The 70,518-nt window shown below is 36.2% G+C and overlaps 7 protein-coding genes and 1 long non-coding RNA gene across 8 annotated transcripts; 4 read left to right on the top strand and 4 right to left on the bottom strand.

Annotated features, from left to right (window-relative positions):
• Positions 1 to 13,398: 13,398 nt before the first annotated feature.
• On the top strand, positions 13,399 to 16,760 carry LOC120280805 (mitochondrial outer membrane protein porin 1-like). Its single transcript, XM_039287748.1, has 6 exons — positions 13,399 to 13,546; positions 13,633 to 13,700; positions 14,880 to 14,990; positions 15,225 to 15,314; positions 15,408 to 15,616; positions 16,205 to 16,760. The coding sequence occupies exons 1-6, from the start codon at positions 13,504 to 13,506 to the stop codon at positions 16,509 to 16,511; spliced, it is 828 nt and encodes a 275-aa protein (XP_039143682.1). The 5' UTR covers positions 13,399 to 13,503; the 3' UTR covers positions 16,512 to 16,760.
• Positions 16,761 to 17,480: 720 nt separating this feature from the next.
• Positions 17,481 to 27,112, top strand: LOC120280294. Its single transcript, XM_039287069.1, has 13 exons — positions 17,481 to 18,724; positions 18,924 to 19,104; positions 19,217 to 19,329; positions 19,467 to 19,568; positions 20,285 to 20,354; positions 20,899 to 20,954; positions 22,970 to 23,020; positions 23,231 to 23,335; positions 23,457 to 23,501; positions 24,778 to 24,895; positions 25,195 to 25,403; positions 26,181 to 26,267; positions 26,441 to 27,112. The coding sequence occupies exons 1-13, from the start codon at positions 17,528 to 17,530 to the stop codon at positions 26,612 to 26,614; spliced, it is 2,508 nt and encodes an 835-aa protein (XP_039143003.1). The 5' UTR covers positions 17,481 to 17,527; the 3' UTR covers positions 26,615 to 27,112.
• Positions 27,113 to 36,533: 9,421 nt separating this feature from the next.
• Positions 36,534 to 38,170, bottom strand: LOC120281244 (pectate lyase-like). The gene is made up of 4 exons (XM_039288117.1): positions 37,980 to 38,170; positions 37,134 to 37,892; positions 36,875 to 37,013; positions 36,534 to 36,758 (listed from the first exon to the last, which is right to left on the bottom strand). The coding sequence occupies exons 1-4, from the start codon at positions 38,168 to 38,170 to the stop codon at positions 36,537 to 36,539; spliced, it is 1,311 nt and encodes a 436-aa protein (XP_039144051.1). The 3' UTR covers positions 36,534 to 36,536.
• Positions 38,171 to 40,243: 2,073 nt separating this feature from the next.
• On the top strand, positions 40,244 to 44,254 carry LOC120279958 (probable LRR receptor-like serine/threonine-protein kinase At3g47570). Its single transcript, XM_039286647.1, has 2 exons — positions 40,244 to 43,096; positions 43,334 to 44,254. The coding sequence occupies exons 1-2, from the start codon at positions 40,426 to 40,428 to the stop codon at positions 43,783 to 43,785; spliced, it is 3,123 nt and encodes a 1,040-aa protein (XP_039142581.1). The 5' UTR covers positions 40,244 to 40,425; the 3' UTR covers positions 43,786 to 44,254.
• On the bottom strand, positions 42,220 to 46,259 carry LOC120279959. The gene is made up of 3 exons (XR_005542218.1): positions 46,086 to 46,259; positions 45,269 to 45,335; positions 42,220 to 42,340 (listed from the first exon to the last, which is right to left on the bottom strand). It is a non-coding gene; the product is annotated as an uncharacterized LOC120279959 (long non-coding RNA).
• A 1,540-nt stretch (positions 46,260 to 47,799) lies between these two features.
• Positions 47,800 to 51,135, top strand: LOC120280453 (probable LRR receptor-like serine/threonine-protein kinase At3g47570). Its single transcript, XM_039287298.1, has 2 exons — positions 47,800 to 50,557; positions 50,652 to 51,135. The coding sequence occupies exons 1-2, from the start codon at positions 47,881 to 47,883 to the stop codon at positions 51,035 to 51,037; spliced, it is 3,063 nt and encodes a 1,020-aa protein (XP_039143232.1). The 5' UTR covers positions 47,800 to 47,880; the 3' UTR covers positions 51,038 to 51,135.
• Positions 51,094 to 55,186, bottom strand: LOC120281243 (receptor kinase-like protein Xa21). The gene is made up of 3 exons (XM_039288116.1): positions 55,129 to 55,186; positions 51,594 to 54,329; positions 51,094 to 51,510 (listed from the first exon to the last, which is right to left on the bottom strand). Exons 1-3 carry the CDS (start codon positions 55,184 to 55,186, stop codon positions 51,170 to 51,172), a joined length of 3,135 nt encoding a protein of 1,044 aa, XP_039144050.1. The 3' UTR covers positions 51,094 to 51,169.
• A 9,388-nt stretch (positions 55,187 to 64,574) lies between these two features.
• Positions 64,575 to 68,097, bottom strand: LOC120281242 (putative receptor-like protein kinase At3g47110). The gene is made up of 2 exons (XM_039288115.1): positions 65,019 to 68,097; positions 64,575 to 64,915 (listed from the first exon to the last, which is right to left on the bottom strand). The coding sequence occupies exons 1-2, from the start codon at positions 68,095 to 68,097 to the stop codon at positions 64,575 to 64,577; spliced, it is 3,420 nt and encodes a 1,139-aa protein (XP_039144049.1).
• Positions 68,098 to 70,518: the final 2,421 nt, after the last annotated feature.

The raw sequence follows: 70,518 nt of genomic DNA, 5'->3' as shown, positions 1-70,518 counted from the left end.
TGACTTCAAATTCATAAAAGAGCGAAAAAAACATCGGACCCTTTGTGGCGAGAAGGCGGCATGGGCGGCCTAGGCGAAAAGAGGATCGAGTCGCAAGCGTTTGATGTCTGCGAGGTTATATTGCGCCCGGCTGCCATGGATCCGGTCGCGATCGGCGATCTTGCAGATGAAAGCGTACGCCGACTAGGCATTGTAAATAAAGCCCGGCGATGGCGGAAACATTGTGTATTGATGAGCAATTTTCCATATTTAAACTCTTACTCTTTAACCGAATTGAATGTATTTAAAGCAGAGACATTTGTTATTTTAAATGGATACATTGTAAGTTCAAATATTTTCAATCTGATGTTTTAAAGCGATATATAGTATATTTAAACAATGAAAGTGAAATGTACACAATTAGAACGTAAATTAAACAATGAAATGAAAGCCCGAATGGAATTTAACACCTTTACAATTCAAAAACAAACAAAATTTACATTTACATATACAAGTCATGTTCTTGAAAACAAAAAAACAATGAATTGAATTTGTCCGAGTTTACACTCGAAAACAAAATTGATATTGAGATATCTGAGGGACATGTTCTTCAAAAAAACAAAAATTTAACCCGCTTGTGATGACCCCCTTTGTCATGGAGACAGTTTGCCCTCCCTCCTTAAGTATCACGGGTAACATACCTTAATCTGAGATAAGGAGCGATACATCTGCGGTGGCCGTAACTTCTCACCCCAAAGTAATTGCTCGATAAACCGCATAGCGTGAGGCAGGCGCAATCGGCGCTTCCTTGTTTTTAGCGTGGGGTTTCCAAGTCGTGCAGGCGGGTACTTTTGCCGTCGCCGACTCGCCGAACTCCATGTCGACACAATTGTCGAATAGATTCCATTGTCGAGATATGCAAGTCGAGATTAGAATACCGATTAAATACCAAAGCAGGATATTAATCGGACATAATTAAAGAACTTACCATGTCCAACGCGTCCTTATCATTACCCGGACATGAAGAATAATGCACTGTATTCTTGTTTATCATTGTCCGGGGACGACGACATGGAAGTGGCCATTCATGATTATCGGGAGGATGATAATTTGAACTTCATGCGAGGTTGCACGAGCATCCCCGACCATAGCCATAATTGTTTCATGTGCGTCGTCTGCTTTGACATAAAAAGCAGTATGAGCGGTGCGAGTGATGGAGGCGCGCTTCTTGTAAGGATATGGCTCTTTGCTCGGCGACTTTTTGTATTATGCATCTGAAAGCGTCCATCACATCATCGATGACCATCTCCTTCCCCTCAGCGGCGTGTATAATTTGTCGCGTGTGGTGCTCACGGCGTCATTCCTCCACTACGACAGTCTTGAGGTTAAGCGATATGAGATATAATAAGACCATATTGTAAATATTTAAATGATATTATCAATTGTTACATGATATTATATATAATTAAACGTTAAGCGAGACAAAAGTAAATGATAACATAAAGGCATTAAACACTATTAGAAAATCGTTAAACACTATAACAAAACCTTTAAACAATATCATAAAAAAACTTTAAACTTACCCGATCGATAGAGCATTTGAGGAAGATCCTCATCAACTCCTGCTTTCGTATTTGTTAAAGACACGACGAGGCCAACCCATTTCTTCTTCTTGAATAAAAAGCTTTCCGAGCACGTCCGGTCCCATTTTTGATTGGCCTTGATCATCTCTCTCGTTGCTCGGTCGGGGTCTTCGACATCATCTTCCTCCGATCTTTGGGGGACGATGGCGGCGAGCATCAGCTGCGAACACATCCTTACATGGTTGTTCTTGTTGTGGGATTGTGTGCGGCTTTCGATCGCGAGGACGGCATGGCGATAGCATCAACCGCTGACACATCCTTACATGGTTCTTGTTGTGGTGGGATTGTGTCACGCTTGGATCGCGATCTTGTCGGCCACGCCCGCCACGGCCACGACAGCAGATTCGACGATCTTCTCAACCGTGGCCTTGACAACATCATCATTGGGAGACACACCCTTAACTTGTTCTTGATCTTGAGTGATTGTGTCCATCTTTGATGCCGATCTCGTGATCCGGTTCCACGGGTCCAGGATTTCATCAGAAGAGAGTTAACGACCTTCTCACGCGCGCAGCCACATCATCTACGATGTCCTCCATCGTCAGCATGTCATCACGACAGCAGACTCGATAGCACATCGGCCAGCCGATGGTGTTGCTATTGTTTCATCGTCGGTACGGCGGTGGAGACGAGCGATATTGTTCTCCTCTTTTTTCGCAAGTCTCTTCGAATGTGGCCGCCTTGGAATGACCTTCCCGATGATGTCGTCGTCGTCAAATTCCGACGCCTCGTTCAGTCCGGGTGCCAGTTCTTTTCGAGGGATGGCGCGGCCGGTTGTGAACGTCCTTCCAGTGCCTCGACACGAGCGACAAGTCGAGAAACTCGGTCATCAATATCTAGCATGCTGCGATAAGAGTTTGCGGTGACATCTTCGCCTAATGTCACCGGTGGGGCTACCACGGTCGGAGGGGCTGCCATGGTCGGGGGACTGCCACACTCGGGGGAACTGTCGTTGTCGTGGTAGGGGGGGTTGTTGCAATCTGCCGAGGTAGGGGAGGGCTTCTCCGGCGTCGAGGAATGCGTGCGCGTGGTGGGGTGGAAGTAGGAGAGCAGGCGTCCGGTCAGCGCACGATAGAGGTCGCCTCTCATCCACGCTTCGAGCAAGTGGTTCCGGGAGCAATGGCATCCATCCAGTCGGTTGGCCCCCAACAAATATTTCTTCTTCAGCATTCGCCGGAACCAGCTCAGGAAACTAACATATGTAAACCAAACAATTTCAGCGAAATCATTCATTTTAAACTATAAAAAAACTATATTTAAAGCGAGTGTTTATATATTTAAACGTTATAGAATATAATTAAAGCGGAGAACAAAAATATTTAAACCGAGTATGAATAACGAGTTAAAGCGGTAAATACTAAAGTTAAAGCGCTAAATAAAATGTTTAAACATTAAAGACTTATGTTAAACATTGTCCATGATTTATTACCTCTTTTCCATCGAGCGATGACAAAGCCTGTTTCTACCGTCGCTTGCTTTCCGGTAAATACTTTCACCATAGCACAACATCCTTGGGATCTTGCCGAAACGGACTTTCTTCCCCGTTCCGGTCACTCGTAAAAACCGGGACGTTAAGCGCGACCGAGCAACCCTTAATGTACCACTGTGTTGGTCTTTCTTTCCGGCGCATCTATCTTGCACTCGGGCGGTCGCTGTGGAATATCCTCCATAAGCCACTTGTGCGTCGCCTAGCGCCCATGCGTGTCGCCCTCATGGGTCGGTAGATCATCGACGTAATCAACGATCCGATTCGGGAACCGAGCATGATGTATTTGGGAAGAGGACTGTCCCCATGAGGTACATCATCAGGAGTTTGACAAATTTTCTTCTTCTCCCCTCTGTCGAACAAGTTGCAACAGAGTGCTCTTGATGGAGTCTCCATGTCTCTCGTGAGGTCTTTGATAGATACCGCCCTTGAGCCGACCGGGTTTTTCTTCTTTCGAAAGACCACTGCGTCGCCATCGCAACGCGAGACTCAAGCACGAGGGCCACATCTTGAGGTCCGAAAGCTCAGCAGGCTTTCCCGATCCTGAATTTATTGGTGCGACCATCGTACCTTTGCAAAAGAGAATCAAGAAGGGCTCTCTCTTGGTATATATCTTCAGCTCGATGAAGCAGCGCAAAGCGGTGTCCGTCGAATAATCTCCCGAGTGTCGAGGGGTCATGTTATTTTTTTCAATTCGACTAAAAGTCTCCACTACTGGGTGTCAAATAGCATCGCCATTAACTAGGTTGACCGCCATAATCACAAGCTCGCGACAATAACAACACATTCAACATGCGAGTATTGACAAAAGTTTAAGCGGAAATATAAGGTTTTAAACGGTAAACTCTCGGTTATTAAACAGAGATATCAAAATGTTAAACAGAGACCCATTTTATTAAACAGAGACGAGAATACTTAAACAGCGACAACAAAATGTTAAAGCTGTAACATCTCATTTCTTAAACGTCAACCTCATTTGTAAAAGCGCAACCATATCAAACGAAACGGGAAATGTACATTATAAATATTACACAAATCATAACAATCGAAAAACTAATTTCGATAGTGTATACATACGAAAATGCAAAACAAAAACAAAAACCCCTAGCAGAAATCTCCCGCGAGACTAACAAAAATCCCAGCTGAGAAATCCCCTGCAGACTTTCAATATCTTCTAACAAAAAAAGCAGGGAGCACAAAACAAAAACCGAAAAAAATCTTTCTTTGTATGTAGAGCAGGTTAACATAAAACCATACACAATACCTTAGATTTAAAACCGATGAAATGCCAACTAGTTGCGGGGACTTCTCCTGAGATACCGTGGAAAGGGAAAAAGGCGATGAAATGCTGACACGGAGGCTTCACGGTAGAGACAACTCGGAGGCAGCTTGAAATGGAAAGAGCTGAAGACGTGAGTTGAGAAAAAGCAATTAAACGGCTCCAATAAATTGTCTCTCGGGGTTACCCTACGGAAAAACCGCCCACTTCCTCTCAAATCGCCGAGATGGGCTCGCAGCCCACGACTCCCCATGCAAGGGCATTTTCGTCCAAAAATTTGAAACTCACTCCGCTCAAACTGCTACTAGGGGTTTGGGGGTTTGAAAAACATAGAGTTTAAAAAGGAGGGGGATTTTGGGGATTGCAAAAACTAACGGGGTGTTTTTGGCAATTTTACAAACTTAAAGGGTTTTTTTGGCAATTTCCACTAATAATAATAATAATAATAATAATAATAATAATAATAATAATAATAAGAAGAAGAAGAAGAAGAAGAAGAAGAAAAAGTAGAAGCAATATAATAAAAAATATGAAATAATAATAATAATGAAAATAACAACAATAATAAAAATAATAATAAGCACAAGAAGAAAAAGAAGCATAAATATAACTAAAAAAAAAAAAAAACAATAAATTAATATAATAATAATAAATAAATAAATAAATAAATAAATAATAATAATAATAAGTAGAAGAAGAAGTAATTAATAATAATTAAATGAGACAAAGAAGAAGAGGAAATATAATAAAAAAGAAGAAGAATATATAATAATAAATAAATAAATAATGATGACGACGATGATAATGATAAATAATAATAATAACAATAGCAATAATAATAATAATAATAATAAGAAGAAGAACAACAACAACAACAAGAATAAATATTTGAAATATTTGAAAAATAAAAAGATGAAGAAAAAGAGAAAGAATAATTTTAATAATAATAATAATAATAATAATAATAATAATAATAATAATAATAATAATAATAATAATAATAACAGGAAGCAGAAGAATAAAAAGAAAAAGAAGAATAAATATAACAAAAAATTAGAAAATTAATTAATAATAACAATAATAATAATAATAATAATAATAATAATAATAATAGAAGATGACGAAGAAGAAATATAAAATAAAATATTAAAAATAATAAATAAATAAATAAATAAACAATTATAAGAAGTAGAAGAATAAGAACAACAAGAAGAGAAGAAAAATACAAGAAAAAATAAGAAAATAATAATAATAATAATAATAATTAGAATAATAATAATAATATCAATAAGAAGCAGAAGAAGAAAAACGCAATAAATCTAATTAATAATTTGAAAAGTAATAAATAAATAACATATTTAAAATAATAATAATAATAATTAATATATTTTAAGAAGAAGAAGTAGAAGAAGAAATATAAAAATATATTAAAATATTAATAAAAGTAATGATATTAATAATAACAATAATAATAAATAAATAAATAATAAGCAGTTGAAGAAGAAGAAGAAAAAGAAGAAAAAGAAAAAGATTAATAAATATAAGAAAAAATAAGAAAAATAATAAATAAATAAGAAGAATAACAAACAATGATAATAATAATAACAATAAGAAATATAATAAAAAAATGAAAAATAATAATAATAATAAATAAATTAATAATAAGAAGCAGTAGAAGAAGAAGAAAATAAATTAATAATAAGTAAACAAGAAAAGAAGAAGAAAAGGAAATATAATAAAAAAGGACAAGAATAAAATAATAATAATAATAATAAGAAGAAGAAAAATTATAAGAAAAAAATAATAACAAGAAGAAGAAAAGGAAGAATAAATATAAGAAAAACAATAAATAAATAAGAAGAATAAAAATAATAATAATTATCATAAGAAGAAGAATAATAATGATAATAAATAAATAATAAGAAACAGGAAGAAAATAATTAATAATAAATAAATAAGAAAGAGAGGAAATAAAATAAAAAAATAAGAAAAGAGGAAGAAGAGGAAATATAATAAAAAAAGAATAATATTAAATAAATTAATAAATAAGAAAATGATATATAAATAAATTAATAATAATAATAAAAAGAAATAAGATAAAAAAGAAGAAGAAGAAGAAGAAGAAGAAGAAAAAAAGGGAAATAATATAATAACAAATAATTAAATAAATAAATAAAAAGAAGAACAAGAAAAAGAAGAATAAATATAATAAAAAATAAAGAAAATAATTAATAATAAATAAATAAAAATAATTAAGAATGATAAGTGATAATAAATAAATAAATAAATAAGAAACATTAATAATAATAATAATAATAATAATAATAATAATAATAATAATAAGATAAAGAAGAAGAATAAATATAAGAAAAAATAAAAAGATGAAGAAGAGGAAGATAAGAAGAAATATAATAATAAATATGAAATAATAATAATAATAATAATAATAATAATAATAAATAATAAATAAATAATAAGAAGCAATAGAAGAAGAAAAAGAAGAATAAATATAATAATAATAAAAATTGATAATAATAATGATAAATAAGATAAATAAGAAGAAGAAGAAAAATAATAATAACAATAACAATACAAATAATAATAAATAAATAAATAAAATAATAAGGACAAGAACAAGGCAAAAAATAATAATAATAAATAAGTAAATAAATAAATAAATAAATAATAATAAGCAGTAGAAGAAGAAAAAGAATAATAAATATAGTAAAAAAATGAGAAAAGTAATTAATAATAACAAAAAGAAGAAGAAGAAGAAATATAACAAAAAATATGAAAATAAATAAATAAATAATTATAAGAAGTAGAAGAACAAGAACAAGAACAAGAAAAGGAGAATAAATATAATAAAAAATTAGAAAAATAATTATAATAATAATAGTAATAATAAGAATAATAACAATAATAATAAATAATATATTAATTATAAGAAGTAGAGTAAGAAGAAGAAAAAGAAATAGAATAATAATAATAATAATAATAATAATAATAATAATAATAATAATAATAATATTAATAAGAAGGAGAAGAAACATAAATAAAATAAAAAATAATAACAATAATAACAAGGGAAAATTACTGTTCACCCCTCGTAATTTTCAAAACTTCCCAAAAACCCCCTCCAACTTTTGCACACCCCGGACAGCCCTCCGTTATATTTTTACATTCCTTTTAACCCCCACCGTAAGTTGAAGTGGGTCCACGATATGAAATTTCTTTTTGCCCTTGCAAAGGTGGGAAAAAAATGGCGCTCAATCATAACTTTCTTTTACGATAGTTTTTTTCAATGCCTCCTGCTTGCTTTTTCTCAAACAAAGTTTAGAAGGCTCATATCTTGTTCTTCTTGTTCTTGTTCTTCTTCTTCTTCTTCTTCTTCTTTTTCTTCTTCTCATTTGGTGTATTCAATTTTAGCTCTTCCGATTAAATTATGGAGAGTTTTTGTGCTATTGCTAGATACAACGGGGAGGGACGAGTGCTAATGTTTGTGTTCTACGTTGTACAGGTCCAAGTTGATGCGCATATTATGCAACGGCCGTGAGCATTCGAAGGTAGAGATACTTGTTGAGGAACGGACGAAATCGCAGACGAGAAGGCAACCTGGGCGTCCTAGACGAAAGAGGATCGAGTCGTAAACGTCCGGGGTCCGCGAGGTGCGTTGTAGCCATTGCCACGCCTCTAGTCACAATCGTAGATCGTGCAATGAATATGTTGTCGAGTAGGCATTGTGTATTGTGTATATAGTTCTGTTTATTATGTAACTATGGAACTTAATGTTTAACTTTATATATTACCGTTTAACTATATTAGTCTCTGCTTTAACTTTTTTTATGTTTCCGCTTTAAACTACATTAGAATCCGTTTAACATATACACCGTGATCGTGGCGACGGTTCCCCTAGCTGAATTAATACACACTCGGATCCCCAAGCGTTTCTCTGCTTAACTTTCTATGTTTCCGCTTTAAACTACATTAGTATCCTGCTTAACATATACACAATATCATCCAACAAGAACAGTAATCTCAAAACGAAACAGTAATGAATTTAATTGAATTTAGATACATGTACATTTACATCGACAAAATTTGTCATGTTCTTCGAAAAAAATGAATCGAATTTAAAACCGGTTTACATTTGAAACTATTACACCTATACAATGACTATGACCCCGCTATGCGACACTCCTCTCGGTTCGTTTTTACACGAAAGAAACGGAGTTTAAAACAATTACATTGATATTTACACAATGAACTATATACTTAAACAATGAAAGTGTATGTTAAACAATGAATCGGATTATTAAAGAAAGAATCGTGTATACAAATATAGAAAGAATGACTAAGAACCCGCTTGCGAAGACTCCTCCGGGTCGTGATGCCAGCGCCTCCCTCCCTAAGTATGCGGAAACATACCTTAATCGCAGATAAGGGACGTCAGTCTGCGGTACTCGTAGCTTCTCACCGGCGAGTAACTGCTCGATAAACCGCATGACATAGACGCTGCGATCGACACTTCCTTTTTTTCTCGTCGTGGGGCTTCGATTAGTCGTGAACAAGCGGGTACTTTGTGGTCGCCGACTCGCCCAACTCCATGTCGATACTGAGGTCGAATAGGTTCCGACTGTCGAGATATACAAGTTCATATTGGAATGCCGATTATTTACCGAACACTATTACACAAACACAAATTATTAAAGCACTTACCATTTCTAGCGCGTTTTTTTATCGTGATTCTTCGCTTTGGCATGAAGAATAATGCTTGTATTCTTGTTTTTCATTGTCGAGGGACGACGACATGGAAGTGGCCACTCATAATTATCGGGAGGATGACGATGTCCACTTCATGCAAGTTGCGCTGGCATCTCCAATCATAGCCATCGTGGATTCATGTGCGCCGTCGCCTCGCTTTGACATGAACAAGGCCGATGGCCGTGTGATGGAGGCACGCCTCTTATAACGATATGGCACTACGCTCATCGCCTTTTTGCAAGATACATACGAATGCGCCCATCACATCGCTCGTGACCATCTCCTTCCCTCGAGCGTGTCGAATAGATTGGCCCGTGTGGTGCCTGACGAGTCATTCTTCCACACGACAGGTCTGCGGGTTGAACGGAACAAAGACATGTAAACAATGTTGTAAGTATAAAAATTAAACGTTAAAGTATAAACTTTAAATTCTATATTGAATGTTTAAACGATAACGGTAATATTTAAAGGGTATCACTTATAAGTTAAATGTTATCGTAGAATTTTTAAACGTTAACGCTCCTACTTAAATGGTAACTAAAAAGCAGTTTTAAACAATATCATAAAAAACTTCAAACTTACTTGTCCATAGGGCGGTTGAGGAAGATCCTTATCAACTCCCTCGCTCAGATTTCTATTGAGGCGCGATTAGCAACGTATTTTTTTCTTCGGAATGAAGACTTTCCGAAGTTCTTCTACTTTTTTATTGGCTTCCTTTAATGGGGGCACGACGGCAGCATCAACGGGAGACACTTCCTTACATGCTTCTTGTTCTTGTGGGATTGTGTCTGCCTTCGATGCGGCACGGTCAGCCGTTGGTTCCACCGTGAATTCCACGGCAGCAGCATCAATGCGAGACACAACGTTGTCTGGTTGTTCTTCTTCATGGATTGTGTCCATCTTTGATGCCGCACTGTCAAGCGCCGGTTCCACCGTATGCATGATGTCGTCAACAACAGAGTCGACGATCTTTTCCACCGCGGCAAACTCAGCGCCATCTTCAATCTCCTCCACCGTGATGGGCATGTCATCAACGTTAACAACATCAGCCGCCGATGGTGCTGCTGCCGATGGTGCTGCTATTATTTCATCGTCAGCCGGCACGGGTGGAGACGGAGGCATTATTGTTTTCCTCTTTTTTGCAAGCTTCTTCGAATGAGGCCGTCTTCGAAGGGTCACCCCGATGATGTCCTCGTCGTCGAACTCCGACGGCGTATCCGTCCCGGGTGCTTCATTTGTTTGAAGGGAAGGCGCAGTCGATTGTGATCGCTGACCGCCTTCCAATGCCTTCACCCGAGCGACAAGCCGAGGGAACTCGATCATCAAAAACTGCAAGCCTCGCATGAGAGTTGCGAGTGACATCCCTCGCCCTAGTGCCGGCGGGAGCCGCCACGCTCGGGGGCGACACGGTCGGGGGAAGCCACGGTCGGGCGGGGTGGGGAGGGCTTCTCGGCCTCGACGAATGCGCTTTTTGGCTCGAAGCAGGAGAGCGGCGTCCAGCAAGCAAGGAAGAGGTCGCCTTTCATCTTGCCTTTCGAGCAAGCGGTTCCGGGAGCAATAGCATCCGACCGAGCGGTTGGCCCGAACAAATACTTCTTCATCAAGATTCACGGAACCATCTCAGAAACTAGCATGTGTAAAGCAAACAATCTTAGCGAAATTATTTAGTTTAAACAATTAAAAACTATATTTACACATGTAACTCAGTATATTTAAACGTTATAACCTATTGTGTTAAACGATAGAACAAACAAATTAAACATTAAACTAAAAAGTTTAAACGGTAGTTGAACAAAGTTAAAGCGGTAAGTTATAATGTTAAACGATAGATGAATAAAGTTAAACGGTAAATGATATGGTTAAACGTTAACGCCTACGCTAAACAAAAATATTTTTTTGAATTATTACCTCTTTTCCTTCGAGAGATGACAAACTCGTCTCTATCGTCAGCTGCTTCCGTAAGTATTTTCACCGTAGCACAAAGATCCTTGGGATCTTCGAAACGGACTTTCTTTCCGGTTCCGGTCAGCTCATAAAACCAGATGTTAAGCGCTACCGTGCAACCCTTAACATACCCGGTGTTGGTCTTCTTCCCCGCGTATCTAGATTGCACTCGGGTAGCGGCTTGTGGTATGTCCTCCATAAGCCACTCGTGCGTCGCTTGCGCCCATGCGTAGCGCCCCATTCCGGGTAGATCATCGACATAATCAACGATCCGCTTAGGAACCGAAAGCGGGAGGTATTTGGGAAGAGGATTGTACCCGTGGAGGTACACCATCGATGAGTTTGGCAAAAATTCTCCTCTTCTCCCCTCTGTCCAACGAGTTGCTAAAGAGTGCTCCTGATGGAGTCTCTGTGTCTCTCGTACGTCTTCGATAAATACCTCTTCGAAAGTCGACCGTGTTTTCTTCTTCGAAACACGATCGCCTCCCCATCGCAACGCAGCCAAGAACGATTGCCACATCTTCAGCCCTCGAAAGTCGAGATGCTTTCCCCGATCCTCGAATTTATTGGTGCGGTTATCGTATCTCTGCAACGAGAGTCAAGAAGGGCCCGCTCTTGGTATACGACTTCCAACTCGAGAATGTCGTGAACGGTGTCCTTCGGATGATCTCCCGATGTCGAGGGATCATGTGAACTTTCAATTCGACCCACGGTCTCCACTACGGGTGTCAAGTAGCATCGCCCATTAACTAGATCGACCGCCATAATCACAAGCTCGCGACAATAACAAAGACATTGTTAGCGGAAATGTAATTTGTTAAACGGTTAACACTCGCTCTTAAACACCGATATCATTTTTTTAAGCAAAGTGACGTACACTATTAAAATGTAGATACAAATAATTAAACGGAGACGAACTAACTTAAACGGTAAAGCTCATTGTTTAAACGGAGACATCATTTTTACAACTGCAACCATATCAACTGAAAGGGTAAACGTAGATTATAAACATTACACAAAGCACAACAATCGGAAAACCATTTCGATCAGATACATGCATCGAAAATGTAAAAACAAAAACAAAAACCCTAGCTGAGACATCTCCCTCGCAGACTAACAAAAACCCCCACCGATTAATCCCCTCGAAAAGCTTCAATGTCTTCCAACAAAAACAAAATCACAAACCAAAACCGAAAAAAATGTCTCTTCGTAATGTAATAGTTAACAAAAACCATAATGAATACCTTAGACCGCAGTGACGAAATGCCGAATACTTGCACGGGACTTCTTCTTCGAGACGCAGTGGAAAGGAAAGAGCTGCTGGGAAGAGAAGAGCGGAGACGCGAGTTGAGCTGAGTCATGAGTTGAGAGAAGACAAGCAACTGTAATGCCTAAGAAAAACCCACCCACTTCCTCTCACACGCCGAAATGGGTGCGACCACGACTTCCCTGCAAGGGCATTTTTCGTCCATAAAATTTTTAAATACACTCCGCTTTAATGCCAGCATGCATTTTGGGGTTTTCAAAATCATGGAGTTGAAAAGGAAGGGGTTTTTAGGGCATTCAAACTATGGGGTTTGTTTGGCAATTTGGCAAAGTTGTAGGGTTTTTTTGGCAATTTCCACTAATTTTTATTGTTGTGTGGTTTTTTTTAAAATTTTCTATATATTCTGTTTTTTTTGGGTATTTTCATACAATTACTGCAAAATATCTAATATGGTTGATATTTAATGTGCAAATATTTTACTTCATTAATTTTTCTTAATCAATATAAATTTTATGATAAGAATGGATGGTGATATTATTAATTCAAAACCTTCTCAATCTCTCAGAATTAATTAATTCACTTTTAGAAAAAGTGAGCACAGAGTAAGATTTCATATCTTTAAATTATGATTAAGTCTTTAGCCCATATTTATTCAATTAAACATTATTTTAAATATATGAGATAAAAAAATAGATCCTAAACTCTTACTAACACTATCACAATAAATAAAAAAAATAAAAAATAATTTTAATAAAAAATAAATAAATTTAAACTATTGAAACCATATGAAAATAAAATCTATCAAACACTAAAAACAAAAACTTTATCAAATTTAAATATTTTTTAAAATAAAAAATAAAAAATCCATTTGATCGGACGGCCAAGATGCAATCCAGATACAAAAACAGATCTCCAAGCAACAACATAACACAGAAACTATTCAGATCACCGTCTATCTCAAATCCAACGGTCAAGATTTATCCCAAGATGAGAGATCACCACGATCGATCATTTCCTTATATATCCAAACCTTTCCTCTCCTTCAAGAAAAAGGTAGCTCTTTTTTCGGCGCCGCTCTATATAAACTCCGTCGAATCCCTCGCGTCTCTCATCGGCGGCGCTTGCTTCTCTTCGAGGAACGATGGGGCCGGGTCTCTACACCGATATTGGCAAGAAGGCTAGAGGTGTTTGATGTTTTCTTTCTTCTTTTTTTCAGTGTTTTTTCTCTCATTTTTTTTTCTGATTTTTTTTTCTGGGTTTTTTTGGGCAGATCTATTGTACAAGGATTTCATCACTGATCAGAAGTTTGCTATCACGACCTACACCGCCAATGGAGTTGTGAGGATTTTCTCTGATTTTTTTCTTTAATATTCTTGTTAGGGTTCAGCTTTTTTTGATTTTTGGCGAGGAATTTTTTTAGGGCTCTGTTGTGATTTTGCCCCTTTCTCGTGTTGCATTTGTCGATTGCCTCTCGAAATGATGCAACTTTGTATTATGTTTCTTTATTTGAGAGGCAAACTGGGACATTGTTAGTGAAAATTATTGAAGAGAAAGCTATCTAATTGTTCAAGATGTTCAAGATATTTGACATTAGAAGTTGAAGTATCATCCTTAGTACATTGGGAGAGGTGTTGGTTTGATGTTTTGCATTTCTTAAAATTATTAGCTTCCAAATTTTCTTGTTGGTTTCCAACTATTTAGTAATAGGAGTTTAGAGTGGTTATTATTAATGGTTGGGAGTTGTGTGGGTGTTTTTGTTTTATCTGGGACAGTGACTTGATTCAGGACTTTTTGAAGTTTGATACGGTGTTTTATTTGTTTATTTTTTTTTCTTTTGCTATTATTGCTTCCTATGTGGTTTACTTGTACCTTTTTAAAGATTCCTTTGTATATTCTTTTCACATTGTTAATATTAAGCTTGCTAATATTGTTTGATATATTGAGTAAGTAAAGTATGAAGTTATAATTGTGTTGTCATTACACCTGTTTTTCATGTTGGCTTGTTTGTTTCAAGTAGCTTCAAGTAGCGCCAATGGTTTTGTGAAGCATGCTTGTTTGAAACCTTATAGGCAACGAAAAGCATGAGAAATCTTGATTTTTGACTGGCGGTTTTTCTGGGTTCACTTTTGTTTGTGATATATATGTATATATATTTTTTGATACATGAGGATTTGTCTTTTTGATAATTTATTTTTTTTCAGAAAAAAAATTATGTTTTAAATAACTGTCTTCTGCCATAAATTCTTGTCAAGTTCTAAATCTGCTGCTTTCTTTTTAGATGCGAAACTTCCTTAGTTGATTGATTTGAAGGTTTTGATACTACTGGCCTTGCTTTAAACACTAGAATAAAAGCACCTTATCCAAGTGGAATTGATTAAGTCTGTGCCTAGATTTTAACATATCTTAGTTTATCCGTGGACACATGCAGATTTATTGGTTCTGCACATATTGTTTCCCTTGCTTCGTGTTTGTTATTTTGTAATTTTGTTATTTATACTTGTATGGCTATTACTGCAGGCAATCACGGCATCTGGCACTAAGAAAAATGACCTGATCCTTGGTGAGATCCAATCTCAGATAAAGAACAAGAATATCACAGTTGATGTCAAAACAACTTCAGATGCTAATGTAAGCTGTGGCATTTTGAGCTATAGTTGTCATCACCATCATAATTAGTAGTTGTGGTATTATTACTTATTTAATTTGAATACCATATTGTTTGTGGTTTGTTGTGTTCTCTGCTTTGTCTTAGAGCAATTTTTTATCTTTTGTATAACTTCTGAGGCCATTCCCTGTTGTATATATGAAGCATTATCATAAAAGAGATCTTGTATTCTGATTACTTTGTATTGTTTCTTTTAGGTTTGCACAACAGTCACTGTGGATGAGTTTGCTACACCTGGGTTGAAGGGTATTCTTAGTTTCGTTGTTCCTGATCAGAAGTCTGGAAAGGTGGAATATCTGCTAACCTTGATGTTTCTTTCCAGTTAATAATTTCCTAGATTGGCAGCGATATAAATTTTTTTATTCTTGTCATGACTACAGGCTGAACTACAATACTTGCATGATTATGTGGGAATTAGTTCTAGTTTTGGTTTGAATGCCAGTCCGGTCGTCAACCTTGCTGGGGTTTTTGGAAATAAAAATATCGCTTTTGGTGCTGACATTGCACTGGATACTGCATCTGGGAATTTGACCAAATACAATGCTGGCCTGAGCCTCACAAATGCTGATCTGATTGGTTCGGTGACTTTGTAAGTAATTTATGTAATATCATTTGTTGCACAAAATGCAATTTGCGATTGTTTTGTATCAGAAAATTTGGTGGATTTTTTTGGTATGTGCATATCCTCAGCACCAATTTTTTTGTTTCATGGGATATCTATCAAAACTACCTGCAGTTGATATGCATGTACATAAGACTATTTCTACTCCCCCATTATTTCTGCGTTATTTTGCTGTCACTCTATTTCATGTGGATCATGAGTGAGTTGATTTAGAAGGGATTTGTTTGTTTATTAGGTTAGGACTGAATGGCTTTAAATCCCAGGTTTAATTGCAAACCATGCTAGTCCAATCCTCCTAGCAGCTGTTGGTGCTAACTTGTCTTGGTCACGAGATTTTAGCTCATATGCATGCAAGAGATTTTAGTGAATGCCATGAGTTAACCTCAAACACTTATCTTGATCTAAACCATAATCCTCTGCTAGTATTCTACTCTGTATTTCACCCAATGAAACACAAGACAATCTCGAACAAACTCGCTCATGTGTTCAAATTTTTAGCTGATACTGTACCACTCTCTCTTTTATCTAAAATTATGTATGTATCCATGCATGCAGGAGCAACAAGGGAGACAACCTTACTGCTGCTTATTACCACATGGTGAACCCGCTGATGAGCACGGCCGTTGGGGCGGAGTTTAACCATTGTTTCTCCACCAATGAGAATGTTCTGACTTTTGGAACACAGCATGCGTTGGACCCCCTGACCACTGTCAAGGCCCGGTTCAACAACTTCGGGAAGGCGAGTGGTCTCATCCAACACGAGTGGCGCCCTAAGTCATTTGTCACCATCTCCGGTGAGGTTGACACCAAGGCCATTGAGAAGAGCTCCAAAGTCGGCCTTTCCGTGGTTCTTAAGCCTTGATGATACTTTTGTGATTGGTCGGGGTTCAATCAGTCGGGATGGAGTAATAAAAAGTGAAAAGAAACTGAATGAGTTTTTTTCGTTTTTTTTTTCGATCTTACGTCTTTTGTTTATTCTGTGTTTTATCTAGGATTCTTCCTGGTTTTAGTTATGAAACTGTAAGAATAATTGTACTCTTGGGTGTTTGAGATTTGTTGAACTCTTGCTCCCATTTTCTCTTGCCCTTTTTAAGCATTTCTCTTGTTAGAAGAGCAGTTGTTTTGCATGGTTGTTTGAGCGTTTATTTCGGAGAGAGGGAAGTGTTAATTTTTTTTGAAGCTAAGGGGAATGGTGAAGGCGCTCATTTATCAGAAAGGGAGAACAAAATCAGAGAATTGGGGAAATCAGACTATTGTAATTACTAATTACAATTTGGAATATATATGGGAATGTTATATGGTTGGGAATATTGAGGTTATTTGATATAACTATGTTTGGTTGTGAACTCTTATTATCGGGAATTATTCATTGTTGTGTTTGGTTATTGTAGTAATTAATTTGTTAAAATATAATCCAAGATAAACACCAAATTTAGTGGTAATAGGATTACTAACCTTCTTAGTAATATTTATAAATTAGTAATGTGATATTATCATCTAGATTACCATGGGTGCAATGTTAAATGTGGTAATATTTTTAGATTACCACGTAACACGTGGTAATCTTTCTCCATTACCGTGAACCAAACGGCCGGTTATTTGTGCAACTCAAATGAATATTTGATTTATAAATTTTATTTTTAAATAAATCAATAATTAAGCAAACTCTAATTATCATTAAATTATTAATCAATGGAGATCTACAAAGAGTTGAAGTTGGGCTTTTAGTGCCAGGGCCCATTTTCAATACCGGGCCGACCATCAAAGCCCATAATCTACTTCTATCGTCTCTTCTTCGAGAAGCCTTCGATCGTTAATTTAATCCCGTTCCCTCCGACGAGATCTCTGATCCTTCAAACCCTAGCTATATCCATCTCCATGGACGACTCTTGGAGGTTCCGGCCACCGCCGCCGCCGCCGCCGGCTCCGTTCGGTGATCTCCATCACCCCCATCCCCCTTTCCCGCCGGCGCCATACCATAATCCAGCGTTCAGAGCGCCTGACACTTGGACCGCGATTCCTCATCCACCATTGGAGCGTCCTCCGTTCTTCCACCCCCCGCATCCTCCCCCGATGTTCTTGGACGACGAGCGGGAGGCCTATCGCAAGAGGATGCGGGTCGATGATTCGTCGCATCAATTTAATCCTTTTGTAAACAGTGCCTCGTCGGAGGATGAGCGGAGGTTGTCTCTGATCCGTGATCATGGGCATCAGGGTTTCCTTCCGTTCGATCGGAGCTTCACCGCGTCTGGGCATGGGTTTCCAGAGAGAAACCGGCCTCCGTTGCCTATTGACTATGCTTTCCCTCCCGGGATTTCGAATTCTCAAAGATTTGGTGGATTTGCACCTCACGAAGGTGAGAGAAGAGATCCCTATTCTCGGGATGGGCAATTTGAGGATTATTTGCCGCCGAATCAAATTTATAGGCAGGGTATTCCCGTCGGGGTATCAGGAAATTATGAAGCTCGTCCTTTTGAGCAACAATTCCACAATTCGCTGCTGCAGGATCAGCGGCAGCTACATCTGAATGAGAATTCATATATTTCTCCAAACCAAGCTCAATATCCTCAGACCAATGGATATCAGGCAGAATTCGGTGCAGTGAATGCTGAGAAGGAGAGCTCTATTCCAGAGTCTGGATCACAACACTCTGGACAAAGTAAGCTTGAGTATCACTGCCAGCAAGCTGATATGATCAATAACCATTACGATTACAAGCATTCAGATTTGGATAATGTTCAGCGGCAGCATCAATATCAAAGTTATGCTGGTTCAAAGAGTATCAATGGAGAAAGTGGCTTTATACGGCCACCTGGAACTAGAGAAAATGGCTACATGGGTGCCACATTGGGGAATCATGTACACATTCCGCAGAATTGCGCGCCTTTACCACCACCTCTTCTGGCGGTTCATCATGAACCATCTCCTAGCTTTCAGGGCACACCTTCCTTGGCTCCATCTCCTGTTCCAAGTTCCCTTATGGGCAGTACAGTAACTAATGTGCCACTTCCCTCCGCTGCTCGGACTTTTCCTGAAACTCATCCTTGGTCACATGCCACCGCATTTGAGACCAAGGTACCAAGTTCATTGAATGCTTGCCTTCTCTTGTAGCTAGGCTCTATCATTCATCAAAATTATATGCTAGTGTTCTGTTATAACCTCACAAAATTTATATTAATATTTGATGGTAATTAATCTTGAAGGACCAATCTTTTTCTACTGTCAGAAACACTATCATTAAATTTTCGGATTTTTTTTTGTTGTAATGAATCAGACATTACCTTTTCCGCATCAAGTTCCATCAACACATTATCTAGATGAAGGACGACCAGTATTTCCCTCTAAACACCCTACACAAGAAAAGCCAACAGTAATTGATGCTTGCCACCTGTTCAGACAACCACATCGAGTTTCTCGTCCTGATCATTTTGTGATCATCCTTCGAGGCCTTCCAGGTGACATTTTATTTGTTTGTTATCATATTTGTAAACTTGTGATTCTTGTCATTTGACTGACCTATTGCTTAAATATTGTTGACGAATAATGCCTACTATGCCTTCTTTATAGGTAGTGGAAAGAGCTACTTGGCAAAGGCATTACGAGACATTGAAGTTGAACATGGAGGAAGTGCACCGCGAATTCATGCAATGGATGATTATTTTATGATTGAAGTTGAAAAGGTGAGTGGAGATAATTTGGTGTAGGTTCTATATTGATGTCAATTATTTCAAGCAAGTATAACTACATACTCTTATAACAACTAATTATAAAAAATGAATAACAACTGTGCTTAAATACTTGTTTTTGCACTTCATAGGCTGAAGACAACGGAGGATCTAGAACTTCTACTTCAGTCCGAGGCAAGAAACAAAATATGAAGAAAGTCATTGAGTATTGTTATGAACCAGAAATGGAGGAGGTGATTGCAGCCTTTCCGCTCATCTCTTTTCGATACTTCCCTTACAAATTGATAAAAATTTTGTTTGTGCTGGATAATTTTATTTATTTATTTATTTTCATGTAATTCCTTCTTATTATGTGTATTATGATTGTAATGATATAGTTGTTTACAGCTAAACTTTAATTTAGGGTATGAACAGGTATAATACTGACTTTAATCAATAAAACATTTTCGTCTTAACAACTTGGGAGTTGGTGAACAGGTAAAACACCGACATTAATCAACAAAATGTTTTGGTGTAAACAACTTGGGGATTTGTGATTGGAAATATGAAGTAGAACCATCTTCTGTTTCCAAGAATGAACTATTCTTCTTATGTCATGGCAGATTGATGTTATTGCTTATCTCATTGGTTAGCATAATGAATGGAGAGATTTATGGGAAAACTAAAGACATATCACTGGTAGTGTAAATCAGCAGATAGCTAGACTTGAGAATGAGGTAGAGAAACAATTGATTGCCAAATGCACCTGTCCTCCTTGGGGGATTTTGCCTGCTGTATCTGATGGCTTAAAGTGTGAAGCTGCTGAACAGTGAACACCATGTGTAGAATAGTTTCACCACAGCCTTTTGTTAATTAATTAACCAAATTCTTGTTAATTTTATCCTTATATGCCAATTTTGGATTTTTTGATATTTCGTTCTTCTGATAACTTGGCTTCTATGATTCACAGGCATATCGGTCTAGCATGCTGAAGGCATTTAAAAAAACTCTAGATGAAGGGATTTTCACTTTTATAATCGGTATGGTGTTTGTCATGGATTCTTGCTTTGTGTTGTTATCATCTTTGTTAGATTCCCCATTAATCATTTTATCTTTCAGATTTTTTTCGCATTTGTTATCAATCTTATCTATGTTCTTCTCTTATCATTTTATTTGTGCTCAAATGTTTACTGCCTTGCAATGTAGTATATATTCATAACCATTTTCTTTGTTTAGAATGTTTTGATGTATTTTAACTCTCCTGCGGTTGAAACATTATACTAAACAAAATTCCTCCTCATTTTCTATTCCTCGATGGACCCTTTCTATTAGGAAAGGCTGATGGTTTAATCCGAACCAAGTATATAGCGAGGAACTTGTAGCTATTAGACAAGTGAATATCTAAACTTGTTATTTGTTTTAGGCTTGGTCCTCTTCAACTGCTCAAGGATAATAGCATTTACATTTCTCTAGATGAAGTAGTGGGATGCAGTGCAAAGGCACTGGCTTCATTTTGACTATTGCATAATGCAGTGCTGTTTGACAACTGACCCATTTGTTGCTGGTATGTTTGCCTCGTTATAGTGGATGACCGCAATCTGCGGGTAGCCGATTTTGCTCAGTTTTGGGCAATTGCAAAGGTATACTCTCAATCTTTTCGCTGTGGCATCTGTGAGTATTTATGCTTGAGCCTCTATGCTGAGCTGCAATGTATTTAACATGTTATCAAGTTAAAAACATTTGGTTGTGTGACTGTAAATATTTAAAAGAATTCTTGTAACTGGTTTCTTATTTTTTTAATCCTTCATTTTGTTTTTAATGCCTTAAAAAGGATGCAAACAACACCGTCTCTTGCTTGACTAGCTTGTCATTTACTCTTCAAAATTCTTGTTCTTTGCTAATCTCATATGTTAGCAATTTGATACTTATGGGTACTTACACCAATCTTGTCAGACTAGGTGTTTTTTCAATTGTATGCTGAATGTATTTTTGTCATCTGAACCCATGATGAAGTTTAACATTTTTTGTAATATAGAAACAATGGCACTCAATTTGATAATTTGCAAAAATGAGTAAATCCATAACATATGCCATTTGTAATTGTGTAACAGTAGATGAATGCGGCATTCTATATTTTCCCAGTTTCTGTCATTCTGAGATTCTTGATATGCAGAATACTGAGCCTCAGAGGATCTATGAAATGATTTATTTTCTTTAGCTGCTGACAAGCTGCTTTCCAAAAAAAATTACATCAGAATTTATTTGGTTCATCCTTGTTGATGCAAAAATCATGTGAATTATCACAAGATACAGAACTGACTCCTTTTCCAGGGGTCCAGATTTTGCACTCTGTGCTTAAACTTGTTCTTGCTTTAAGGCTTGTATCTGGTCCCATATGTTGTCTAATTGTCCAAATTTTTGGCTTTGAACAGCTGCAAATAGTTAGAAGCTGCCCTCATATTTGTATGGGATTGTTCATTTGAATTAAATTTGTTTACTGCTTTTTAAGTTTCAGAATTCCTTAGTTGAAGGTTTAATAAATTGTTTTCACTTATTGATTGCCAACCAGAAGTAGATTGTTTACCATCTTGGTGATGTGAACTATGTTGGTATTTACTGTTTAGAATTTACTTCTTCAAGCTGTGATTCCTTTTTTTTTCCTCCTCCAATTGTTGTGGAACATAAGAGTCCATACAAAGGGGTAGCTTTGCCATAATATTTGAAAGGGTTTCATTTTTCTCTTTCTTCATCACAATTTATGCTGTTAAGGTTCTGTAGATGCAGACTATTTTCCGAGCCTGTCACTTTGAGAAACCCTTTTAATACAACATAGAAAATCTGAAAAATTACATCTTTGCGCTTTTGTCCAATGCTGTGACACATTCTTCTAGATTACTTTGATGGTAAGCAATGCTTGCAGAAACTAGCTATGTTTAAGGGGAAGCTAAAATTAGTAGACTGATAGACCTTGAATTAAATGATGCAATAACATACTGTTACTTTTTTGGGGTCATTTTTGCAAAGCCTTATGTGCTCCTCTTAGTATTTAGTTTGTCTTCTATCTTAATTTGTATGTTTTCCATGGTTGCATTTTGGGTACTAGAGTAAATTGTTCTTACACTATTTCTTTTCCTTGCATGAGAACTTCCAAAATCCTCAGACAAATAATTGAAGTATCTTAAATTTTCTCTAAATGATAAGTTGCTGCAGCACACCATCTTAGGATTGTGCAACATGAGCAATAACATTGATGGCAAGTAGTTCATAATAATAAGAAAGTTTGAGTTATTTTTGGGAGCATGATCAAAATATCATCTTCTTTCAGAATACTTGGTGCTTAGATAGCATACATCAAAAAAGCTAGGTTAGTGTTGTTGTTTAGGTTTGAACTAAACTTTGTTGATAGCTATGCTTGACAGATATCTCTGTCAATTATAATTTATAGTCAGATGTTTTTAAGCATTTCCCGGAGAAATTGAGGAAGAAACAGTGATCCTGATTTGCAAGGTCCTAGTGGGCCTGCTCTTTATCCTAGTGAATGTATATATATCTGATTATTCTAGGGTCTTATAGTGCATTACTTGCGTTGTGCTCAATGTGCTCCTTTCTTTATTCTACATTCCTTCACCATGCTTTCTTTTTTGTTTGCATGCAGAGGTCAGGCTATGAGGTGTATTTGCTGGAAGCCACGTACAAGGATCCAATGGTTGGTTTTTTAAGTCTTTTTCCTTTAATCTTTTGTTTGTAGAATGAATGTATGTATCTCAAAAGTTTTTTTTTAGTGTGATACTTAACTTTATGGACATATTATTCAAGAGATGGTCATGGCTAGTTGTAGGTCTTTAATGGAGATTGGTGAAGTTACAGTTGCACCAACATTTTGTGCACATTTTTAAAAAATCTTTTTGTATGACAGGGATGCTCAGCAAGAAATGTGCATGGATTTAAATTGGATGATATCAAGAAGATGGCTGACCAATGGGAAGAAGCTCCAGCATTGTATCTACAATTGGATGTCCAGGTCAGTGCGTAATTTCCTGAGATGGGATTATAACTTTGTTTTCCTTCTTTCATCATATTAATACTATTTGTAATTTGTGCATGATTTATTTTCATGTATTATTTTGTTGTTGATCTTGCAGTCACTAATTCATGGTGATGACCTCGATGAACACTGTATACAAGAGGTAATCATTATCTGCCCTCTTTATTTATGCTTATAATGCTGACAGGATATTTATCTCTTCTTGATATACTGCATTTGGAGATGTCATCTACTCTCTGCTTTCCCAGTTCTAGCATATATCCTTTGGGTTTCTTCTATAAGTCTTTAGTGTTTGTAGCAGTCTACAAGGTTTATGGGTGCTCTTGATTTAGTCATATATTTCAAAACATGACCATATCTTGTGTGAAAGAAAGTTCTTGGTTATCTTCTATTCTTTGACGGAATCAACAATAACCACAGAAACCAGTAAGAAAATCTCCAATGTTACTACATTGTTGAGATGATAAAGTTTTGAGGTCAAAGTCAGAAGACTGAACTTACTCCTTTGGATCACCGAGGAATTTTAGCTGTCCTATTTGAGTAATCAAGTTCTGAGTGCAATATCCTTCAGATTAAACTTCTTTTTATCTAGATTTAGGGTTTAGTGATGGTTGTTATTGTTAAGGTCAGGACATGAAGTTTACCAGCCAATGCTGATGAGAACAGCAGTGGTGATGCCATTGTTGCAGATACATTAGCCTTTTCATCTCCCACTTACCCTAATTGTTTCTTCTAAGCAGCTCATTACATGAAAGTTTGGGTATTTCATTTGTCTCACACAGTATTTGCTCTCCTTTTTTATACCGCCTTGCCACTAGTGTTGAGTTTTGGGAATTCTCAACCAACTGCAGCATGGAGACCTCCCAGGCCTGCATGGTTATTATGATTTTTTTTTAATGTATTTTTATTTTTTCTATGCAACACCATAAAACCTTATAAATGAAAGTAATTTACCTAATTGACTTTTAAGATCATTCATAGAATGTTAAATATTTATTATTATTATTATTATTATTTAAATAATCACTAATCATTTAGCCCAGCACTAGCTGGGCTACATACTGGGCCTCATAAATGGGTTGCATTAGTGCGATCTTCAACTGAAGCTGTTGGCTGTTCACTTTTTCTGATGTTCTTCTAACTTTCTTTGTTTGTATTCATTATGAATTGTGCATTCGTTTTGATGGGAAATGTAGATGCGGATGCATCATGTTAATTTTTTTAATTTACTTCAATGGGGATATAAGATACAGTAGCTTGCTTTCTGATTAAAACTTCAATTTTTTTTTTTTTTACGTTGTAATATTTAATAAGTATTTATTTCTTGAATTTCTTGTTATGTAGGAATAATGGGGAAGTTGGCTATATAGAAATTTGTATGCCATAAGTTTCTCACCATCTGTCATTTTCTTATGCAGGTAGACATGGATTCAGATGATGCATCACACGAGTTGCATGCAGTACCTGAATTGAAGGATAAGGAGGATTTTAAGATGCCAGGAACATCATCATCATCATCATATCATGCACCTGATGGTAATCTATCCCAATAAATTGGTTGCTTGTGCCCTGCGTTTTTAAGTCTTAATATTTTGATGTTTCTTCTGGATTCATATGTAGAATAGAAGCCACATTTTTGTTGAAATATTTCCTATTCTTCTAGGTGGCATGGTCTTTTGTTGAAACAAATTTTGAAATTTCTTCTGGGTGATATGGTTTTTTTTTTGTTGAAATATTTGTTATAAATTTCAACACAAACTTCTCATAGGAGAAAATAAAGTGAGAGGAGCTATGGTGTGAAATATAAAAATAACTACCTTTTTGGATTGATGTAGGTCTTGTAAATGTTGGAGAGAGCTGGGATGGTGGGAATGATGATGAAGAAGAACTGACAACAGTGAAAAAGTTAGAAAAAAGTAAATGGTCAAAGGATATTTATGAGGATCTAGAAGATTCAGACAGTCCTAAAGAAAAGCAAAATGCTCTATCTGGATTACTTCAAGCATATGGAAAGAGTGATAAATCAGTTCGTTGGGGTGACCAGGTTTGCTTCAATCCCCATCTTGTGTATTGACCTATTGGAACTCTTGCATTTCTTTGGGCAAGTTCTTTTGTTTTGTTGGTATGTTGGATTGCAAATTAATATTTTGCTGCCTTACTGTTGACTTCTAGGAAATATTTGGGTGCTGAATTTGATAATCTTTAGTAGTTTCTCCTTTTTTTTTTTGGGATAAGTAGCATTTGATATGAGAACTTTTACATCAAGTTGTTTTCATTATTTGATTTATTATTTTTTTTCTCATGGTTGTCTTAGTTGTTTCTAATCCCATATCAGACAAGCTAAAAGGCCATCCATCAGGATGGTTTTATCCAGAATATGTGGAAGCTATCAAATCTTAAATCAGTGACGCTCAATTTATGAATGTGTTGATGTGTGTGATTGCTTGTAGAAGATATTGCAGCCATCTAATTATCTCCTGATTGACATGCTATTGATGCGTTTGTCTGTGCATGCTGGGTGACCTTTTATCAATAAACTGAGCACAAGATAACATGCGATTTAATTGAATGATGAAGATTTTGAGATCTTTTTGCCTACTTGAATTGATTATTAAATCTGATCATCATCCCTACATTTCATGATTAATGGGTGATAATTCTTATGTGATGCACCTAGCATGAGTGTGTATTGGTGCATAGGATTCACCAATGCTGTTGCAGTTTATTTTTATGGCCGTCGACCATACGCCATATATGTTCAGATTATCTTCTAGTCTCTGTTACTTCCATATGGTATTTTTGAATATTTGCTCCTTTTCAGGTCAAAGAGAGTGGATTTTCCATTAGTGCTGTCAAGAAAAAAAATGCCTCGTCACTGATTATTGGACCGGGTTCTGGCTACAACTTGGTTAGTAGACTCTCTCTTGCTCTCTCGTTTTTCTTTTTTTTCACTGGACCATTACATCAATCAATAGAATAAGCTTTATCACAGATCAAAATTCTTTATAGAATCTGACCTGTGGGCCTGATTTTCATTCATTTATTGTTTCATGAGTAATACAAAGGCCTTTACCTTCTCAGGGCACAAACCCATTGCGAGATGAGGATTCTCTGGAGGTTGCTGCGAGGAACAGTGGAAGTGAGCTGAAAAAGCGAATCCATGAACAACTCCGGGCTGAGCGTGACTCCTTCAAAGCAGTATTTGACAGGAGGCGGCAACGCATTGGTGGCCTTCATGATGCCGATGATGAGTAGTACACTCAATTTGGAGGTTTATCATCACCCATCAGGCGTCTCAGAGGAAAATTTCCTTAATGCAATCTATAGGTATTTCCTTGTTCCTCCAATCCAAACTCTGATTTGTAGGGTAGTCTCTTCTCTCGCAGGATCTTCTAATTCGTAGACTGCCACCTCATTGACTCTTGCTTATGAAGGGAATTCCAGAGATCATATCAAGATATTGGCCTTGTTGTATAATATTCCTTGATATTGATTGTATTTATGTGACATGGTTACATGATTTTATATTGAGATTACCTTATAATTTTTCTTTTACAAGGGTGAACCAAGCATTACAAATAGATTGGAGTTTAACCCTATTTAGGGAGGAAAACAGTTGGAAAGTGAGATATGATGGGATCGGTTTCATTAAATTACTTAGTGTTTGAAATATTAGTTAAGTGAACAAACAAACCATTGTCTTTGAAAGCATTGTATTTCATGAGCACATTGTGCAACAAATATTTGCTTTTCTTTTCATGCATCTTTTGTCAATCTGCTTAATTTAGATTTGACATGTTTTATTTTGAAATCTGGATTGATTGATGAGGAATGTCGCTGAATTGCAGTTTGAGGAACAATCAATTCATGGTTTTTTTTTGTTTGCAGAAGCCAACTTAAAATGTTGATCTGCTCTTATGATTCTGGTTTATTTTTTTCTCTTGTAATTGCACATAGATACTGAAAATTTTTCTTCTTTGCAAATGGCTGGCTCCCCATATTTACCAGATTGGAGTTGTTTTGGAAATGAGTTAGTTTAATTTTCTTATTTTTATTTGATGATACAATGAATGCTTTCTTCAATTTTATGGAAGGAGATGGTTTGGGAAAATTTAAGTTCTTCCTCATTTTTTGCTTTGCAGATTTGAAATTCATTAATACATATTACCTACACTGGCTGGCGAAGTATAGTAACTTATTTCCTTCCCAAGTGAGCGGTTGATGGTTCAATTTCATATCCATGACCCGGCTTTTCCTTCTATCATGATGAGTATTATTTTTTTAATATTTTGTGGAAATATGATGAGTATTTCATTCCAATGCAATGGTTTTGATGTGTTTGGAAATACTAGTTCTGGTTTTTTTTTTTTGTAATTTTTATAAAAGATACAGAGAATTATTTTGTGTTATTATAGTAGTAGTAATAATAACTATTATTATTATTATTATTATTATTATTATTTTGTGAATGTTGATCTTATTGATTTCTGGAACAATAATGAAAATATTTTCATAATTTTTATGGTCGAGTTTGTTTTCTATAATAAATAGAATATAATAAGTACATCCAATTCACGCAACAAGTTTCTATGTCAAATTTTTATCTCGCCTTGTGCGTGTGTATATGTTGTAAAAAATAGTGATTATTGTTATTTTTAATAATTTATTGGTCTTTGAAGATAAATATTATTATGTCATTCCCATGATGAAAATTGGTATTTTACTCGACTCTTACCAATCAAATCAACATATTTCCATGATGTAATATTTTGACGGTGTTTAAATATTTTTCACATATTAAGTTTTAGTGGAAATTGTTAAAAACACCCCCAAAGCTTGCAATATGTATAGATTCTCTTCTTAAATTTGAATATCTATAAAAACCTCTTTTTTTTTAATACAATGATTTTTTAAACCCCCCAAGCATCTAACAGTGATTGCTAGAGTTAATTTGGAATTTTTTTGAACAAAATTGTCCCTTGCGTGGGAAGTTGTGGCAAATGTAACATAGTTTGGCCATAATGCTCTTGGGTGCAATGAGTTTCTATTTAAAACATGAGGTTTCTGTTTAAAATATGAGGTTTCCATTTAAAATATGAGGTTCTGTTTAAAAAATGAGTTTTCTGTTTAAGAAATAAATACCTCCATTACTCTTCATGCTAATCTAATTTTTTTTGTTTGTAGTTATAATGTAATCATGTTAACCTAAATTCTTTTCCAGAAATTTATTAAATTTTTAATGTAAATATCGTTATCTCCATATAATAAAGAATGACCGTCTTTATGCTTGGTCGTCTTTATTTAACTATCGATGTTTTTGTTTAATATATTGTGTTTACATTTAAAAAAGTGTTTAAATATCGTTGTTTCTATTTAAATATGTACGAGTGACCAAGAGTAATTGGTTTTTATACCCAAGATTAATTTGTCACATAAATATTGGTTTTTCTATTTAAATATCAATGTTTCCGTTTAAGAAATGAGGTTTCTGTTTAAAAAAAAGACTTCTCTGTTTAAGAAATGAGGTTTCTGTTTAAAAAAAGAAGTTCTCTATTTAAGAAATGAGGTTTCTGTTTAAAAAAATGAGTTTTCTGTTTAAAAAATTAGTTCTATATTTAACATATTCTTTTGTTTCTGTTTCTGTTTAACAGAAAGGAATGCAAAAAGAATGAAAAAATGTATGCAAAAAGGTTTAACATGATGTGATTGAGCGGTTGTTTTCCCACCATTTTTAAGGGCAACGATGGAATTTCATAACATGGAGCCAGTCCTAGTGACTTGCAGGGGACAAAAAGGAAGTAAAATAATAAAAGAAGGGTTGTCTGAGGTATTCAAAACTCATAGAGGCTGTTTGGGAAGTTTTGAAATTCTTGAAGAGTAAACAGTAATTTTTCCTAAGTTTTATTCCATCTATGCATCCTCAAGCATATAATGCAAATGCTTTCACTTTATCATTAATTAATTATAGTCCAAAATTATATATTATCAATTGTTGATTAGATTAATTATTCAGCAACTTATTTTCTTTTATTGATAATTATTGGGATTTAACCAATTTAAGACATTGAATTGGCTTGGAATGATTTGGGTGATGCATGAATACATCTATTGGAAAATTGGTATTGAAAGGATGAAAGGTCTTGAAAGGATTGCCCAACTCTTTCTAATTTTGTTGATTTTTTTTTTCTGAACTTTTCTTTCCCCTCTAATTATCTCTAGAAATTAAATTCTTTACCGGTCACACTATTAAAAATATGTTTTATTGTTTAAGAATTCAATTTATGTTGTTGAATTCATAATCAATATTCACAAAAATAAAATATATTATACTTAGACTTACATAAATAATAAAATGAATTGAGAAATATGTATAGCATGTTTTAAATGATATTTTGAATGTGAAATAAATCAAGATAAAGGGTAGATTAATTTGTTTAGAGTAAATTCTTAATCAAGATTATATTAATTTTAATGTAATTAGTTCTTCTTAATTTTATACGAAAAAGATGCAATCAGTTCATTGTGCAGTATGGATAACAAGGCAAATGGGTATATATGACGCGTATTGAGACCGCTGATGATAGTTATGTTAGAAAAGACAATTCACTACTTTTAAGACAAACGCTATCTAAAATTGCTACTTATATCTCTCTTTCTCTCTCTCTCCCTCTTTATCAAAAATGAAATCACCGACTCTCTTCATAAACATCTCAGTCTCAAAATTGTTGCATCGATGATTGAAGGCCCTATTTTTAACGACATCCTTTTTGGATACCACGAGGGAACTGTAACTCTCCCTTGGCTTTCTATTGCCTTCTTTCCAACGCTGTTTTGGGTGGGGATTCTCAGTCAGATCAAATTTCAGAAAATGTACATTTTTTTTCTTCTTTTATATACATGACTTTTCTTTCTTCTCTTGGGTTGTGAGTATTTTTGATGTTTGTATGGTTTATTAGTAGTTCCGCTTAGCCAAAATTTTAGGGATTGCTGGTATTTTAGTCTCTTTGGTAATTTACATACATTATGCTCATTTTCTATTCAAACACATCCCTTTAAAAGAAATACAAACTTGTTTTGGTTTTAAATTTATCATTTATTTTTAGATCGATTTAATTTGAAGTTTTAGCTTCTTTTTTAATTTTTCTAGTCTCTTTTAGATCTTTCGGGAATTTTTCCCCAAATGTTTGAGTCATTTTCCAGATCATTATCCCAATATTTTTTTTATAGAAAAATTTAATTTAGTCACATTATTTCTTCCTCATGTAATTAATTTTTCTTAATTATTGCCTAAATTATTCAAGACCTAGGTCATTAAAGGCAATTCTATTTATTGGAAAATATATGGAATGTTTGAAAATTCCATAAAGAATTTATGCGGTTTATAACATTGAACTTTGATCTCCTGAGTACTTTCTAATTTTTTCTTTAAATTGATTGGGAAATGTTTACAGGACTCAGGGCAGTTTAGGTTAAATTCAGAAGGGTTGGTATGGTGGAACCCTGATACTTATAGGGTGGTTAATTTGATTAAACATGATATTGAAAGCATGACTTGGATGAAGGATTCCACCAACTCAAAGCATAGACTGGAAGTTAGAACAAAAGATGGATTCTTTCACTAGTTTTTAGGCTTCTCTAAACAGGTAGTAGTTATTAATACTTGTATGGTGGTCAAGTGTCTATATATAACATAAATTATGAAGGAAAATAGTTATATATATATATATGTATATGCATGTATGTGTGTATATATATTTGTCTAATGAATGTATAGCAGATGTTTATTTTGACTATTACTTGACTTTGATTTCATTGTATGTTTTCTATTCTGTATTTTATTTTATTTTTTTCCTTAGTCTTCATTAATGTGTCTTATAAATGCTTAATTATTTATATTGTTACAATATTTTAATTTCTAATGTAGGATGTTGATAAATTGTCAAATTTCATCCAAAGACAATTTCATATAACAGTAGAAGAGAAAAAGGTTACTGTTAGTGGCAGAAACTGGGGCAATGTTGAATTTGAAGGTCAGTATCTTTATTGTATATCAATCAGTCATGTAGCTTTAGAGACTATAAAATTATTCTCTTTTAATTAAAATGTATAAATTATGGTTTTATTGAATGAAAATTAAAGTACCAAAAGTCAGAGGTGTCATATAGCATGGTAAAAGGTGGCAGAAGAACAAAATAAGGTACACTAAACTAAAGCAAAGATTACAAATGATTTATTCAATAGGCATGATGATAATTGCAGAAAGTGAGTTCATTTTCATTTTACTAGATAAACAGAGAATGTATTAATTTCTTTAGAGATTATCAATCATTTGTACCCTTTTTTGTTAGCTTCTCAAATGAAAGATGATATTCCTTGTTATTATTATTATTATTATTATTATTATTTCTTCTTTTACTAAACATGACATCAATTAAAATGTCAAATAAAGCAGGAAATATGCTTAACTTCACAGTGGATTCTCACAAGGCATTTGAAGTTTGTATGGCAATGTTACACAAACTCAGGTTCATAGAAACACTGATGTTTCCTTGGAGTTCCATGTGGATGATGACACACCTAGTAGTAATAATAAGGTACTAATTTACCATTATTATCTAACATGATTATTGCTTAATTAATTTGAAGCTAATAGAAATGTTCCTATATATATATATATATATATATATATATATATATATATTTATATTTGATCACACATACATACATGTCATAATATTTTTCTGAGCATTTATCTTTATGCAATTATAACATTTTTTGCTTATATATGATTTCAGATGGATTACTGGATAGATTTAAGTTTTCATGTCTCTAGTTCAAATACCAAAAGGGCATCCATAATGTGAGTTGGAGTATTTTAACAGAAGGTAAGTCTGAGGGGGGCTTAGGTATTAAGAACCTCAATCTTGCTAAACATTCTCTCATGTCTAAAAACATCTTCAAATATTTAAACAAACATGATTGTATTTGGGTCAATATCTTACTGAACAAATATGGGACTATTAATTTTTGGCAAGACTCTGTGCCGGCTAAATGTTCTTGGTTCTTTAGGGGTCTTTGTAAATCAGCAGCTTTTATTAAATATCATTGCAAAATTAACAAAGTTAACCCTTTGAGAACATCCCTGCTCTGGGATCCCTGGTTATTTGATATTCCTGTCGCTTTAAACCCCACTTTCCTTAATATGGAAGTTGATTTTGATGCAATTTCTTTCTCTGATATCATTATTAACGAACAATGGTCTATTCTGGTTATTAATCATATTTTTGGTAACAATGCTGGGCATTTACTGTGTTCTCCTATTGCTATTGATTACAACTCTGAGAATCATTGGACCTGGTTTTCTGTTGAATCTCACACTAAAATATCTTCTGCTGTTTATCATACTTTGAACAAGCAATCTGTTTGTTCTGATGATTGGGATGGTTGGAACATTGTTTGGCATATTCCAGTTGCTCCTAGAATTAAACACTTTATTTGGCTATGCTTGAGAGGTAGGCTTTCTACATCTGCTTTCCTTCACAGCATTCACCTTGGTCCTGATAGCTCTTGTGTCTTTTGTGGTTTACAACGTGAGACTACTGATCACCTGTTCTGCCAGTGTGATAGAATCCTAGCAATTTGGGATCAGGTTAATTGTCTGTTTAATTTATCTATTACATTCCATAATGGTTTTTCCTCAGGCAATTGGGTCACTGATTACAGGCATTCTGCATATACTTTAGCATTAATTGCCGCCTGTGCTTGGTTCATTTGGTTGTGCCGTTGTGATTACATCTTCAGGGACATTCGTCCCATTTTCCTTAACATTGTTCTCAAGGCTGCTGCTCATGTGGATGAGTTCTACTGGAGCAATTATGTGCTCATGGGTAGAAAATTATTACTGTCTAACTTCTCCTCTGCCGATGACAACTTCTTGTTCACTCATGCAACAACAAATCACACTATTAAGGTAAATTCGGTTGGCTTTTTCTTCTCCTCAGCTAACTATAAAATCTCCTTTGCTGGCAGCTCCTCCCTCCAACTCTCGGACAGCATCTTCGCCCCGATCCTTGCCATTGAAGTTGCTCTCCAGATTGCTTTGGATCTTCATATCCCAGTGAAACACATTCTCTGCGACCACGCTGCAGTCATTCATCTTCTCCAATGCTTTGATCACGTCTCGTCTTGGAGAATTGAAGCACAAGTAAACAATTTGAAATTCCTTCTTGACATGTGCGGGCATCCTCATATTCATATCATCCCCTCATTTGTCGATTATCCGGCAGCGAATCTAGCTTCGTATGGCATGCTTCATCAACATCTTAATTTGTTTTTGTTTGGCAAAGACCTCCCATTTTGGATTATGAAATCGTTTAGAAAGTTTGGTTTTTTCTTTTAACTTGTTTCTAGTTTTTTCCTCAGTCTGTAGTCTTGTTCTTCTTGATTTAATTTCAATAAATTAGCTTCTCCTTTTGGAGAGGTTCTTCCAAAATACCAAGTTTACTAGTGACACTGATCAAACTCCAGCTCAGGCAAGTATTTGCAATGTCTAATTTTTTTACATTGTTTTATTCTTAAGATACATAAATTTTTTTTTTCTTTTGTACTCCATAATATCTAATCGATGGTTATTTTTTCTACAGGTTTTTCAGGACAAAGTCTTATGTATGGCACACAATGAATCAAGTATTGCACCAGTGGTGAAATTTGATATAGTTTCAGTTGTCACACCAAGGTATAATTCAATAATCAATAAAACACAAAGACTAATTAAGATATTTTTTATTATTGATATGTGAATTATGATGCATGTTTGGTATTTTTTTTTAGAGGCCGATATGCTATAGAGTTTCATGTGTTATATTTACGCTTTCAAGGATTGGCGAGTAACTTCACCCTTCCATATAGCAATATTTACCGACTTTTTCTATTGCCTAAGGTGAATATTTTATTTCATTAATATATATATATATATATATATTTTTTTGTGTGAAATTTTATTTGAAGTTAATAATTATTTAGCTGTATATTGGGTGTAGTACAATGAACCTCACACTTGTGTGGCTATTGCACTTGATCCACCCTTGCGAAGAGGATTTACTGCATATCCATATATTGTTATTCAGGTATTTGTTTTTTTTTTTTGTTAGAATAATATTTGTTATATATATATTTTGGTTATTAATGAAGAACTTTAAAAAAAATGTTTTGGGTGTGAAGTTTGAAACAGAAGGCGTAGTTGATAAGAAATTGGAGATCAGTGAAGAGTTCTTGGCTGAGAAATACAAGGACCGCTTAGAAGCATCTTATAAGGTAAAAATTAAGATGGCTTACCATTAATTGTTTTTTATGTTATCAACTAACTTGTGAAGGATTTGATAAGATATATAATTGAAAGGATAAATTATTTAAATAGTCATTCAAGTATTCAGCTCCTTCTATTTGTGACACTTAATTATAAAAAATTTTAATTGGGTATCTCAAATTTAGATTCATATTCAATTGAGTCACTTGTACTAATACAGTTAATGGAAGATTGATATAGCATAATACGTCGCACAACTTATCTACATCAGCTATGCTATATCATGTTTTTTTTTTAGTATGTGAGATTTTAACTTATATTGGACATCAAGTTATTATTAATCACATTATCAAATTTTTAATTGGAAATTTTATAATATTATTATATTATGCCATATGACATGATTGATGTGACATAATTTATGTGATGGGTCCTACAATGCAGTGTTAACCCGAGTGACTCAAATAAATATGAGTCTACAGTTAGAAAATATAAATTGAAATTTTTTATAATTGAGTAACCCATGTACGTACATGTAGGTGAATAGTTGGATAAGTATTTAATTAATTTATATTATATAAAATAATTTATCCACATCTATCACCAAGGACACCAAGGACAAAGATAAACCATTTACCAAGTTTTTAAATTATTATATCAAATAGACATATCTTCATGGAGAAACATTCTCAACCATTTTTTTCAAAAAGAAACATTCTCAACCTATATATATAGTCAACTGTTAAATTTAATTACGAATTATAATTAATTTGATTATTCATGTGAGTATATATGTACTTCATCCCAATAGACTAAGTAGTTGGACTTGGTTTTAAATTATAAAGGCATATTAATTGACTGTAATAATATAATAATGGTTTTAAGCTTTTAATTAATTAACCTTGTTGTTGTCATATATACAGGGCCTGGTTTATGAGGTGTTTACTGTGATACTACATGGTTTATTATGTGGTGCAAAGGTCTCAAAAGCAGGAAGATTTCATAGCAGTCAAAATGGATATGTAGTGCAAGTAACACTAAAAGCAGAAGAAGGCTTGATGTATCCACTTGAGAAGGGTTTTTTCTTTCTAGCCAAACACCCCACTTGACTACTATGAAATCTGCTTTTCTCAAGTGGGCGATGATGATTATATACCACCTAAAACAAGAATGAAAAGACCTCGGATTATGGAAGCAAGTGATCATGAGGAGGTGGCTATATACTTCTCGATCTATACTATATATATATATATATATATATATATATACTTTAATCTTTCATTTAGGGAATCTATTAAACATATCCCATTATTTTATTATTATTATTATTTTAAATATTTGGCAGGATGAGCAGGAGTCTGTGGCTAAGGAGGATAACAGTGAAAGTGGCTAGCTACAAGGTTAATTAGAAGAAGAGATGTAATTTCCTTTCTTTCTGCATGTCTCTGTTTGGATTTTGAATAAAGTGGGGCCAAAGAGAATATATATATATATATATATATATATCAATATAACTAATTAAGCTGAGTTCCTTGGCTGTGTAAATGCATGTGTATTTCTTCTTGTAAACAATATTTGAAAGTGATGAAAAACAAGACATCTTACAAGTATATGTAGCTAGGTAGTAGCAAAGGTGAATGAATGTTGTTTAGTATATAAGCAAGTGAAAAAAAAAAACAGCAAGTTAGAAGTAGATATTTCAAATAAAAAGTGGTGATCACTAAATGGCTCAAATGAAATAAAATAAGAATAGGTGCTCTGGTTATAAAGAATCTCAATGACAAATCCCCTCTTCTTCTTCTCCTCCTCCTCCTCCTCTTCCTCCTCTTCACAAAAGTGATGCAGTGAAAACAAGAAAAAATAATTATTAACTCAGCAGGGCTTGTTAGGCTTGCAGATAAGAGTTCCTGAGTAGCGTGTAAGACGCTTGACAAAGGTTCCTGGCTTCGCCTTGATTATGTCCTTCCTGCTAAAGCTCCTTGTATTTCTTGGCCCTGATTCTACAAAGAATGCTCCATTCATCATCAAATCTCCCTCTGATTTCCACACCCATTGTTTCCACACTTCCGGTGGAAAGTAGTCCCTCTTTGTTATCTGCTCAAAAACCCATCATATATATATATATATATACACACATGTAAGATCTCTCATTTATTAATTAACAAAATACTAATACTGATACTAATACTTATACTAATAATAATATGAACCTCTTTGGCATTAGGGTTGTGTGGGGCAATGAAGCGGTTTCCTTGGCTGATGATGGTTGGGTGCTGGCTCCCTCCAATTGCATACATGAGCCAGTGTGTGTAGTCATTGTTCACAACGTGCACAAAACCCCACCTTACTCTGCATGCAATACAACAATATCACTCTTATATATATATATATATATATGTACGTATAACTATGGTTTTGCATGCATGCATGCATGCATGGATGAAGTTATGTATTAGAGAAACTGAAGACCTTGGCATCCTCTGAACAAGGCCCTTGCCAAAGTGGTTAAAAGCGACAGTGATTTGCATAAGGGAGTCGCCGGAGAAGGAATCACTGGCACCAAACAACAAGCAATCATTGTGACGTGTGAAGTGGCTGTTGGAAATGGTAATAGCAGTGGAACCCATGATAGCATCAATGAGCCCATCCATGCAGTTGTACATCGAAACATGGTCGATCCAAATGTTGGACGCACCGAAGATGGAGATACCATCACCGTCACTACGAGTGCGGAGACCGTAATGACTCAGTGAGTCACGAATAAGGCCACCTTCACCGGTTTTAATGTCGTGAATGTGGACATTGTGGATGATGATGTTCTCAATGAATTGAATGGTGATGCCGGCACCGTGAGCAATGTGGACATTGACACCACGGCCGTCGATTGTCTTGTGACTAGCCATGATAAGTTCTTGAGTGAGACGAATGACCATGTCACGTTCGAAGATGATCCAAAGAGGTTCAGTCTGAATAACACCCCATCGGAGAGTGCCGGGCTTGGGATTGAGAAGATCATCGTCGGAAGAGTCAGTGACGACGTAGATTCTACCACGGAGACCGCCGGTGGTTTTGTGGCCGAAGCCCTTGGCACATTTGGCGAGAATCTTTCTGTGATTGCGCCAGTTGCGGCGGCATCTCCAGCAGCGATCTATCGGATTGGTGGCTCGGCATGGACCACCTTTGCGATGTCCACCTCTCAAGTATCTTCTTGTAGTGTTACCTGAATCACTGCATATGAATTGCATGGATAATAAGAATTATTATTATTATTATTATCATTATCATTATCATCATAAAATTAAGTATTATATGTACTTGAGGACGTCAGTGTTGAAGCTGTTGGTGATGGTTTCAGGGTTAGAGACATAGGCGGCATTGGCTTTAGCTTTGGCGATCTCGGCACGTTTTTGCCAGGTTTCGTCGAAGTCGGCGATGTTGGCTGAGCATAAAGAGGCAGAGGCAAGGAAAAGGAAGAAGAAGTAGGACAGTGGATTGAAACTGTCCATGTCTTCTGCTGATGCTTTGCCTGTCTAACTTTTGGTGATTTTTTTTTAAAAAATTGATTAAATGAGAAATTAAAGAAAGATCTTTGTGACCAAGAAACCCAACCAACTGACCGACCTGAGAAGAGGTAGGTTAGAAGGAAGGGTTCATGGTCGGTTGAGAAGGGAATGAATTGGGCTTTATAGTAAAAGAGAAGAGAAGGAGGAGGGTTATATAAGGAGTTAGTTGGGTGGCTAAATAAGGAAGGGTGAGGTTGGGAAGGGAGAGGAGGACCGTTCCTGTTTCTTAGGACTATTAACCGTTGGTGATACAACCAAACAGGGGTTGTAATGAGAGGGTTTTCAGGGTCCTTGCTTCATGGTTTTTCTTTTAATTTTCCACTAATTTTATCTACCATCCGAAAATGGTTCTGTTCTCTGGACCAGGCAATTAGGTTCTCACTTTGTTTATTTTTATTGATTTTCAATAGAAATGAATAGACTCATGACAACCAGATCACACTATGGCTGATCGAGAGTTAAAAAAAAAAAAGTATCATATCTAAATGAATTTGGGCACAAATGATATATATATATATATAGAGTTATACAAAGTATTATTAATTAGTCCATGTTTGACCATCCTGACCAATACAGATTTGATTGTACTATTTTGTACTGATTACCAACCGATGTAAGTTTGATTATCCTACTTTATACTAATTAATGACAGGTGCAGGTTAAACCGTCCGACCAATGCATGTTTGATCGCCCTATTTCATAATAATTATTGATCGATGCAAATTGAACTAACTTCGTAATAATTTCTAATTGATGTAAATTTGACAATCCTATTTACTAATGTTTTTGGAATTTGTATTTTTTTTAAAATAAAACATAAAGAAAATATAAATGAATTTTTATTTTCTAATATAACTTTTTAAAAAAATTTAAAATTCTTAACGACGGCTTCCTTAAGCTGTGGGAGAACTTTTTTATTTTCTTTTTTTTAAAAAAAAGGTTAAAAATAGGGAATTTTTTTCTATTTTCACCAACTTGTGCATTCAGATAAATAATTCAAAACATGCGTAATTTCATTTTTTTTTTACAATATTAAAAAAAACAACTTTTTTAACCCTTTGATTATATAAAATATCTTTTATAGTATATATAATTAGATATCAAATGCAAAATATAAAAAAGTTATTTTTACAGATAATCTCATTAGTTATTATATATATATATATATGTCACCAAAGTTAAAATATCAAAAATGATTTCGAGTGAGCTAACAAGTAACATTTGAAAAGTAAAAGTAAAGGGTTGGCAAATAATTTTTTTATGTCACACACCTTAACTTTTATTTGAAAAATGTTATTTTTTTTTAACTATCTCAAAAAAAAAAAAATAAATAAATAAATAAAAAAATAAAAAAAATCACTTTTGATCTAGCATAATAACTTTACTACATAAAACTTGTTTGTAAAATTTTCATTATTCAGATTCGAAACGTCTCAAAAAAAATGGCTCCAAAACTCTTTCAATGTGAAAATAAACTTAAAACACAATCTTTGTGTCTAATTAAATAAAAATACACTCATTGTGAAAATAGACTTGCAACCTAATCTTCATACTTAATTAAATAAAAATACGTTTATTATGAAAATAGATTTATAACCCAATCTCTGTCTCAGTTGAATGAGTGTCTGACCATAATATTATTATTATTATTATTATTATTATTTCCGCACATATGCTTTTATTGTATTTGGTAATAAAAAAAAAAATTATGCACAGCATACATGACCCTCACACAAAGATCTCATCATACACTTTGTCAATAAATAAATAAATAAATAAAAATGTTTTCGCACACCTTCACCTGCGACTTTCTGCATCATGGAATAAACCAATATGAAAACATGATCAGTTTTTATAAGGGAATTCTTAATATAATAGCTAAGGAAAAACATTCAGTTCGCCTTTCAACAATTAACCAAATCTTATGTGTACGCTGAGGCACATGAAGGTAGCTAAGGCATAACAGCTTGTTGACTATGCTTAATTTGTCAAAGGCCGACACAATTTAAAACCGGATTTGCAATTAAAAATATTCAGAAGACTGCAATGACAATGTCCAACTTCAACCTTTATTTTTCTGCTTGAATGAAAAATAAATAAGTAAAAAATAAAATATCTCAGGGATCAGTGAACAAACACAATCTTGCATTCAATACTTACCATCATCATCATCATCATCATCATCATCATCATCTCATATGCCATTTTCTTCTTCAATCATGCCAATTAGCTTTCTCTTTCTCTGTATCCTTTGCTGCAAAACAGCACTTGGTGCAGCAGAGATCACCAGCAACACCACTGATCATGAAGCACTGGTTTCCTTCATGTCCATGATATCCAAGGACCCCCTCAGAGTCTTGTCCACCTGGAGAAACCAGAGCCTTCACCATTGCCAATGGACTGGTGTCTCATGCAGCAACAACCATCAACCACAAAGAGTCACTTCATTGATCCTAGACTCTCTTATGCTGGCTGGAACATTGTCTCCTTCCCTTGCTAACCTCACCTTCCTCCAAACCATCATCCTCTCCAACAACTACTTCTCCGGCACCATCCCTCCAGAGCTCGGTCGCTTGCTCAGGCTACAAACTCTTGTTTTGAGTAACAATTCTCTCGACGGAGAAATCCCAACGAATATCACCAGCTGCTTAAGTCTGCAGAACCTCTCATTAGACACAAACATGCTTACTGGTGAGATTCCTGCAGAACTTGGTAAGCTAGTGAATCTTGTCAGGCTGCGGCTGTACACCAACAACCTCACAGGATCCATCCCGGCTTCCGTAGGAAACTTAACTTCACTGGTGTCTCTTGACCTCTCGGAGAACAGTCTTGAAGGTGACATACCTGACACCATTGGCAAGCTTGTAAAGTTGGGTTTTCTTCAGTTGTCCATAAACAGATTGTCAGGTAAGCTCCCATCTTCTCTTTGCAACTTCTCATTTGCGTATTACATAGACGTTGGGTTGAACCAGCTCTATGGAGAGGTCCCATGGAATATGGGATCCAACCTTCCAAGTGTGAGGAGACTATACTTGGACTCCAACCAGTTCCAAGGATCCATACCTGTGTGGCTTTCCAATGCTTCAAGGCTTGAAAGGCTTGGTCTGGAGGAGAATCAATTCAATGGAGTAGTGCCTCCGGAGCTTGGGATGCTTCCAAGTTTATCCTGGCTAGCTCTTGGTAACAATCAACTGGGAGCACAGACAACCAGTGATTGGGAGTTCCTCAATGCTCTGACAAACTGCAGCAATTTGCAAATCCTTGAATTCTCAGATAACTTGTTTAACAGCATGCTGCCCAGTTCCATAGCCAATCTATCCACTCAACTGCAATGGCTGTCGATGGAGAACAACAAAATAACTGGAAGCATACCTGAGGAGATGGGGAGGTATATCAACATGACTGTGCTTTTGATGCATGACAACCTTCTCAGCGGTAGTATCCCAACTAGTATTGGGAGACTCCAAAGTTTGCATAGATTGAGCTTATCAGAAAACAGATTCTCAGGAGAAATTCCATCTTCTCTCGGCAATCTCACACAATTGAATGAGCTCAATCTAGGTGGGAATGGATTTGAAGGAAACATACCTGGGAGTCTTGGTAACCTTCAGAATCTGAATTTCTTGAACCTATCTTGCAACAAACTAAAAGGTTCCATACCCAAGGAAGTTGTTAGCCTTTCCTCATTGTCAAAATTCCTTGACGTATCCTATAATTTCTTAATTGGTCCCTTGCCTCTGGAAGTTGGAAGCTTGAAAAACCTGGTAGGATTCAATCTTTCAGAGAACCAATTATCTGGTGAAATTCCCAGTACCATTGGGCAGTGTTTGCTCTTAGAGTATCTTCTTCTCGAGGGCAACTCATTTGAAGGAACAATTCCTTCATCTTTAAGCAACTTAAAAGGTCTTCAACAGTTGGATCTCTCACACAACAATCTGTCTGGGCAAATCCCTGAATTTTTGGAGAGTTTTCAATTCTTGAATTATCTGAATCTCTCCTTCAATAATTTTGAGGGTGATGTACCCAAAGGAGGAATTTTTAGGAACTTGACAGCAGCTTCACTCATTGGAAACAGCAAGTTGTGCCGCAGTGACCAGTCATGCTCCTTTAAAGCTGCAGAGGGAAGGCATATAACAACCACAGTCATAGTGATCATTGTAGTCATAAGCATTTTCCTTGCTTTGTTCCTACTAAGTCTGTTTGTCTTTAGTTACTACAGGCAAAAGTCAAGGACTTCTTTCATTATGGCTGACATGGACTATCATTCAAATGTTTCGTATGCCGAGTTAGCTAGAGCAACTGATGGATTCTCTACTTCCAACCTGATCGGAGCTGGCAGTTTTGGGACTGTATATAAAGGAATTATGGAGCGTGATGAGAAGATTGTTGCAGTGAAGGTTCTCAATCTACAATCTCAAGGGGCTGAAAAGAGTTTCTTGGCTGAATGTGAAGCTCTGAGAAACATTAGACATCGGAATTTGGTCAAGATCCTGACTACTTGTGCAAGTTTAGATCCCCAAGGAAATGGTTTCAAAGCTCTAGTTTTTGAGTTCATGCCTAATGAGAGCTTAGAGAAATGGTTACATCCACAAACAAGTGATGGCTATAACTTTATGAAATTAAGTTTCATTCAAAGGTTGAACATAGCCATCGATGTGGCTTCTGCCTTAGATTATCTCCATCACCACATCCAGACTCCAATTGTGCATTGTGATGTGAAGCCAAGCAATATACTTCTTGATATTGACATGGTTGCACATGTCACTGACTTTGGATTAGCAAGGTTACTATCTAGAACAGCCTCTGGATCATCGACAATGTCTAGCACTTCAATTGGTTTAAGAGGATCGATTGGATATGTACCTCCCGGTAAGAATTCGTGTTGGTTCTTTCCCCTAAATTACTTCTTTGCCTTACATTGCGTTTCCTGCTCTAAGTTGTCATCCAAATAGTGGTGAATAGGCTGAATAATAATTTACATGGTTTATATGAATGACACAATTGAAATGTCTTTTCTATTGTCTATTAGAGATTAGACTGATAACAAATTCTGAAAAAACTTATTAATTTTGCTTACTAATGCACTTCTATTATATGTGAATGCAGAGTATGGGATGGATGAAAGAGTATCCACAAATGGTGATGTCTATAGTTATGGGATTCTTTTGTTGGAGATGTTCACTGGGAAAAGGCCCACTGATGAAACATTCAATGATGGTCTCAACCTCCACAAGTTTGTAGAATTGGCTTTTCCTGACCGTGTGATGGAGATTATCAGCCAAGACTTGATTGTAGAAGATGCAGATATCAAAGATGGCAAAGATGATAGCACAACGAGCTATGCAAGAACTAGATTGCAGATGTGTTTAATTAAAATTATTTGGATAGCTCTTTCTTGTTCCAGGGAATCACCTAAATATAGAAATAACATGGGGAATGTTGGAAGAGAATTGCTTGAAGCCAGGGACCTTTTTCTTGAAGGAAGTGATTCCACAATGAAAAACCAAACAACAGTCTTGGAAACGGAAACGGCGGCACTCCAAGAAATTCTGGAGTAATAAATTCTAGTGGTTTTGCTCAAAAAGATTTGGTTAACAGAAGCAACAACAGGCAATGTATAGTGGAAGGAGGAAGGGTTATGGAGGTGTATATCCAGAAGAATGTGAAGGTCATGTGAAGGTCATGTGAACAGAGATTGACAAGGGATTATTGTTAAATAATGTAAAAGGACAGATAAATTTGGCGCCATTCATCTAAGAGGACTAGAATTTAGCAATGGCTTCAATCAAATTGAATTTGAGGGACTAAACTAGCCAGGGAAATATGGGGAAATTTTTTTCCAATTAAATATTGTGTTTGTTTACTTGATGATTCAAATAGTGTTGATTTTATGCTGGCATGTTGCTTCTTTAACAATGCTAAAATATTCTAATTTGTGGGCAAATGATGCTTGTCAAGCATGATGTCGGTACTAACAACTATAAATGATGCTATATATTTTTAATCCAACAAACATAGAAAACTAGATGATTTTGAAATCTAGTGCGTTATCAAGAAAAAAAAAATGAATACATGATGGCAATGACTCAAATTTTGGAATTGATTAAATATGTGATGTTCCCGAACCATGCCTTCAAATATATTGTTTTTTCAAAATTTGAAGGCCAGGCACAAGTTTGAAGCTTGAGCTAAAGAAACTGAAGTGAGCTTGTGGCTTGCTTCCAATCAATGATAGCCACTAAATTTACCAATAAAATAAGTGTGAACTCTTAAACAGGTGGGCTGAAAGTTTTCAACGGGAAGAAATATTATATTCACTTTTAAAAAGAAACAAAGAATATTATATCATCTGCTCCAAAATCTTGATATGAATATAGTCCATGAAATTAGCTGTTTTTTATTAAAAGATTGATTACGGAAGATTACTTCCAGGAGGGGGGATTCCGGACTCCTGATATATTTGACTGATACCTTGTCTTATTATTAGCATCTCAAAATCATTTTTGTTTTTAGTGCCTAACACATGATTAATGGATCCCAATAATGAGTTCTATACCTCTTAAAATAAATCATTGACACATGAAAACAAAACAAAACTTAACCAAGATCAAGACAGGAAGAGATATTAAGGAAAGCTCTTAAAGAAGTGCGGTTAAAACACGCGAAATCTTTTTTGATGACATTATCATATGGTTAGTGAATTGTTAGTAAGTAAACCAAAACACCAAAAATTCTATGATACGCTAAAAGTTCACTAATCAATTCCCATGAAAACCTGATATCCAAATGACTATGATGAACAGTGGATTAGAAGAATACACCAACAATTGGATGAGAAACCATGTCACCTACATCAGCATGCCCCAGGAACTATTATTCAAAATGATTTAAAGCAATCAACTTTCTTAAGAATTCTGTTTATTGTTCACATGTATATTTTCAATTTGCCATTTTTCCCAGCAAGTCAGCAACACTATAAAATCCTAAATTTAAGAGTATTGAATGCTATCCTCTCAAGGAACCATGAAAGAAAAGACATACCTGATCTAGACAACATGTGTATGTCATTTGGCCTCATAAATTCACCAATATCCATCTTCTCCAAATTCTTCTAGCAACAAAAATAAACCGAAGAATTACTTAAATTTTCCCACAACAATCATCAGACAACTCTTTAAAACCCATCAAGAGAAATGAACTAGAAAGGAAACAATATATGAAATTATCAAGGAGATTACTTTTCACAGGAATGCATTAAAACTACATTCAGCACATTCATATCAGAGCTTTCTAATAGAAAATCTTAAACATAAACATTAATTCCCTAAAGAAATACTACTCTTGTTTAGTCCCAACTTTCTTGTATGGGTCACAGGAACCAAGATATAAAAATGAATTAAAGCTTAAAAAAAAAAACCTGATCAAGAACATAGAACAAAAGTAAATCCATCTCCGCTGGTGTAGCGTCCTTTTTATCTCTGTTTTCGTTCTGTTTTTCTGACTGTTACTTTGTGTTGTCTGTTTGTTGTTTGGTGCTTTGTTTTTCTAATAAATCAGTGGCTTATCCACTTTATTCAAAAGTAAATCCATCCATAATCATAGAAACAGTGCATCTTGGAAAGAGATAGAGCACCTCAAAGATTTTTCAAACATATTACTCTAAACATCAGTGAAATTCACAAGAACCAAAGTACTGGAGCAAGAATTAATCACTCAGAAAACATCATCAAGAACTCCAACCTCATTATAACATTAAAACAATCCCAAATCGCAACCATTCACTAAGATCAAACATAGAAAAATAAACAAGAAAAACGTATACCTAAAAGTAAATCATCCAAAAATCATAAAACAGTACCTCCATTTAAAGAGATCGGGATTTCAAACGCCTCGAACGATCTGCTGCTCCTTGGATCCATTCCCTGATGATAAACGAGAAGGAGAAGGGAATCAGTTGTTGGCTTTAGCAGCATCCTTGAATCGGGGTTAGGGTTTGAAGGAATGGAAGATGAGATCGGAGAGGGGAGGTGGGAATTTGAAATTTGGAATTTGAAACGGAAAAAAGAGTGGGAGGAGTTGGGCTTGTATTTATATTCCTTAATAAGTTAGGCGGGAAAATCTTTGGCGGGGGTAATTCACTATTAGCTGCATCATTGCTTTGAGATCCGCTCCTAAACCCAATCTCGAGGCATAGGCTAAATGTACATTAAACTATTTTTTTTAATTATTTCTTTTCAATTTTTCATTTTGTCAAACTTCAAACTATTGTCATCCTTGTAAGACTTTGCCCAGTCTAAATAAAAAGAAAAGCAAAAATAAAAATAAATTTTAAAAAAATTATTTGGGTTTTTTTTACAAATAAAATAAGTGTATGATTTAAAAAAATATATATTAAAAAAATAAAATGAACGCAGACTACAAGGGGTATAACAAAAGAGAAGAGAATGAATTGATGATAATTTTTAAATGAACGGACTTGGTAAAGCATCATCGTTATATGTTAAAACATTCATATAGTAAATTTTTATGATGTCATTAAATTATTGTAATTAATGTACCATTATATTTGTATGCTTTTTTGACACTCCGAACAAAGTTTATTATCTTTGTAAATAAAAAAGAAAAAAAAACATAAGGGGAAAAGAAGTTACATGGCTAGCTAGTTGATTTGGGTCAGGGGATGTTGGAGGCAGTAAGGTTGCCTCCTTTTGTGGTGTTGTGTGCTGTTTAATTTGTTTCGGTTCCACTTTTTGTGGTTTTTTATTTGTTTTGTTTTCCCCTTTCCGGTGCGGCGGATGTGATTTGGGGACTATTTGTATTTTTTTAGTTTTTTAATAGAAGTGGTTTATCCATCTTTTCACAAAAAAAAAACCACATGCAAGTATCCAAAAAAAATGGTTGATCATTCCAGACGTGTTGTGTCGGCCTGTTTTTTTTTTTCGTTGTGCTTTTCCTATTTTTTCTTTTTGGATCTGTCCTTGTTGATAGTTTTTTGTGCCACTTCTTGTGGTTTGTAGCGCTGTTATCCAGTGACGATATGTGATACGCTATGGGTAGTTGCTTGTGTGAATATGGTTCATCCACTTAAAAAAAAAAAATATCACAAAGATTGGCCAGACAAGTTCAACGCCACTAGCACAATATTTCCTCATTTGACCTACCTCAGAAAGCTCCACCTGAAGGGTCAGATACCTTAACAACTTGGCTGCAATTTCTTAAATTGAGCTTTGCTTTTGTCTTTTTGAAATAAAAACAGGTTGACATAAACTTTGTCGGCACCCAAAACTATGTTAACCCTGTTCAGATACAAACAAGCATTCTAACTGAACGACTTTTCTTAATCCATGATATGAACTCAAGTGCCAAATTCCATGTTCTCTTGTCTTTCAATAAAAAGTGGACAAACCATAGAAAAAATATATTCAAAACCAAAGTTACGTGGAGTGTTAAGTTTTTTGCTCCTTGTCTTTTAAGCTTGTTATAACAGACTGTTGAGTTGTATTAGCTTTTTGCTCCTTGTGTCATAAAAATAAAGGTACAGCGACTACAAAATATAATAAAAGCACCTTGACTTCTCTTCAATGAAATATTGTACATTTTTGTTTATAAATCCTAACAAGAAGCATAACTTGGTTTGATAACATTAAAAATCAATGGAGATTCAAGGAAACTACCATGCCCCTTTTTACTACTTCTTGTTCTTCATCTTCTTGCAATCCAGTATTTGTTTATCAAACAATGTGAGTGACAATCTTGCTCTGTTATCCTTCAAGTCTCTGATATCTGATTCCCATGGGGAATTAGACTCATGGAACAACACTCTTCATCACTGCAAATGGAGAGGAGTAACATGCAACAATCCAGGAAGAGTCATAGCCTTGGAGTTAGATAATCTCAACCTCACTGGCTCCATATCTCCTCACTTAGCCAACCTCACCTTTCTTACAACACTCAACCTCTCTGCTAATAATTTCAATGGATTCATCCCTCAAGAACTTGGCAGGCTTGCTAAGTTGCAATACTTTACTTTGAGCTACAACTCCCTCAGTGGTGACATCCCTGTGAGTCTTAGCAACTGCTCTAACCTTCTCTCTATCAGTCTAGGCAACAACATGCTCACAGGTGCACTCAAACCAGAGCTTGGAGTTCTCTCAAAACTTCAAGTTCTTAGTCTCAGTGAGAACAATCTCTCTGGTAGCATCCCTTCAGAGTTGGGAAATCTTTCATCTCTCAATGGTTTATATCTTTTCAATGATGGTTTGGAAGGAAGGATTCCTCAAGAGATGGGGAAGCTTACAAACTTGAAGATATTTCAGGTGGGAACCAACAGGCTATCAGGTGAGATTCCTCCCTCTGTTTATAACATATCATCAATCCAGTTCTTCACTGCAGGATATAATCAACTGGTTGGAAGTCTTCCACCAAGCATGTTTCAAACTCTTCCAAATCTCCAAATGCTTCTTCTGGACGATAACAGACTCCATGGCAGGATACCAGCTTCACTTTCCAATGCAACTGAGCTGGTAGAACTTGATCTTAAAAATAATAACTTCTCTAGTATAGTACCATCAGAGTTGGGATTCCTTCAGAACCTGTATTGGATAAATCTTGGACTGAATCAACTTGAAGCTAGTAGTGCAGAAGATTGGAAGTTCTTCACTTCTTTGACAAATTGCAGCCTTTTGAGTACAGTAGGATTGGAAAGCAACAGGTTCAGTGGTGAATTACCTCAATCCATAGCAAACCTGTCTGCAAGACTGGATGGGATTTCAATCGGAAATAATCAGGTATCTGGTAGCATACCTGAAGGAATCGATAAACTTGTCAATCTTACCGTATTTTTAATGCACAATAACAGATTGAGTGGTAGTATTCCATCATCTATCGGGAAGCTTAAGAAGCTGCATGTCTTAAATCTTTCTGGAAATAAGTTTAAAGGTTCAATTCCAGATTCAATTGGCAACCTGACTCAATTGATTATGTTGTATTCAGAAGCAAGTGGTTTAAGTGGAAGTATTCCTGCAAGTATTGGTAACTGTCAAGGCTTGTTGGAATTGGACCTTTCTTACAATGATCTTAGTGGTGAAATTCCTAAAGAGCTACTCAGCATCTCTGCTCTTTCTACATATGTTTATTTATCAAATAACAAGTTGAGTGGTTCCTTGCCTGCAGAAGTGAGCAACTTAAAAAATCTTGGTGTGTTTGATGTGTCAGAGAACAGAATTACAGGCCAGATTCCAAGTGCTATTGGTGATTGTCAGAGCTTGGAACAATTATTTTTGCAAGGAAACTTGTTTCAAGGTGAAATTCCTGAGTCACTTAGCAGATTGCATGGCCTAAAATTATTAGATCTTTCGAAGAACAATCTGTCCGGTCACATTCCAGAGCAGCTAGGAAGTTTGCGTGCATTGCTTTATTTGAATCTGTCATACAACAATCTTGAGGGAGAAGTGCCAACAATTGGAGTCTTTGCCAACACAAGTGCAGTTTCACTGACTGGAAATTACAGACTTTGTGGTGGTGACCCAAAATTGAATTTGACTGCTTGTGATACTCAGTCCAACAGAAAAAAACATTTGTCTCTGACACTGAAGATAATCATCCCTGTAGTCAGTGCAATTGCATGCCTAGCATTACTGATCTTTGTCTTTGTTGCTCTTCATTGGAGGAAGAAGTCTAAGTGGAGGTCTACATCTACTTCAGAATTTGGCATCGAGGATCAGTTCATGAGGGTCTCTTACAGTGAACTATTTGAAGGTACTAATGGCTTTTCGGCATCTAATCTCATTGGAGTGGGTGGATTTGGTTCTGTTTACCAAGGGACAATCAGTTCTGAAGAAAGAATGGTTGCCGTGAAAGTGCTAGACCTTCAAATACAAGGGGCATCAAAGAGTTTCATGGCCGAATGTGAAGCCTTGAGAAACATTCGTCATAGAAATCTTCTCAAGATCATTACTGCATGCTCAAGTGTAGATAATGAAGGGAATGATTTCAAAGCTCTAGTTCTCGAGTTCATGCCGAACGGGAGCCTTGAGAAATGGTTGCATCCTATGCAATTTGACAGAACTCCTTCTAAGACTATGAACCTCATAGAAAGATTGAACATAGCTATTGATGTTGCTTCGGCATTGGATTATCTTCATCACTATGGCCATAAGCCCATCATACATTGTGATTTGAAGCCGAGTAATGTTCTTCTCGACAATGATATGTGTGCTCATGTCGCTGACTTCGGGCTAGCAAAGTTTCTTTCTGAAATGGTGCCTCAATCTTTTGAATGTTCAACTAGCTCTTTTGATATTAAAGGATCCATTGGATACATTGCACCAGGTAAATTAAGCTCTCAAATATTGTTGTTGTTGTTGTTTTCTAACTATAATGTGAAAAACATTGTGCTAACTATCTACTTATAAATGAATTGCAGAGTATGGAAGTGGTGGTCAGGTCTCTACTTTTGGAGATGTTTACAGTTATGGAATCCTTTTGCTAGAGATGTTCACCGGTAAAAGGCCAACTGATGGTAACTTCAAAGAAGGTATAGGACTTCATATGTTTGTCAGCATGGCATTTCCTGATAGATTGCTCGATGTGGTGGACCCTTTTCTCCTATATAAGCGTAGTGATGAAGAAGCTAAAGAGATCAGTGTGGAAGAACAGAATTGTTTGGTTTCAGTATTCAGGGTAGGACTTTCTTGCTCAAAAGAAAGTCCGAAAGAGAGAATGGAGATGGGAGATGTCACTAAGGAGTTGCATGCAATAAAAGATTCGCTTTTGAGATTTGAGACTGATGAGAGATTTGAAGAAAAATAAAGTTTGATTTCTGCAACAGATATGCATCACACATATAGAGAGATTTCTATATCAGCAATGTATTGTTTATATTATTGTGATGTTCTATATAAAAGCAACAAAATTATATAAAAACCACATTCTGTTACAAGTTTATTGAAACAAGTGTTTGATCATTTCGAGTTCAATGACCACATTCCTGATCTCCATCCTTTCATTTGGTAATTCCCTTGAACATGAAACATTAATTTCAGTCAGTGAAGCTGCACATCTAGAAATCATAGTTATGTCTTCATCTTCCTCTCCTGTTAACATTTGAGGATCTATTAACTCCATAACATTTCCAGATAATGCCTTTTCTGCATATTTATGGATGTTCAGCTCTGCTCCAAACATCTCATCTGTGGGCCTTCTTCCAGTGAGCATTTCTAATAGCAATATGCCAAAGCTATAAACATCACCCTGCATAGAAACTTGGCTTCCCATCCCATACTCTGTTCCAAAGAAACATCTAAGACAACATGTTGGTGAGTGTATACATATATATATATATATATATATACAGAATATTATATACCTGGTGGGATGTATCCTATGGATCCTTTCATTCCCATGAAACTACTTGAATCAGTGGATGTCATTGAATTGGACTCCATGCAGATCAACCTTGCGAGGCCAAAATCACTCACATGAGCGATCATATGATCGTCAAGAAGAACATTGCTTGGCTTTAGATCACAGTGTATCACCGGAGACTTGCATTGGTTGTGAAGATAATCCAGTGCTGAAGACACATTGATGACAATGTCCAATCTTTGTATAATGTTCAGTTTGGATATGTGCTGGTGATGTAGCCACTCATCTAGATTTCCATTAGGCATGAACTGATACACCAGAGCTCTGAAATCATTCCCTCTGGAATCAAGACTAGAGCATGAAGTTATAATCTTGACGAGATTCCTATGCCTGATGTTCCTCAAGGCTTCGCATTCAGCCATGAAACTCTTGAGAGCACCCTTCTGGTTGAGGTTGAGCACTTTCACTGCAACTAGATCCTCCTCAACATCCAGTTTGCCTCTGTAAACCGATCCAAAACTCCCGGCGCCAATCAAATTCTCAGAAGAGAAGCCATCAGTTGCCTTTAAGAGCTCCGCATAAGATACTTTTCTGAACTTATCATCTGATGCATTTGTTGTAGATGCAAGTTTCCCCTTTGTCTTTTTCATCATGTAGATTTTGTATGACACAACAACTAGTAAGATCAAAGATAATATGGAGCCAACTGGGATCATTATCATCTTAACATATTGCTTTTTTACTTTGATGGCTGAGCAAGATGGCAGCTGCAGCTTTTCATTGTCACAGCAGAGTTTCGGATTTCCATAGACATAGATTTCACTCGCATTACTTGTTACGATACCTCGAGGAACTTGACCCTCCAGATCATTGAAAGACAAATTGAGATACTTGAGGAAGGGAGACTTCCCCAAAAAATCTGGAATTTCTCCAGAGAAGTTGTTGCTTGAAAGGTCTAGTTTAACTATCCCTCTCAAAGCACTGAAACTTTGAGGAATTTTTCCACTGAAAAAGTTATGTTGCAGGGATAGGTTCTCCAAGACCAGACAATCACCAAGACTGGGAGGAACACTGCCGGATAATTGATTGCTGGAGAGGTCCAACTGGCCAAGGTTTTTTAATCTTCCTGCTTCTGTCGGTATGGATCCAGTGAACAAATTGTGTGATAAATCAAGAAGTTGAGTAAGTGAAGTGAGGCTTACCACTTCCCTGGGGATTTCTCCGCCAAGTTGATTGTATGAAAGATTAAGATACACCAACTGCCCACATCTTCCAAAGCTTGCAGGTACTTCACCGCTGAGTTGACAATCAGAAAGGTCAAGTTCATACAACCGAGTGAGGTTGCCAATGGAGAAAGGGATCATGCCAGAGAACTTATTTTGAATCAAGTGCACAACTTGCAGCTCTTGGAGCTTCCCTATGGTTGCAGGAATGGTACCCGTGAAGAAGTTTTGTCCCATGTCTAGATATGTCAGGCTGGCTAGATTTCCAATCTCGTCAGGAATGGTTCCAGATATTTGGTTTTGAGCTATGATTAGCCATTCAAGCTGACTGGAAAGGTTGCCTATTGACCTTGGTAGTAAACCGTCGAGTTTATTGTCGAATAGATACAATCTTGTCAGAAGGGTGCAGTTGATCAAAGAAGTGAGAAAACTCCAGTCTTGTGAATTATGAAGCTCATTCTGGGCAAGGATTAATTCTTGAAGACTAGGTAAGCAACCAAGATTAGAAGGAACCGGCCCGGAAAATGAGTTTACAGCTAGATCAACCACTTGAAGACCAGAAGCGTTGCACAAGGAGATCGGAACAAACCCCTCCAACCTGTTATTTTGTAAGATGAAATATTGGAGGTTGGGAAGAGTGTGACCCATGTCATGTGGAAGTGACCCAGAGAGCTGATTGTTTGACAGATAAAGGAATGACAAGGATGATATGTTAAACAGAGACAGAGGGATGCTGCCAGACAAGTTATTTCTAGTTAGATCAAGCTCATTTAGGCTATGGAGTTTGCCTAAATCCTCAGGAATGCTCCCTTGCAGCTTGTTCTCCTCAAGAAGGACAACTACCAGTGATGAGAGGTTCCCTAAAGATGCAGGGATGCTTCCCATTAGATTGTTCCCAGAGAAGAGTATCTGACTGAGGTGAGAGTGGTCTCCTTGCATGAATGCAGGGACTCCTCCAGTGAGTGCATTGAAAGATAGATCAAGTATGGTGAGTGATGAACAGTTGTTAAGTGAGAGCGGAATATCTCCGGTGAGGACATTGAAAGAGAGAATAAGGATTTGTAAGGTGGAGCAGTTAGCAGCCAAGGACGGTGGGATGGGACCAGAGAAACTATTGTTCCTGAGATGGACTGTGACAAGAGATGGACTGCTTCCAAGAAGAGGAGGAATCCTGCCGGTGAGCTGGTTGTTGCGGAGAACAAGTGTTTGGAGTTTTAGAAGCGACCCAAACTCACTGGCAAGCTCACCAGTAAGATTGTTACTGCCAAGATCAAGGTCATGGAGGTTGTAGCAGCTGCTGAGATTCTTGGGGATCTCACCTTGGAGCTTGTTTGCACTTAAAATCAAGGTCTCTAGAAGTGAGCAATGAGACAGAGAGGTTGGTATTTGGCCTTCAAGAAAGTTGAAGCTGAGATCGAGGTGGCTAAGGTGATGCAATTGGCCGAGCTCTGGTGGGATATGGCCCAGGAGTAGGTTGTTTGCCAAGTGGAGTCTTTTGAGGAAGGTGAGGTTGGCTATAAATTATATGTGGTCACCCTTTCATTTCATCTATTGTTTCCACACTTAATTTATTTAGGTGTATTTTTTTTTTCTTTAATAGTTTTTTTCTTAAACTTATCATTTTTATTTTTTTATTTTAAATTTTAACCTTTTAATCCATTTATTATTTTTAAATAATTCATGTCAGGTTTATTTTTTTTTAAGACTTAAAACAATTGATATGACTAAATTAAAATAGAAAAAAATTAAAAAATTATAATTTAAAATAGAAAACCTAAAAAGATAAATAAAAAAAAATAAAAAACTGCTCAATAAATTATACTATTTTAATGATAATTTACAATTTATCTATTTATTTCTCTTCAAAGTTTGAAACGAAAGACCATGCATGTCTGTTGATGTAAGTAGAACATTCCCATTTATAGATATTATAAATGAACTACATGACTGATTAATTTTTTTTTTTTTTAAGCAGCAATGATTTACAAATGAAAAATTAGACATTCAATCTGTTCTCCTAATAATTCCAATTTTATATATTATGGGACTAATTTTAGTGTTTTATGTATACTTTGGTCAAATGAAAAGGATAGAGGAAGCAAGCTCTGTAGTTGTTCGCATGTTTTTTTTGCTTTTGTTCCCCAGAGTTTGTGTACCCTGGTCTATTTTCTTTTGCTTTTTCTAGTAGTATTGTATTTAAATAACTGTACTTTTTGGATCTCTGCTCCAACAGCTTTCGCCCAACGTGGGTTGCGCCCACCTCCACCTCCACCTCCACCTCCACGATACCAACGCAAGTTGGGCCCCGCTAACGGGGCACGTCCACGGGATCCATATCCACCACCTCGACGGCCTCAATGATGATGCGCATGCGAATGGTGCAAGTCAGACATTATTTAAAATATCATAATAATTTTAAAAATAATTAAAAGTTGTGTGAGGTAAAAAAATGATGTACACTTAATTACATGTGGTGTACCTTTCGTACTCATTGTTTTTTGCTTTGTTGCTTGTTAATTTTGTTAAAAATAAATTTATCTGTTTTGCAAGAGAAATTTAAAATATAAAAAATTTGTGTTATGTGTTGTACTGTTTTACTTCTACTAGACCCTTTATTTTGTTTTTTTTTTTACAAGAGGAACATATAGTCCAAAAGCACTGCTAAACCGTCAAGGACGTGCACAAGCCTCGGTGGAGCAAGTTGGTGCTGGACCAGCGCATACATGGGCGTTGGGACCACCTGTACACAACCACTACTCACATCTCCTAGAAATATGCCCTCAGCCGAGAATCGAACTCTCACCACTCGGTGAAGAGCTCTATCGGCGATCCGTATACTAATAGGCCATTTGGTCGTTGGCTTACTAGAAGACCCTTTGTTATGGTTTTCTTTCTTATTGTACTTGTGTATTATGCTACATTGCTAATAAAACTATAGTAAAGCCATCTTAAAAAAAAAATGTTCATAGGCTTAATTCAATAATGTTTGGGGAGAAAAGGATGATCACAATCCACAAAATCGGAGTTTTCGGTGGAGTACGTATTGTAGTGTTCGGCAATTGTAACACTCAACACAAACCCTAATCCAAATCAGCATGGCGTCTTTACAACCGTGTCGCTATCCGTGCAACTCTCAGGAATTTCTAGTATTGCAGAATTTGTATTGTAGCAATTATATTTTAGCAATGTTACGATAGCTATAGCACTATAGCGCATGGTGAAAATTCAGCAACTTGTAATTTGCACAATCGTGTAACTGCCTGTGCAAATTCAAAAACCTAAGAGTTGCAATCGTACTGATTTCAATTTCCTTTAGGACCTCTTTTCTTTCACTCTTTGGTGTAGTTTTCTTTCACTCTTTGGTGTAGCATACTCTACGCAAGCGGGTTACATTGACCGTGGCCATCTATGAAGACATTCCGGCATCTATGTTACCAGAAACTCGCCGAAAACCCCAATTATCTTATTGATGAAATGAAATCAAAATTTAATGCCCATTTTAATAAAAATAAGTTTGGATAACCACTCAAAAACTCACCCCATTCTTCTGACCAACCTTGCGATTTGCCCCTGCTAAGGATTCACCACCATTACGTCCACCACCGCGCCCTATGAGCGCCACCTAGTTGCCCCTCATTTGGTTAGGTCTTGTAGGGCTCGAAATTCGCCACCAATGCGTCCTCACTGATGATTTGCTTGCAGACTTCTGCTTGTCTGTTTTGCAAGAGAAATTTAAAACATAAAAATATTAATGCTACCAGACTTTATCCAATAATTATTGTATGAAGTTGTCCTTTATTAACAATTGGATAGCCCAATGGTATGACACCAAAGTATAAGGGGGAGGTCATGGGTTCAAATCTCTCCCTTGAAAGCAGTGTTCACCGTACTGTTCATATACTGTTCACCATGGATTCTTATACTATTCTCATACTGTACATATACTGTACACCCGGGTTTCAGTACTGTTTGGTAATGTTTATATTCATATAAAAAGGGCGCTTGTCGTCTATTATTAAAAAAAAAAGTTGTCCTTTATTATTTTCTATTAGAAGTGATATATATATACACACACACACGGGAAAACTGCTTGTAGATGGATATATATATAATTCTTAATATACTCTTATATAAATTATATTTATGTTTATACTTTTATAAATATTTTTATTTGCTTACATATTTTTTTGTGTTTAGAAATTAATTTAGGGTAAACCACACAAATAGTCACTAAACTATAAGGCTATTCCTGTTTTGGTCACTGAACTTTAAAAAATTCTATTTGGTAGTAAAATTAAATTTAATTTTACTACCAATCAAGTCGCTAGCGAGAACGCCATTAACGGCGTCCTGACGTGGCAAGCCATATCACATATTTTTTTGCCATGTCACTAAAGTTCAATGACTTAAATAGACATTTATTAAAGTTAAGTGATCAAAATAAGAATAACTCTATAGTTTAGTGACTATTTGTGTGGTTTACCCTAATTTTTTTTTTTCAAGTTTTTGTTGTAATTGTAGATGCAATTTTTCTTGTAAAGATATATTTGTAAATGAATGAAACAATATATGCATTCAATAAATCAACTGTTGAATGTTCAAAAATGGCATTCACAAAACACAATCATAGAAAAGATGAAAATTGCTAATCATAGAAGATATGTAAACTACTATTGAATGTCATTTCAATACATGATTAGTAGTTTACATCTTTTCTATAATTGTGTTTTGTGAATGTCATTTTTGAACATTCAACGGTCGATTTATTGAATGTATATATTATACAAATACATCTTTACAAAAAAAAAAAATGCATCTACAATTACAACAAAAACTTGAAAAAAATTAAGGTAAACAATACAAATAGTCATTAAACTTTAGAGTTATTCCTATTTTGATCACTTAATTTTAATAAATTTCTATTTAGATCACTAAACTTTAGTGACATGGCTTGCCACGTCAGGACGCCGTTAACAGCGTTCTCCCTAGTGTCTTGATTGGAAGCAAAATTAAAGTTTAGTGATCCAAATAGAATTTTTTAAAGTTCAGTGACCAAGACAGAAATAATCCTATAGTTTAGTGATTATTTGTGTGATTTACCCATTAATCTATAACCTTTTGGGTTTGTCACTCATTTGTGTTGTACCTTCTACTTTTTAATGAATATAGTTCATCCATGTTTAAAAAAAAACAAAAACAAAAACAAAAACAAAAAATAAAAAAATAACCGTTAATTGCCACAAGCACCCCGGAAATTTGCAATATGCACAAATTGTCCCTCAAATTTGAGTATCCCTAAAAGCCCCTTGCTTTTTTAATACAATGATTTTCAAACCCCCAAGCATGTAATGGTGGTTAACATACTTGGTTTTGAATTTTTTAGACGAAATAGTCCCTTGATTGGGAAGTGGTGACAACTGCGACATGGTGTGAGCCGTGTGACCATAACGCCATTCTTTCGGATATCATTATCGGTGCAATTTTGGGTAATCCCGAGAGAACACCATTATTGGCACCGGTTTTTTTTCTTTGTTCGCCACTTTGTCTTTTCCCTTTTCGCCAAGGTTGTTATTGCTAGACATCTTCAGTAGGACCGGAATTTTGTTCCACCACTCAATTGCAGGAGAACTCCCATCCAACTCTTTGGCAATTTATTAGTTTGCGCTTTAAGGCATTGAGGCAAGGTGGACGCAGTTGAAGAAGGTCTGGAGTTTTGTTTTGTTTTTACATTCTGTGGGTTTTGTGGTCGTTTGATTTGTAAAATAGTTTGTTAGAAAGAGAAATTTTTCGGTTTTATGGTGTGATTATTGGATGATATTGTAGTTTGCAAAGAGATTTTTCGGCTAGGGTTTTGTTTTTCATTTTCCTTTATGTACATGATTGAAAGCGATAATGTTATGCTAAAGGAGATTTTTTTGATTGTTATGCAATCTCACATGTGTGCGTTCTTCATGGTGTTGTCTAATGTGTATAATGTATGTTTTCTCTTTAATTTGATATGGTTGCATTATGTGTGTTTGCTATAGGTGTAGTATTTAATAGTATCAATTTAATAAGTAAGTTTTCCATTTAATAATATAGCTTCTGGTTTAAGATGACTGAGTAATGCTTAATGTATTACTCTTCTCGTAGCCTTGTGCTTATGGCAGTCAACTTTATTAACGGGCAATGCTACTTGACACCAGTAATGGAGACTATAGCTGAATTGAAACCAAACTCAACAACAATGGTAAGTCTCTTCCTTTGCTCTTCTCGTAGGATAGCTTCACTTCCGATAGCTGGTTAAGTCCATTCACAGCTAAGATAGACATCTTTACTCAATTTATTATAGTGGTCACTGCCTAGTTCATCTAGAAGGCAAGGTGTAATATTGTGTTTAGAAATGAGCCTCTTGATTGCTATGTACTTTCTAAAAGAGCCGTTGCTCATGTCAGGTAGTATTTCTCTTCATCCTCTTCTTAGTCTAGCAGGAATCTTTTATTAAATAATTTTACTAATCATGATGGCTGATTTCTTTTCACAGTTGGCCAGTGGAATAGAGATCTTGACAATTCTGGGGCAAGTTTCTATATTATCAATTTTAATTTAAATTTGTCTGATGTAGGCTGCAATAGAATTAAAGCAGAATCTGAAATTGAAACTGAAGCTTTGGCACTCAGGGATGCTCTATTCTACATACAACATGAGAGCGTGCACAACAAGCACATTTTCTTTTCCTATGCTGAGCTCAATTTGGCTTTAAAGAATGGAAATCCAGATCACATTTGGAGATTGAACCCGGTCATTACAAATATCATCAATCTCATCTCAAGTCTTGGCAACCCTCAACTGTATATCATTCCCAGAAGTGGGGCTAAGGTTGCGACAAGTTTAGCCACGCATGGTGCAAGTATGCACGAGTTAACGTTGTTCCAACATGGGAGGGATCTCTCTCGATGGATTATGAAGAACTTCTTGGTGAATGGGATTCATCTGTAATTTGTTTTGTTTTTCCACTTTGTTTAGGTCTGTTATGTTTTTAGATGCTTCTTGTCTTTCCTTGGTTTTGCTTTTTCTTCTTGAATAAAAAGCTCTAGAGCTCCTTTTCATTAAAAAAAAGTTTATAATTAATTTGACCATAACCTTTTAAGGGCTTGTGGTGTATAGATTAATACCTAACAAAGAAATTTTCAAAATGGAGTTTTCAAACACTAATTAGCTAGTATAAATGAGAAAGGAAAACTCATCGGGAGAGGGCTAACATGGCTAGTTTATTGGTGAATATCAAAAGGATAAATGGAAAAGATGAAGATGATAATCTGTAGCTAGTAGTAGCCATGATCTTATGTGTATGAGTAAATGCATTGAACTATGCCACTTATATATATATATATGCATGCATGCATACATATATAGTTGTGTAATGGCACAGAATGACAAGGCATTTGGATGCATGAGTTAGAATTCAATACTGGAATATATAGTTTTTGACATTTGGAGTTAGTGATCACTCATGATCGGAACATGCATTACATCAGCATAAATAAATTTCTTATTGATAGATTCTTAACACTACAATATGTCTGTTGTGGAATTTGAAATATGTAAATTTGTGTGGTTGATATTGACTCTCCAAATCCTTAATTTCCACATAATTTCTTCCATGTTGATATCATATGGAGCTAGCACACCCCAACTTTAACCCTCTTTTTAACTCTTTAGTTTATATAATCGCACATGTTATAAGGTGAGGAGAACAAATGAAGAAAAAAAAAGGTGGAGAGAAAGTCAAAAGGAAAAAGATCCATATACTACTTGTGTCACTTGGTTCCTCTAGACCCTACCGTTTTCTCCTGGATTGGCAAGCCCTGTTTGCCCATAAAGAGAGAATGGATCTCTCATCTCTTGAGATGTTGTTTACTCCAGATGAAATTAAACAAGTAGTGTTTGCTTTGAGTGCGGACAAAGCACATGGACCAGATGGGTTTCTTATTTTCTTCTTCTAGAAACATTGGTTCGTGATCCAAGAAGATCTTGTCAAACTTTGTGTGTATTCTTTTGTGGGTAAAGCCAACCTAGAATGGCTGAACTGGGTTCATATTGCCCTTATTACTAAGAAAAACACACCTAAAGTCATTTCCTATTTCAGACCCATCAGTCTGATTAATTCTTCTTGCAAAATCATTTCCAAATTGCTAGCTAATAGATTGAGCCGAGTCATCAATGTTTTAGTTGACGATTCCTAGTTGGCTATTATTAAAGGGAGATGCATAGCGGATAATTTAGTTGCAACGCAAGAGCTTATCTTCAGTCTTCAAAAGCACAAACTACCAGGGTTAGCTTTCAAGGTTGATTTTGCAAAAGCTTTTGACTCCCTAGATTGGAATTTTCTCTTGGAGGTCTTAGCTGCTTGTGGGTTTGGCACTTACTGGATTTCTTGGATTCGTATTATCCTTGGTTCTGCCAAAGCATTGGTCTTAATTAGTCAATCTCTACATGGTTATATCCATTGCCAACACAGTCTACGTCAAGGTGACCCCTTATCCACTCTAGAGTTTTATTGGGGGTTCCCTTGGGTCAGTTTGGCAATATATGGCATCTTCAATATGCAGATGATCTAATCATTTTTTTGGCAGGTGGACAAGAGGATCTTCAAATTATTAAACTAATCTTTTATCTTTTCGAAGGATCATCAGGACTCACTATCAACTTCTCTAAAAGTTGTCTATATTCTACCAATTTTGGCTTCCATCCAAATGCAATAACAGCTACAACTCTTAATTGCTCCAAGGACTATCTTCCACTTACCTACCAAGGGGTCCTGCTCTCGAGAAGCAGACCAAGATGACAAGATTGGTTGAAACTTATCTTGATGGTTCTCTCCAAACTTACTTCCTGGAAAGCAAATTATCTCTCTCTAGGCAGATGTCTCACTCTTCTAAACTCTATCTTATATCTTCAGTTCCAACTTACTGGATGTCAGTGTTCAAATTAATGGTTTGGGTTTCCAATGAGATCGATAGAATCCGTAGAGACTTTCTTTGGAAAGGACCAGGTCTGGGCCCCAAAGGGATGAGACTTGTCACTTAGGAAGGATTTGCCCATCCCATGCCATGGGAGGATGGGGCATCCTAAACATTCAAGACTTCAATAAGGCTCTCCTAGGAAAGTGATGGTGGAAAATCACTTCTGATAGTAATTACTGTTGGCTAAAAATCATTAAATTCAATTATTTGTGTAGAGATTTATTAGGGCCATTGTTCCGCACACCACCAAAGAAAAAATCTTTCTTCTAGACTGGAATTACACCCTTGTTACCTTCTTTTAAATTTTTTTCTTGGAAGATTGTCAAGAACAATGCTTCTACCCTACTGTGGCATGATAACTGGCTAAACGGTAGAGCACTTAGAGATTTATGGCCTAAACTTTACAATGATTATCGTTTCCCTTGCTTCATTATATGGTCCTTCTTTAGTGAACTTCAGTCTCCTGATAGGCTATTCCAAACAGCCATGCCGAAGAAATCTTACCCTTCCTGTCTGTAATTCAATATTATCAAAGTGACTTAGAGGATGTGAGAACTTGGTCCTTTGATAGCACTAGAAAATTTTCAGTAAAATCCTTCTATCAATTTCTGGTAGACGGTGGTACCCATAGTCCCCTCTACTCTCTTTTTTGAAAGTGGGCTGCCCAAGCAAAATAACCTTCTTTTGTTGGCTCGCTTAGGATGACAAAATCCATACTTTGGTCAATCTAGCCAAGAAAGGTTGCAATTTCCAATGTTCAACAGACACCTGTGTTTTGTGCCATAAAAAATTTGGAATCGGTGGAACATCTCTTGCTTGAGTGTGATTTTTCCAACCGTATCTGGCACTTCTTTAAGCAAGTCCAAGGTTTGTACTCCCTCCCTCAGACCTTTGCTAAGGGCTGGACTTCCTGGATCTCATCCTTACATGCCCAACTTTGTTCTTTTTAGGATATTCTTTCAAGGATCATTTTTTGGAATTTATGGCTTGAACAAAATAGTTGTGTCTTTAACTTACCTACTAGTGACTACATTTATGTTATTTCACATATTATTTATATGTTACTTGCTTGGTACTCTATAGCTAAAGACCCCAACCAATGCTTCTCGAAGGACTCCATTCGGAACCTCAGGCGCTCACTTGACTTCTTGGACACTAGATTAGAAAAGCACACCGGCGCGTCGACCATGCATTCCGCTCAGCAGTGATCCACTCCTATTGCCAGCTGAGGAAGCCTTGGATACCAAAGGGTGGACCTCGTTGTCTCAGTTGTTCCTCTTTCTTGTTTTGTTGTTTGTGTGTTTTGTGTGCTTGCTTTGTGTAACCGTCCTTGTTCTTGCTTCACCTCTGGTGACTGCTTTCAGTTTCTCATCCTGTTTGTAGCTTTTTCTTTCTGTCTTTTGTTTGTTCTAGGGTTTGTCTATTTCGCCTTTTGTTCTATTTAATAAAGCAGTGGTTTGTCCACTTTATTCAAAAAAAATATCCAAACAGAGATCTCCGATTGGCTAAGATTGCACACCTACAATGAAAATATGAGAAAAGCTTCTTATCTCTTTATGTATATTTTTAGTTTGTTTTTCCCTGCCCTGTTAGATCTCGTGGAGCTCCAAATCTGCCATCGAGTTCTCAATAGATATCATTGATTGTTGCGTAAGAGGAACTGTAGAACAAGTGCGGCAATTGATTGAACAGTTGATTTGTAACTTCATATCACCAAACAATAGCACAGTGGATAAATAATGCAAGAAAGATATACAAGCATGCACACAAAATAAAAGAAAGTGGTGGTCAGGTCTTTACTTATGGGGATGTGTACAATTATGGAATCCTTTTGCTAGAGATATTCACCTGTAAAAGGCCAACAAATGATAGCATCAATAAAAGTACAAGACTTCATATGTTTTTCAGATCGATTGTTCGATGTGGTGGACTGTTATGCACACAAGTGGTGAGGAGAGCGTGTCACCAAAAGACCGGCCTAGTTGTGAAAGATGTCCACCACTTATATGCATACAAGGAGTCCATCTAATAGCCGATGTGGGACTAAATGAGTTCATTACATTACCCCATCGATAGAAGACTAACGCCCTTGTTAATCTGGGTTAATCTGGGTGCCGGACTCTCGGACCCATTAGAGTTTTCACCAGTTCCACCCGGAATCTGGGTGCCGGACTCTAGGACCCATTAGGGTTTTTACCCGTTCCACGCACCCACCCAGGCCTGACACAGACCCAGCCCCAACCGTGCCCACACACCAGCTCTCAATGAAAGCACCATGTTATGCACACAAGTGGTGAGGAGAGTGTATCACCAAAAGACCGGCCTAATGTTGAAGGATGCCCATCGCTTATATGTATAAAAGGAGTCCATCTAATAGCCGATGTGGGAATAAAGGAGTTCATTACATGCATTTTTTTCTCCTATACAAGAGTAATGGTCAAGAAGCTAAAGAGATCAGTGTGGCAGAATAGAATTGTTTATTTTCAGTATTAAGGGTCAGACTTTATTTCCCAAAAGAAAGTCCAAAAGAGAGAATGGAGATGGGAGATGTCACTAAAGAGTTGCATGCAATAAAAGATTCGCTTATGAGATTTGAGATTGATGAGAGATTTGAAGAAAAATAAAGTTTGATTTCTGAAACAGATGCATCACACATATAGAGAGATTTCCAGATCAGCAATGTATTGTTTATATTATTGTGATGTTCTATATTATAGCAACAAAATTTTATAAAAACCACACTCTGTTACAAGTTTATTGAAACAAGTGTCTGATCATTTCGAGTTTAATGACCACATTCCTGATCTCCATCCTTTCATTTGGTAATTCCCTTGAACATGAAACACCAATTTTAGTCAGTGGAGCTGCACATCTAGAAATCATAGTTACGTCTTCATCTTCCTCTCCTGTTAACATTTGAGGATCTATCAACTCCATAACATTTTCAGATAATGCCTTCTCTGCATATTCATGGATATTCAGCTCTGCTCCAAACATCTCATCTGTAGGTCTTTTTCCTATCAGCATTTCTAATAACAGTATGCCAAAGCTATACACATCACCCTGTGTAGAAACTTGGCTTCCCATCCCATACTCTGTTCCAAAGCAACATATAAAGTTGCAGATTATTCAATTTAGGTTTGAAGAAGATAAAACTAGAGAAACATCTCAGTGAGTGTATATATATATATAATATACCTGGTGCGACGTATCCTATGGATCCTTTCATCCTCATGAAGCTACTTGAATCAGTGGATGTTGTCATTGAGTTGGACTCCATGCTGATCAACCTTGAGAGGCCAAAATCACTCACATGAGCGATCATATGATCGTCGAGAAGAACATTGCTTGGCTTTAGATCACAGTGCATCACCGGAGACTTGCATTGGTTGTGAAGATAATCCAGTGCCGAAGCCACATTGATGGCAATGTCCATTCTTCGCATAATGTTCAGTTTCAATGTGTGCTGGTTATGCAGCCACTGATCTAGAGTTCCATTAGGCATGAATTCATACACCAGAGCTTTGAACTCATTCCCTTTGGAATCAAGACTTGAACATGAAGTTATAATCCTGACAAGGTTCCTATGCCTGATATTCCTCAAGGCTTCGCATTCGGCAGCAAAACTCCTGAGAGCTCCCTTCTGGTTGAGGTTGAGCACTTTCACTGCAACTAAATCCTCCTCACCATCCATTTTGCCTTTGTAAACTGATCCAAAACTCCCGGCGCCAATCAAATTCTCTGAAGAGAAGCCATCAGTTGCCTTTGAGAGCTCTGTGTAAGATACCTTTCTGAACTTATCATCTGGTGGATTTGTTGTAAATGCAAGTTTTTTCCTTGACATTTTTATCAAATAAAGCTTATATGACAGTAAAACTAGTAAGATCACAGATACAATGGCGGCAACTGGTATCAATATTATCTTCAAGAGGTTGCTGGTGCTCATTCTTCTCTTCTTTGATCTGATGATGGAGCAAGGTGGTAGTTTCAGCTTCTCACCACCACCGCAGAGTTTCCGGTTTCCATAGACATAGATTTCACTTGCATTGCTTGTGGTGAAGAATTTTGGAATTTCACCCTCAAGGTTGTTGAAGGACAGATTTAGGTACTTCATAGAACCAAAAGTCTGAAAAAAGTCTGGAATTTCACCGGAAAAATTGTTAACTGAAAGATCTAGCTGAACTATACCTCTCAAAGATTGTAGACTGTCTGGGATAGTTCCTCTGAAGGAGTTATCTTGCAGGAAGAGGTACTCCAAATGCTGGCAAACTCCAAGACTAGATGGAATTTCACCGAGCAATTGATTGTAAGAGATGTCTAAGGTTTCAATATTTATCAATCTTTCGACCTCGAAAGGTATGGTTCCAGTGAGCAAATTGTGTGACAGATCAAGCGACAATGTTAGTGAGGAAAGGCTAACCACTTCCTTTGGGATGTTTCCATCAAGTGCATTGTATGAAAGATTAAGTGCCTCCAAACTTCTGCATCCTCCTAAACTCGCAGGTATTTTCTCTGTCAATTGATTTTCAGAAAGGTCCAGATAATTCAACTGGCCGAGGTTGCCAAGGGTCATCGGGATAGGCCCGGAGAAATTGTTCTGATTCAAGTATAAGACTGCCAGCTTGTGAAGCTTGCCAGTGGTTGCAGGAATGGAACCTGTGAAAAGGTTTTGTTCCATGATTAGCACTGTTAGATTGGCAAGGTTACCAATCTCATCAGGAATGGATCCATACATTTGGTTGTTTCCAATCACCAACTTCTCCACGGAAAGATTGCCCAGGGACCTTGGCAGTGATCCACTGAACCCATTGTCATTGAGAAACAATCTTTTCAGAAGGCTGCAGTTGTTCAGAGCAGTGATGAAGTTCACGTCCTGTGACTGGAGCTGATTCCAGCCAACATTCAGCTCCAGTAGACTACCTAAAGAGCCAAAATCTGCAGGGACTGTCCCTGAGAATGAGTTACGAGCTAGATCAATAAACTGAAGCTCAGATGCATTAGATAGAGATGCAGGAATAGTCCCTTCCATAAAATTATCTTGCAAGATGAGAGATTCGAGATATGGCAGAGTGTTGCCCATGTATGCGGGTAGTGTCCCGGAGAGATTGTTGCCCCCCATATTCAAGGAAATCAAGGATGTGATGTTATATATAGAGATAGGAACATCACCTACCAAATAAGTTCTTGTTAAATCAAGTTCTTTGAGACTCACAAAGTTGCCGAATTCAATCGGAATGCTTCCTTGAAGCTTGTTTTCAGCAAGATAAAGATAGGTTAAAGATGAAAGGTTGCCTAACGATGGTGGAATGCTCCCTGTGAGATTGTTTTGTGTGAGGCCTAGTCTACGAAGGCTAGAGGCGCTGCCTTGCCGGAAAGCCGGAACACCTCCGGTAAGAGCATTGAAGGATAGTTCAAGAACTGTGAGGGAGGAACAGTTGGAAAGCGAGAGAGGGATGTCTCCAGTCAGGTGGTTGTTGGATAGAACAAGGACTTCCAGTGTTGAGCTATTGGCCAGAGACAATGGAACAGGGCCGGAAAATAGATTGTCCCACAGTATTACATAAACAAGAGATGGGCTGATGCCTAGAAGAGAAGGTAGTCTGCCGGAGAGCTTATTAGCACTGAGACTCAAGTGTTGGAGCTTAGGAAGTGAAGCAAACTCATCGGCAAGCTCCCCGACAAGGCCATTGGAGTCAAGGCTAAGAATTTTGAGCTCAGAGCAATGACTAAGATTGGAAGGTATCTCTCCTTGGAGATTGTTGCTAGACAAGTCCATAGTCTCTAGAAGTGAACAATGAGACAAAGAGGTTGGTATTTGGCCTTCAAAAGAGTTGAAGCTGAGATCAAGGTAGGTAATTCGACGCAGTTGGCTGAGCTCCGGTGGAATGTGGCCCAAGAGTTGGTTGTCTGCAAGGTGAAGTCTTCTGAGAAAGGTGAGATTAGCTATGAATGGTGACAGAGGACCGGTTAAATTCAGTGAGCCGAGATCAAGGCTGATAACCCTGAGGTGACGACGGCCGCAGGTGACTCCACGCCATTGACAGTAGTGGTTATGGAAGGATGAGGAATCACTAGTAGTGTTCCATGAGGACAAAGAATGGGCTGATGAATTGTAGAGGAGTGTTTTGAAGGAGATGAGGGCCTGTATGTCGTCTGTCAGGTTGGAGAAGGAGTTGGATTGTTTTGTAGTTGTTGTTGCAGCAATGAGATGGGAAGAGTTGATCCAGAATGAGACAAGGATGAGAGCAGCAATGGAGTGCAGATGCAGAGGAGTCATTGTGAGGGAGGTGATTGGCAAATTGGGAATGGTATGCATGCATGCACAGATGACTGTGTTCTGAATTCTAATGCACTGTGTATTTTATAATAATTCCTGAATTTACTTCTTGATTCCTTTCTTGACTTGAATATACTGTGCTGTTTTGGTTAATTTCCTTTTGATTGTACACATTAATTTAATCTATTCTCAAGCGATAGCCACTTGTTTCGAAGTGCAGAGTGGCTTGGGTCATGAGGTGAAGGTTTGAATATTCGTTGGAGAAATGAACTCACATAAGTTATTATACTCACATTCATGTGCATCTAACTAGTTTTTATTGCTTTTGGTAAAAAATTAAAAAAAAATAAAAAAGAAAAGAAAAGAAAATTGCTCAAGGAGATGATCAGTCTTCTTGGAAGACTTGAGAAGTTGGAAAAAAAAACAATGAAACAAATTAATGACGTGTGATCAGGGGGTTTGATCAAACTGTTGAGCTGGCTGACATTACAAGGATTTTGTTTTTCTCCTAATTTACTTGGAATAGGTCCAAACTCTGTGGAGATCCTCCACCAGTGTAATTAAGATTCAAAGGCTAAATTATGATAAATGGACATGGAGTACAGGAACAAGACTCGTAGAAGTCACTCACGAGCACCGCCACCGCCACTAATGATACAAGACCTCCAAAAATCAAGATTAGGGAAATTTTTTGTTTGAAAAATCAAGACAACATCTATGAAGATTTTTCCAATGTGAGGACATTTTCAAAGGAAATATTTATCTAGAACTTATTAATTAGGCCTTTGAAGGTGGACAAAGTGTAAAAGACGTTTCACATACATTGAAATTTAAAAAAAAATTGAAGGTTTATGAAATCTTTCGACTACCATTCTCAATTGTCATGAAAAAACTCCAGTCCCTTCATATCAGAAGATAACAAAGAATATTTACCATAATAATACTGGGAAGTAATAAAGAGGACTTTCTCGGTCAACTCTTTTTACAAGTTTCTCATTGATGGTGGAATTTATAGCCTGCTTTACTCTAATTTCTGGAAAATTAATTGCCTAAGTAAAATCTCTTTGTTTTGTTGGCTTGCTGAGGCGGATAAAATTCTTACTCTATCAAATCTCTTCATTAGAGGGTGTAATATACAAAATGCAACAGATACATGTGTCCTCTGCCACAGGGATTTTGAAACTGTGGACATCTATTCATCGACTGCGTTTACTCGAAAAGAATTTGGTCTTTCTTCGCCCAAACTCTTGAACTTGACTCTACCTAATTCATTGTCTAAGATCTGGACTGCCTGGCTCCCATCTCTTCATTCTCAAATTCGAACACTTTGGGATCTTATTGCAAGAGCTATTATGTGGTGTATTTGGCTGGAAAGAAACATTCGCATATTTCAATCTCTTGCGTCACCTTCCTACTCTTTAATGGTTAAAATTACTAATATACTTCTTTCCTGGTTTTCTATAGCTGCAGATAGTCACCAACACTCTCTTAGCGAGGCTTCTCAGAAGATAAAGCGTTCCATCAACTTCATCAGCGTTAGGGTTTCGAATCAAACAGGCGATCCAGACCTTAATCAGGCATTGGAGTAGGTTTTTGCTCTCGTCATCCTTTGTTGGCCTATGCTCTCAGACGGAGGCTTTCGCCAATTAGGCTGTTATCCCCTTTTTAGTTATTGTTGTTTTGTTTCTATTGTTTCATCTTATGTTCTGTTGTTCCTCACCTCTGGTGAGAGATTTTCATTAGTTTCTGTACTTTGTTTACTTGTGTTTGGTTGTTTTTTCCTTTTAATAAATTTGTGGTTTATTCATTTTTATAAAAAAAATAATAAAAAAAAGGACCTTATAATAAATATAGTTCAACCTATATAATTAGCCCACCAAAATAGAAAATATTGATATTACTCAAAACTTATAGATTGACAATACTAAAAACTAGCTAGGTAGTATCTATTTTTACAATGGCTAAGAATTTTTTCCTCGATGTGAGTCTCACATTAGTACCCTCCCATTACAAAGAACTCCCTTCGATTTAAGTGGTGATTACGGATATAAATGCTCATTTTTAGGTAATATAGATAGAGATATCCGCCACAATAAATGGTTTAGATATTCTCACATGGTTTAGCAGCTCAATATCATATGTATAAGCATTGCCATTAATCTTCTTCTTTACTTTGTATGGCCCATGCTTCTTAGCTTACATTTTTTTTTTCTTTTTACAAGATATATAAACTATAAAGCTAATGAGAAAAAATCAAAGACTTAAAACAATAGTAGGAATCAGATAAAAAGAAAGTCCAGCATGGACAATCACCTCCTCCAGCCATCTAGAAATCTCCTATCCTTGGTGATATAGTGACAGCCTAGGATTTGTCCTCCCGTATATATAGCAAGCTCATCCACAACACCATTTAATTCTCTA

Source organism: Dioscorea cayenensis, chromosome 17, assembly GCF_009730915.1.
Source record: "Dioscorea cayenensis subsp. rotundata cultivar TDr96_F1 chromosome 17, TDr96_F1_v2_PseudoChromosome.rev07_lg8_w22 25.fasta, whole genome shotgun sequence".
In the NCBI taxonomy this organism is placed as follows: domain Eukaryota; kingdom Viridiplantae; phylum Streptophyta; class Magnoliopsida; order Dioscoreales; family Dioscoreaceae; genus Dioscorea; species Dioscorea cayenensis.
This window is presented reverse-complemented; position numbering and strand designations above follow the sequence as displayed.

What these genes read in the sequence shown, in the direction of transcription:
- LOC120280805 (XM_039287748.1), top strand. Translation starts at nt 13,504, where the DNA reads ATGGGGCCGGGTCTCTACACCGATATTGGCAAGAAGGCTAGAG. An exon ending in AAACAACTTCAGATGCTAAT is followed by an intron (nt 14,991 to 15,224) that starts GTAAGCTGTGGC and finishes TGTTTCTTTTAG; the next exon opens with GTTTGCACAACAGTCACTGT. An exon ending in CTGATTGGTTCGGTGACTTT is followed by an intron (nt 15,617 to 16,204) that starts GTAAGTAATTTA and finishes CCATGCATGCAG; the next exon opens with GAGCAACAAGGGAGACAACC.
- LOC120280294 (XM_039287069.1), top strand. Translation starts at nt 17,528, where the DNA reads ATGGACGACTCTTGGAGGTTCCGGCCACCGCCGCCGCCGCCGCCGGCT. An exon ending in CCACCGCATTTGAGACCAAG is followed by an intron (nt 18,725 to 18,923) that starts GTACCAAGTTCA and finishes GTAATGAATCAG; the next exon opens with ACATTACCTTTTCCGCATCA. An exon ending in ATGAACACTGTATACAAGAG is followed by an intron (nt 23,502 to 24,777) that starts GTAATCATTATC and finishes TTTCTTATGCAG; the next exon opens with GTAGACATGGATTCAGATGA.
- LOC120281244 (XM_039288117.1), bottom strand. Translation starts at nt 38,170, where the DNA reads ATGGACAGTTTCAATCCACTGTCCTACTTCTTCTTCCTTTTCCTTGCC. An exon ending in CTTGTTCAGAGGATGCCAAG is followed by an intron (nt 37,014 to 37,133) that starts GTCTTCAGTTTC and finishes TATTGCATGCAG; the next exon opens with AGTAAGGTGGGGTTTTGTGC. An exon ending in ACAACCCTAATGCCAAAGAG is followed by an intron (nt 36,759 to 36,874) that starts GTTCATATTATT and finishes GTTTTTGAGCAG; the next exon opens with ATAACAAAGAGGGACTACTT.
- LOC120279958 (XM_039286647.1), top strand. Translation starts at nt 40,426, where the DNA reads ATGCCATTTTCTTCTTCAATCATGCCAATTAGCTTTCTCTTTCTCTGT. An exon ending in GATTGGATATGTACCTCCCG is followed by an intron (nt 43,097 to 43,333) that starts GTAAGAATTCGT and finishes ATGTGAATGCAG; the next exon opens with AGTATGGGATGGATGAAAGA.
- LOC120280453 (XM_039287298.1), top strand. Translation starts at nt 47,881, where the DNA reads ATGGAGATTCAAGGAAACTACCATGCCCCTTTTTACTACTTCTTGTTC. An exon ending in CATTGGATACATTGCACCAG is followed by an intron (nt 50,558 to 50,651) that starts GTAAATTAAGCT and finishes AATGAATTGCAG; the next exon opens with AGTATGGAAGTGGTGGTCAG.
- LOC120281243 (XM_039288116.1), bottom strand. Translation starts at nt 55,186, where the DNA reads ATGCGCATCATCATTGAGGCCGTCGAGGTGGTGGATATGGATCCCGTG. An exon ending in GGATCCCGTGGACGTGCCCC is followed by an intron (nt 54,330 to 55,128) that starts GTTAGCGGGGCC and finishes TATAATTTATAG; the next exon opens with CCAACCTCACCTTCCTCAAA. An exon ending in CATAGGATACATCCCACCAG is followed by an intron (nt 51,511 to 51,593) that starts GTATATAATATT and finishes TCTTTGGAACAG; the next exon opens with AGTATGGGATGGGAAGCCAA.
- LOC120281242 (XM_039288115.1), bottom strand. Translation starts at nt 68,097, where the DNA reads ATGACTCCTCTGCATCTGCACTCCATTGCTGCTCTCATCCTTGTCTCA. An exon ending in CATAGGATACGTCGCACCAG is followed by an intron (nt 64,916 to 65,018) that starts GTATATTATATA and finishes GCTTTGGAACAG; the next exon opens with AGTATGGGATGGGAAGCCAA.